At 45.6% G+C, this 72,089-nt stretch overlaps 1 protein-coding gene across 1 annotated transcript; it reads right to left on the reverse strand.

The window, feature by feature from the left end:
- Positions 1-4,014: 4,014 nt before the first annotated feature.
- Positions 4,015-55,494, reverse strand: LOC127581016 (decorin-like). Its single transcript, XM_052035075.1, has 8 exons — positions 55,363-55,494; positions 28,319-28,534; positions 17,737-17,849; positions 15,422-15,635; positions 13,300-13,413; positions 12,077-12,170; positions 8,062-8,200; positions 4,015-4,209 (listed from the first exon to the last, which is right to left on the reverse strand). Exons 2-8 carry the CDS (start codon positions 28,527-28,529, stop codon positions 4,015-4,017), a joined length of 1,080 nt encoding a protein of 359 aa, XP_051891035.1. The 5' UTR covers positions 28,530-28,534; positions 55,363-55,494.
- Between the last annotated feature and the right edge of the window lie 16,595 nt (positions 55,495-72,089).

The raw sequence follows: 72,089 nt of genomic DNA on the forward strand, positions 1-72,089 counted from the left end.
TGACTAATGTCCTTTAAAATTTGTCTCACAAAACTGCCAGCAATGACCATCTCCAGCCAGAGACAGCAACAAACAATCTGCTGGAGGAACTCAGCAGTTTGAGCAGCATCTGTGGGGTGGGGTGGGGTGGGGTTGGGTGTAAGGAATTGTTGAATTGTCACTGTTTTGGGTCAAAACCCTACATCATGCAAGAGAGAGTCTCACCGGCTACCCTTGACATTCAATGGTAGCACCATCACTAATTCCACCACCGACAATGTTCGACAGGGGGTGTCACCATTTGAAACTAAACTGGACCAGCTAAATAAACACTATCCGGGCCATGCCATCTTCTCGTTGCTACCATCGGGCAGGAGGTACAGAAGCCTGAAGTCCCACACCACCAGATTCAGGAACAGCTACTTTCCTACAACCATCAGGTTCTTGAACCGACCTGCACATCCCTAACCCTACCTCAATAACAGAACAACACACACAAAAATGCTGCCTGACCTGCTGAGTTCCTCCAGCATTTTGTGTGTGTGTGTTGCTCCAGATTCCAGTATCTGCAGAATCCCTTGTGTCTCAGCAGTGGAACAGTACAGACCACCTCTTGCACGACCATGGACTTGTCTCTGACTGTGGTTTGTTTTTTGCACTAATGTCTCGTTTTTCATTCCTTTTCTTCTCTTCACTTTCTGGTATAATTCATGTATAACTTACCTTCTGTGTGTTGTTTGTACCTACGTGCCTGTGATGCTGCTGCAAGCAAGTTTTTCACTGTACCTGCACCTCACCGGTACTTGTGCACATGGCAATAAACTCAACTTCACTTGACTTGACTTGACTTGACTTGACTTGACTTGAAGTACCATGGCTCTAAGAGCAGGTCAGAGGCTGGGGATCCCGCAGTGAGTGATTCACCTCCTGACACCCCAAGGCCTTTCCACCATCTACAAGACATGTCAGGATTGTGATGGAATACAGGCAGTCCCCAGGTTACAACGGGGTTCCGTTCCTGCGAACTGTTCGTCACCCAAATTTTTCTGTTAAGTCAGAAATGAACGAAAGCAGTGTGTGTGTGTGTGGGGGGGGGGGGGGTCACAGAAAGAGCAGTGACGGGGGAGCGAGGAGGCACGGGAAGAATGGACACCAGCTGGTGTCACTGACCCAGTGAGTCCGCTCAGTGGTCCTGGCTCCGCTCACCTCCACCCAGCCCCCGACTGTGGTGGCTTGGGAGGAGAGGAGAGAAGGCACGGGGAAATGGCCCGTTCCCACATGGCAGAAGTTGCCTGAAGCCCCACAGCAGCTGGCAAATCCATCCCACCGGTCGCCCACACGCTCGTCCGTACATACAGGCTGTACACTAGTCAGGCGCTCGTACGGGATGTACACTAGTCAGGCGTACGTAACCTGGCGAGGACCTGTATTGAATAGCAGGATTTGCTTGAGGGACTGATTGTCGCTCTCTTCCTGTTTGAGTAAGATTATATAACTTCCTCTTCCTGGGTCTGACCTTTAACTCCTTGGTATTCATAAGCCCATCTGGCCCTACTTCAGTGGATTCCAAAGGTACTGTCATAGAACATAGAACATTATAGCACAGTACGGTCCTTCGGCCTACAATATTGTGCTGACATTTTATTCTGCTCTAAGATCTATCTAACCCTTCCCTCCCACACAGCCCTCCATTTCTCTATCATTCATGTGTCTATGTAAGAGTCTCTTAAATGTCCCTAACGTATCTGCCCCCACAACCTCTGCCGGCAGTGCATTCCATGCACCCACCACTCTCTGTGTAAAAAACTTACCCCTGACATCCACCTTATACCTTCCTCCAATCACCTTAAACTTATGCCATTTTCACCCTGGGAAAAAGTCTCTGACTGTCCACTCAATCTATGCCTCTTATTATCCTATACACCTCTATCAAGTCACCTCTCATCCTCCTTTGCTCCAAAGAGAAAAGCCCAAGCTCGCTCAACCTATCCTCATAAGACATGTTCTCCAATCCAGGCAACAACCTGGTAAATCTCCTCTGCACCCTCTCTAAAGCTTCCACATCCTTCCTACAATGAGGTGACCAGAACGGAACACAAAACTCCAGGTGTGATCTAACCAGAGTTGTATAGAGCTGCAACATCACCTCGTGGCTCTTGAACTCAATACCCCAACTAACGAAGGCCAACACACCATACGCCTTCTTAACAACCCTATTGACCTGCACAGAAACTTGAGGGATCTATGGACGTGGACCTCAAGATCCCTCTGTTCCTCCACACTGCTAGGAGTCCTTCCATTAACCTTGTATTCTGCCTTCAAATTGTCCTGAGCTGTCCTTCATTATGCTGGTTCCACTCATTCACCGGACAGGACCTGCTTCACTCAACAATCTCAGTTGTCGTTGTCTCTCAGCTAGAGCCCATGTTCTTCCCATTCCCAACCCTGCTTTCTGAGCTGCTCTGAAGCATAGAGTCGTAGTCATAGAGTTATGCAGCAACCCAACACATCCATAATGTGCGTCCTTAAGCTCATTCCATTTGCTTGCATTTGGCCCATATCCCTCTAAACCTTTCCTATATTTGAACCTGTCTAAAAGTCTTATAAACATTGAAATTGTTCCTGTGTTTACTTCTCCTGGCACATATCCACCACCCTCTGTGTGAAAAACTTTCCCCTCAGATCCTCTTTAAATCTTTCCCCTCTTACCTTAAACCTGTGCCCTCTAGTTTTAGACCCCCCTACCCTGGGAAAAAGACTGGGACCATCCACCTTACCTACCCCCCCTTCATGATTTTATGAACCTCTATAAGGTCACCCCTCAGCCTCCTTTGCTCCAGGGAAACAGTCCCAGCCCGTCCAGTCTCTCCTTACAACTCAAGCCTGGTGCTTGCACTGAAGGAACATCAGCTGAATTAGAATCGAGCCCCAGCACATTAAAATAATAGCTTGCCACCAAATAATACCAAAATATATGAATATTGGAAATATATGGACTTGTCAGGGTCTTAAAAAATATTGTACAGAGGTCTTTCATACTTTTTTCTGTACTTTTTAAAACAAATATTGGACAGAGGTCTTTCATACTTTTTCTGTACTTTTTACAACAAATTTTAAACTTAATCCTTTGGCTGATCTATTTAGGATTGTTGGAGAAAAAGATATAACTTTGAAGGCTTCTGATTTACATATTCTGGCTTTTTTTTCTCTTATAGCCAGGAGAGCTGTATTGCTTAAATGGAAGGAAGCTACTCCGCCTACGCATGTTCAATGGTTACAGGATGTTATGTCATACTTGAATCTAGAGAAGATTCGCTGTTCAGTTTTTGAATCTAACCTAGACTTTCAAACCCTGTGGGGACCCTTTTTGAATTATTTTCAAAATCTCTGATTTGGGGACTAAAATGCAGATATTGGCTGACACTGTTACATTTTTTAAGGTTTTTCCTTGATGTTTCTTTTATCTAACAGCTTTGGGTTTTGGTAGTGGGGGTAGTTTTTTTTTGTAATAAAATATTTCAATTTTTTCTTTCCTTATTAACTAACTATATGTGATTATTGATTTAGAGTATTGTAATCCTAAACACGGCTTAATACAATGTATTCAGTAGTATTTTTACTTTCTTTTTTGATGCATGTACTCTGTATTTTTTTCATGGATTTAATAAAAACATTGTAAAGAATAATACCAAAATATGATTGTCATGTTACATTTTTATTATGCAATCTGCAATAGAAAGCTTGATCAAAAGCTGATCCCATTATGAACTCATTATACTTTTGCATATTGCAGTGTTGACACACGAAGTAACAAAGTGATTACAAAACACACCCACTGGGAAGTTGGAGGCAGAGTGAATGTACTGAAAGTGAACGTGGAAAGAAATGCTGCCGCTGCTTTTTATCTTTTCTATTCACTCAGCAAGTATATTCGCTAATCAGCAGTCCGTTTGCGGAGGTCAGCTGTACAGTTGGGAGGAAGCAGCACGAGGTTTGGTCTCTAGACTCTGGTTTCAGTCACTCGATAATAGGGCTTCAGTTGGGTCGTTCCAGTTGGATGAAAATCCAATCTAAAGCACAGCGGAAGACCTCTGGCTCAATTTCCCAGTATGGAATAGGATTCCCATACAGGCTGATCCTGCTGTACGGACTTTTCGTTGGGTCATCGACCTGTGGGCAGAAGTCACCGCTCTTTATGTGAGCTATCTGGTTGTCATTGAGATAGAGAGCCTGCAATTGGAAAGATAAAGAAAAACACAATGGTCTTCAAACAAAACCAACACTTGCAATAATAATGATGTACAGAAGGACCTTGGGGACCCCTTGTATGATAAGATGGACTCTTGACCTCACAATCTATCTCGTCATGACCTTGCACCTTGTTGTCTGCCTGCACTGCACTTTCCCTGTAACGCTACAATCTACGTTTTGTTGTTACTTTTCCTTTGTACTACCTCGATGTACTGATGTGTCGAAATAATCTGTATGAATGGTATGCAGAACAAAGTTTTTCACTGTACATGTGACAATAATAAGCCAATTACCAATTTACCAAGTCCATAGCTCCCTGAAAGTGGCCACACAAGTCGATAGGGTGGCAAAGAGGGGAGGTGACATGCTTGCCTTCATTAGTTGAGGCACTGAGTTCAGGAGTCAGGAAGTTATGTTGTAGCTTTATAAAACTCTGGTTAAACCGCATCTTTTGTATTGCATTCAATTCTGGTCGCCTCATTATAGGAAGGATGCGGACACTTTGGAGAGGGTGTAGAAGAGGTTTACCAGGATGCTGCCTGGATTAGAGATCATATGCTATAAGGAGAAGTTGGACAAACTTGGGTTGTTTTCTCTGGAGCGGCCGAGGCTGAGGGGAGAGTTTTATAAGATTATGAGAGGCACAGATAGGGTACAGAGCTGGTATCGTTTTCCCAGGGTTTAAATGTCTAATATTAGAGGGCATGCATTTAAGGTGAGAGGGGGTAAGTTCAAAGGAGATGTGCGGGGCAGATTTTTTACACAAGGAGTGTGCTGCCAGGTGTGGTGTGGAGGCAGATACGATATTGGCATTCAAGAGGCTTTTAGACAGGCACATGAATATGCAGAGACTGGAGGAATATTGACATTGTGTAAACAGAAGGGATTAGGTGTCATTAATTTAATTAGTTCGGCACAACATCGTGGGCCGAAGGGCCTGTTCCTGTGCTGTACTGATCTACGTTCTGGTAATCCAAAAGTAAAATGCTGTGGAGGGCCCTGAATCCTTGGAATTCTCTACCCTTTGGAGTTGTTGAGGGGCCGTCATTGAATATAAGAGGGAGAAGGTTGATGGGGGAGGGTTAAGAACATGAAGCTGAGGCCAAGGTCCGGTCAACCACAATCTCACTGATTCGTGAAGCAAACTCAAGGGTCCCAACCGTCTGTTACTTCTATTTCTTATGTTCTGCTGTACTTATGTATGTAATAATAACTAACTTCTACAGATATACTGTTGAAAGTATACTGACTGGTTGCATCATGGTCTGGTATGACAATTCAAATGCACAGGAATGTAAGAAGCTGCAGAGAGTAGTGGACTCTGCCCAATACATCACGAGCACATCCCTCCCCATCATCGGGAGTATCTACAGGAGGCGCTGCCTCAAGGAGGCAACATCCATCATCAAAGATCCCCACCATCTGGGCCATGCCATCTTCTCGCAGCTACCATCGGGCAGGAGGTACAGAAGCCCACACCACCAGTTTCAGGAACAGCTACTTCCCTTCAACCATTTGGTTCTTGAACCAACCGGCAAAACCCTAATCACTACCTCATTGTAGCAACATTATGACCACTTTGATCAGTTTGCACTAAAATGGACTTTGTTTTGTTCTGTTCTTTCTTGTAAAAATTGTGCATAATTTAAGCTTTTCTTGTGAATGCTGCTTATCTGATGCTCTGTGCTTGTGATGCTGCTGCAAGTAAGTTTTTCATTGTACCTGTGCACACGTGGACTTGTGCCTGTGACAATAAACTCGATTTTGACTTTGATCTGTCTGGACGGCACAAAAGCTTTCCACTGTATCTCAGTACACATGACAATAATAAACCAGTTACCAATCTGAAATAAAAACTGAAAATGTTGTAACTATTCTACAGGTCAGGCAACATTTGTGTGAAGAGAGAAACAGAGTTTCGAGGGGATGACCTTCCATCAGATATTGCCTGACCTGCTGAATATTTCCAACATTTTCTGTCTGTGTTTCAATGACTCCCTGCAAACACAGGACGGAAACATTATTTGCTTCTGGGAAAGAGGCCAAGATGACTTGGAGATCTCCAGGTCTGCAGTGGAGTGCTGACATGCTGGAGAGTGAGGGGCTGGATGAACAATGCCCAGCTCACAGTATTCATGGATGGAGATTGGGGAACAATGGGAAGGCTGCTCATTTGTGTGGGAAAAGTTACAGCAGGTATCTGCTTCACTTACTTTACTTTGATGCTTTTAATTATCTGTTAGCATTTTAAGTATTTTGATTTCTGTTTCAATGTCTGAATTTTTTATTATCTCAACCTAGAGACATTTAACAATAGCTCAAGAACCTTTGGCAGGCTATCAATAGGCTATCAGAGTGATGGGGGAGTGGCCTCAGGATTCACCTCTGGTATGATAAGGTGGACTCTTGACCTCACAACCTCCCTCACTATGGCCTTATTGTCTGCCTGCACTGCACTCTCTCTGTAACTGTAACACTTTATTCTGCATTCTGTTATTTTTTTCCCTTGTACTACCTCAACGTACTGATGTGATGAAATGATCTATCGGATTGCATGCAAAACAAAGTTTTTCACTGTACCTCAGTACATGTGACAATGATAAACCAATTTACCAATTTTACAATTAAGTCCTTCTTCTGGGCATGCCCATCTTCATTCTGGGCATCTTCATGACAGACACGGTAGCATAGTGGTTAGCATAATGCTTTACAGCGCCAGTGACCCAGGTTCAAATCCGGCCACTGTCTGTAAGGAGTTTGTATGTTCTCCCCGTGTCTGTGTGGGTTTCCTCCGGGTGCTCCGGTTTCCTCCCACATTCCAAAGACGTACGGGTTAGGAAGTTGTGGGCAAGCTATGTTGGCGCCGGAAGTGTGGCGACACTTGCGGGCTGCCCCCCAAAATCACTACGCAAAAAGATGTATTTCACTGTGTGTTTCGATGTACATGTGACTAATAAAGATCTTATCTTATCTTATCTAACCTCCTAGCATACTTTTCTGGGTGCAGAGGGTCAAACTGCCTGACTGTCAGTGCCCAGAAGGGGTAGGTGAGGGTGGGAACTAAGCCAAGTTTGGACGATCTGGTCCAGTAAAATTCTCCCATTGAAGTAAAAACTGAATGTAGCTCACCCTGAACGGTCCATGAACTCATGAACTCTACCTCGTTATTCCTCTTTTACGCAATGTATTTATTCATCTTTTTGAACTTACAGTAATTTTTATGTCTTGCACTGTACTGCTGCCTCAAAACAACACATTTCATGACGTATGTCAGTGATAATAAACCTGACTCGGATTCTGATTCTGATGCACAGTAGCAGCAGTGTGTACCATCTACAGGACGCACTGCAGCAACTCACCAAGACCATAGACAGCACCTTCCGAACCCACCACCTCTACCAGCTGGAAGGACAAAGGGCAGCAAAAGCCTGTGGAACACCACCCCCTGGGAGTTGCCCTCCGAGCCACACACCCTCCTGACTTGGAAACATATCACCGTTCCTTCACTGTTGCTGGGTCAAAATCCTGGATCTCCCTCCCTGCACCCACACCTCAAGGACTGCAGCAGGTCAAGAAGGCAGCTCACCTCCACCTTCCCAAGGGCATCTAGAAATGGGCAATTAAACGCTGGCTCAGACTGCGAAGTCCATGTCCCTTGAATGAATTAAACAAAAACTTGCCATGAGGAGACAATCCTTCCAAATTTTCATGTCTCCATAAGCAGACAGGAAAGATTTCCAAGGCCACGCCGCCACACCACAGAAAACTCAACTAGTCTCAGACCCACTAACTAACGTGGCCCATGTTGTGTCTTGCAGTTCAGCACCTCACCATGATGTTTTTGTGCTGGGGCAGACCCGGTGGGATGGCAAACAGTCTGTTGTTGTCCAAGTGGAGGTCCTGCAGGTTTGGCATGTGACTGAGAGTCCTATTGGCAAAGTACCGGATCCTGTTGGAGCTCAGTCGCAACCTGTGAAGGGTTAATAGAAGCTGTGAGGAACTCTAAACATACTGTGCAACTAAAGCAAATCAGAACTTTCCCACAACCATCAGGTTCTTGAACCAACCTGCACAACCCTAATCCTACCTCAGCAACGGAACACTACCAACCACCTCTTGCACTGTATTGGACTTGTCTCTGATTGTACCTTTGTCTTTTGCACTAATGTCTTGTTTTTGCACAGTCTTTTAATTCCCTCTCTCTCCATTGTTTTGTATAATTCATGTATAATTTATACTCTGTGTGTTGTCTGTACCTACGTGCCTGTGATGCTGCTGCAAGCAAGTTTTTCACTGTACCTGTACCTCACCAAACTTGTGCACATGGAAATAACCACGACTTGAGTTGAACCTTTATCACAAATTTACTGTAATTCATTTACAGATCTGGGTATTGCTGGCAAGCCCAGTATTTATTGGCTATCCTTAATTGTGCCGGAGAAGGTGGTGGTGAGCATGTTTACAAACATTTTGTCTGTGAGCCAATGGACATGCCCCACAGCTAATGACCAGCCAATTGTCAGGTGGCAGAGTGGTGCAGCGGGTAGTGCTGCTGTCTCAGTGCCAGAGACCTGGGTTCGATCCTGACCTCCGGTGCTGTCTGTGTGGAGTTTGCACGTTCTCCGAGTGACTGTGTGGGTTTCCTCCGGGAGCTCTGTTTCCTCCCACATCCCAATGACCAACCGGTTGGTAGGTTAATTGGCCACTGTAAACTGTCCCTAAGGTGAATCTAGGGGGAGCTGATGGGAACATGGCGAGAACAAAATAAGTTAGGGTGGGATTAGTTTAAAAATGGGTGTCTGATAGTCGGCATGGAGAGGATGGGCCGAAGGACCTGCTCCTCTGCTGTATCTCTTTCTAAGTTGATGTCTGGCCCACTTAGAAACAGCTGCAACTCTCGTCTGCAGGGACTGAGCAAGTTAACATCTACAGCTCTGGGAAACTCTTGCATGGGCCCACAATTCTCTGGTAAGCCATTCCCATTGCTGGTATCAAGTAATCTGTCCGGGCAGACGTGCGAGGGATCACTCTGGGACACAGTAGCAGGGATCGGGAGACCAAGGAGAGGAGACAGGAAATGTGAGAGAAGAACTGGTTCCACAACCTCACTGAATAGCAGGTCAAAAGACCCTCTATAGTGTAAAACACTTCAGAGACATCCTGAAAGGGATGTGGAAGTTGATTTAGAAATGCAAGATTTTCATTTAACAAACACCCATGGGTACAGGTACATAGTTCCCTGAAAGTGGTGTCACAAGTAGACAGGGTGATGAAGAAGGCGTTTGGCACGCTGGCCTTCATCAGTCAGGACATTGAGTTCAGGAGTTGGGACGTCATGTACAAAACGTTGGTAAGGCCACATTTGGAGTGCTGCGTACAGTTCTGGTTGCCCTGCTATGGGAAGGATGTCAATAAACTGGAGAGGGTACAAAAAATATTTATGAGGATATTTGGTTGTTTGGTTGGTTTATTATTGTCACTTGTACCAAGGTACAGTGAAAAGCTGGTCTTACACACTGATCGTACAAGTCAATTCATTACACAGTGCAGTTACATTGAGTTAGTACAGATATTTCCGGGACTGGAGGGTTTGAGGTATAAGGAAAGACTGGACAGGCTGGCACTTTTCCCCTGGATCATCGGGGACTGAGGGGTGACCTTATAGAGGTTTATAAAACCATGAGGGGCATTGATAAGGTGAATGGTCACAGTCTTTTTCCTGGGGTAGGGGGGAGGTCTAAAACCAGAGGACATAGATTTAAGGTGAGAGGGGAAAGTTTTTAAAGGGGACCTGAGGGGCAACTTTTTGGTGGTGGTTATATGGAACAAGCTGCCAGAGGAAATGGTAGCATCTGGTACAATTACAACATTTAAAAGACAGTTGGACAGGTACACGGATAGGAAAGGTTTAGAGGGATATGGGCCAAACGCAGGCGAATGGGACTGGCTCAGTTAGGCACCTTGGTCAGCATGGATGAGTTGGGCTGAAGGGCCTGTTTCCATGCTGTATGACTCTGTGACTCTATTCAGAAACCATTACTACTGCAAACACTGGAAGTGACTCTTCCATGTTGTGTGATAATGTGGGATCAGTTTGAGGGCAATTGTGAGGGGCTTGGGGGTGTTTGGGATGGCAAATCACTCCAATTGTTTCTTTTTGTCAAACCACCGAACAGCTGTAGGTACAAGACCGAACCATTGTCCAGTGACTCAGAAGAGCTCAGCTACTAATCCTACCCTAATCTACCCACAGATGGAAGTATAACCCGGCCTGTTGTAGGCCTCTTCCAGGCCTGGATAGAGTGGACATAGTGAGGATGTTTCCATTAGTGGGAGAGTCTAGGATCCGAGGGCACAGTCTCAGAATAAAGAGACGTCCCTTTAGAACTGAGATGAGGAGGAATTTCTTCAGCCAGGAGGCGGTGAATCTGTGGAATTCATTGCCACAGATGTCTGTGGAGGCCAAGTCATTGGGTGTATTTAAGGCAGAGATTGATTGGTTCTTGATTGATGAGGGGGTTAAGGGTTACAGGGAGAAGGTGGGACAATGGGGTTGAAAAGAACATCAACCATGATTGAATGGCAGAGCAGACTTGATGGGCTGAATGGCCTAATTCTGCTCTTATATGTTATGTTCTTACAAATGGAATTAGCTTAGACAGGCATTTTGGTCAGCATGGACAAGTTGGGCCAAAGGGCCTCTATCTGTGCTGCATAATTCTGTGACTCTAGGAATCTAAGTGCAGAGGAATAAATGCAAGGGGATATTTCACCGACTCCTGGAGTATCACCGGCCATTACACTGACATTTTAAACTGCTTTGCTTTGTAAATATGAACAGTAACGGGTTAGTTATAATTAATAATTTGGGACAGAGATGTTTGAAAAATTGGAGTTTAACTGTAATCTAGAATGCAGTGAAACAGCAATTTCTATTTTGAGTCCAATTGCTCCTGTATTGAGGAATGCTGCCTTCCCAGTTGACGCTCCCTGCCAGTTCCAACTCACTGCTTTTCCCTCTCACTCTTGTAAGGACTGTTGGAGGGAATGTGCAAGTGAGCTAATTAGTTTAATGCATTTGTTTTGGAATATAGAACATAGAGCAGTGCAACGATGCTGTGCCAAACTAATTAAGCCAATGACACCTAATCCCTTCTGCCTGCACAAGACCCAAATCCCTTAATTTGCTGCACATACAAGTGTCTAACAGCCTCTTAAACGCCTCTTTCGTATCTGCCTCCACCACCACCCCGGCAGTGCGTTCCAGGCACCCACTCTCTGTGTAAAAAAACTTGCCCCGCACATCTCATAGAACATAGAACATAGAACACTACAGCACAGTACCGGCCCTTTGGCCCACAATGTTGTGCCGACATTTTATCCTGCTCCAAGATCTATCTAACCCTTCCCTCCCACATGGCTCCCCATTTCTCTATCATTCACGTGTCTATCTAAGAGATCTCCTTTGAACTTACCCCCCCTCACCTTAAATGCACGTCCTCTAGCATTAGACATTTCGACCCTGGGAAAAAGATAACTGCTGTCTACTCTATCTGTGCCTCTCATAATTTTGTAACTGGGGTGTGGAGGAGGGAGAGAGAGAGGGAGGGAAGATCAGAGTTGGGAGTGCCTAATCCATTGCCCCAAAATATTCCTGATGCAGGGTCTCGACCTGAAACATTGACCATCGACCACCCCTCTACAACCATAGATGCTGCCTGACTTGCTAGGTTCCTCTGACAGTTTGATTTTTTCCCTATAATATTAACCGTTTCTCTCACCGCACCCCAGCCCATCCAACTCCATTTCAGCAGTTGCATTTGAGTGATGATTTTGAAAATTGTACCTGATCAAAGTGTTGAGATTTTTAAAATCATCCATCTCCACTTTAAGAATTTTATTGCGGTCGAGATGTATTTCAGATATTGAACTTGGTAGGTCTTGAAAACAACATCAAAATAACCAAGAGCATATTAATGTTTAAGTAATGGGAAAAGTATTTACAGTAATAAGAATTTTAAATATAGAAGACTTAATCCGACTCAGTGATTGGAAACAGATCATGTTCATTGATCATTTTTTTAACATTATGTGCTTCAGAGGAAGTTCTGAGTCTACCACATTGCTATAGGTTTGAACTCAAACTGCCAGGATGGGTAAAGATGGAAAATTTCCTTTTATGAACCAATTGGGTGTTTGATTTTGTGATCATTACTGATATTATCTTTTTCAAATACTCCAGATTTATTTAACTGCTCACAGTTAAATCCCACAACTGTTGTAATGAGATTTAAATAACCATCTCCAGAACAGTAGTCCGGGTCTATCCAGTGATTTAACCACTGTGTTGCAAATACCATTGACTCTGTCTACAGTTCCTGGTGCCTCGGGAAAGCAGCCAGCCACATAGACGCCACGGCCAAGAGAGTTCACCAGCGCCTCTACTTCCTCAGAAGGCTAAGGCAATTTGGCATGTCCCCTTTGACCCTCTCCAATTTTTACAGAGGCACCATAGAAAGCATCCTATCCGGATGCATCTCGGCTTGGTACGGCAACTGCTCTGCCCAGGACTGCAAGAAACTGCAGAGAGTCGTGGGCACAGCTCGGAAACCAGCCTTCCCTCCATGGACTCTGTCTACACTTCCCACTGCCTCGGTAAAGCAGCCGACATAATCAAAGACTCCTCTCACCCTGGATATTCTCTCTTCTCCCCACTCCTATTGGGCAGAAGATACAAAAGCCTGAAAACAGGTACCACCAGGCTCAAGACAGCTTCTATCCCACTGTTATGACTATTGAACTGACCTCTTGTATGCTAAAAGATGAACTCTTGATCTTTCAATCTGCCTCATCGTGGCCCTTGCACCTTATTGTCTGCCTGCACTGCACTTTCTCATAGCTGTAACACTTTATTCTGCATTCTGTTTTTATTTTTGTAGTACCTTGATGTACTTATGTATGGAATGATTTGCCTGGATGGCACACAAACAGAAGTTTTTTATCTTGGTACATGTGATAATAAAGCAATTCCAATACCAATGTCCTCATTAGGCATTCACCAGACCTCACCTTTTGGAATTTCAGTAAGTCCAGTTTCGGTAATCCGGAGGTAAAACAGAGATTTCAGCCCTTGAAAGGCTCCTTTGGCAATCCCTTTCGGCAGTAGTGGATTTCTGCTTAATTCTGCGGGGTTAGAGAGATTTGTTAGGACAGGAAAACCTATTCATTAGAATTTTTTTCTTAAAATGTTTTGAAAAGATGTCAAGGACCGCTTAGTATTTGAGTGATAGCCACGAAGACCAAATCACCTTCCCTAACCATCCAAGATTGCAAGAGCAGTAGAGGTACAGATGTGGTTTAAGACAACTCCATGTTCAATAAGGTCATGGCCAATCTATTGCGACAGAACACTCTGGACTTCCCAGAGTTAGAGAATCATACAGCACAGAAGCAGGCCCTTCCATGCTGACCAAGATGCTTATCTATGCTAATTCTATTTGTCCATATTAGGCTCCCACCCCTCGACACCTTTCCTGTCCAAACGACATTTAAACGTTGCAATTGTACCTGCCTCTACCACCTCCTCTGGAAGCTCGTTCCAGATACCCACCACCTCTGTGTGAAAAACCTACCCATCAAATCTCCTTTAAGTTCCCCACCCCCATCTCTGCCCTAAAATGAAGGGTCTGATTATGTATCCTATCTAAGCCCCTCATAATTTTATAAACCTTCGTAAGGTCACCTTTAACATATTAATGTGGCCACTTACCCAGAATACAATTGATGATAGTGGCCAATGAGCCACATTGTGACGGATGAGAGCAACATAATAGCAACCCTGAAGGTCAACGATGTGTGGTTTCAAATGCAAATCCAGCCCTGTATCCAATGAAACCCTTCACACATATTTAGTGAATCTACCTTGCAAGGACAGGGCGAATTGTGGGTGATAATACTCAAGGTGAGACTCACAGAGCAGAGAAATACCTTCCTGCCCACACTCAGATCTCTCAGTTCCCCTAATCCATCCACGAATCTATTCAATAACAGGGCCTACGCAGTCCACTGGGATGGAGAATTACATGGCAATTGGAGCAGCAGAGACTCAGCCCAATACATCACTGGCACAGCCCTCCCCACCATCGGTAGTATCTACAGGAGCCGCTGCCTCAAGAAGGCAACATCCATCATCAAAGATCCCAACCATCCGGGCCATGCCATCTTCTTGCAGCTACCATCGAGCAGGAGGTACAGAAGCCTGAAGTCCCACACCACTAAGTTCAAGAACTTCCCTTCAAATATTCAGTTCTTGAACCAACCGGCACAATCCTAATTACTACCTCACTATAACAACACTATGACCACTTTGCACTACAATGGACTTTACATATTTTTGTTCTAATTGTGTTCTTTCTTGTATAATTTATGTTATTAATTTATGTTTTTTTGTGAATGTTGTGTACCTGATGCTATGTGCCCGTGATGCTGCTGCAAATAAGTTTTTAATTGCACTTAAGCATACATGCACTTGCTCATGTGACAATAATTGGTCTTGGTATTGGTTTATTATTGTCACATGTACCAAGGTACAATGAAAAACATGTCTTGCATACCGTTCATACAGATCAATTCATTACACTCAATAAACTTGACTTTGACTTTGGTCACCCATTTGACGCATATTTTCCTTCTCCATATATCCATCTAATTCCTTCATAAAACTTGTTGTGCCTCCTCCTTCCCTGAGGAAGGACACCCCGTGTCTTGGCAACTCCTTGGATAAAGAATATTCCTCCTGCAGACACAAGAGAGACTGCAGATGTTGGAATCTGGAGCAACACACAAAACGCTGGAGGAACTCAGCGGGTCAGGTAGCATCTGTGGAGGGAAATGGACAGTCGACGTTTCGGGTCCAGACCCTTCATCTGGACATTCCCCCTGCAATTAGCTTAGAGATTTTAAGAATGATTTAAGTCTACGATGCCGTCTGAAAGGATTGCAAACATACATGAATTTTCACCTAATTAAATGAATTTTCACCCAATTAAAATTAGCTAGTTACTATAATTTCTTGATATTTGCAGAAGTCAGGATACATGGCTCATTTCTAAGACTTATCTGCCGAAGATCCCCTTTTTAATTCAATTGAACCAAAATATTCCCATGAAATGCATATGTGTGAGGTTCATACCAAGTGCAAACATGTTAGACATCCCGTCGAAAGGTTTCTTTTTCACAAAGTTTATTTTGTTGTCACATATGTGGAGTTCCACAAGGCTCTTGGGCATGTTGTCTGGGACACTACTGATCAGGTTCTTGGACAGGTATAACCGCCTCAGGTTCTGGAGAGGGGCGAAGGCCTTGGAGTGGATCCTTCGCAGCCTGTTGTTCACAAGAATTAAAATCTAAATTAAATTAGAAACAGAAAGTGAATTGAGAATTCAGAAACGGACAGAAACAACTTTTTGAGTCTGCTTTACAGACCCCAAATGAACTCAAGAAGTAGAAGCAAGAGTAGGCCATTTGAGTCAGCTCCACCATTCAATCAGATCTTAGCCTCGGCACCACTTTCCCACCTGTTTCCTATGACCATGATCCCCCTTTGGACCCAAAAATATCCTGAAAGTTTCCTGAACCCCTCCCCACTATTGAGGACACCTTCAAGAGGCGGTACCTCAAGAAGGCTGCATCCATCATTAAGGACCCTCACCATCTGGGACACACCCTCTTCTCGTTACCACCAATGGGGAGGAGGTACAGGAGCCTGAAGACCCACACTCAATGATTCAGGAACAGCTTCTTCCCCTCCGCCATCAGATTTCCGAACAGTCCATGAACCCATGAACACTGCCTCGTCATTCCTCTTTTGCACTATTCATTTATTTTTGTAACGTATAGCAATTTTTATCTCTTGCACTGTACTGCTGCCACAAAACAACAAATTTCAGTACATATGTCATTGATAATAAACCTGATTCTGATTCTGGTTCTGATTGATTGCGTCATGACCTGGTATGGCAATTTCAACACTCAGGAGTATAAGAGGCTGCAGGGAGTAGTGGACACAGCTCGGTCTGTCATGGGCACAGCCCTCCCCATCACTGACAGCATCTGCAGGAGGTGCTGCCTCAAGAAGGTGGCATCTATCATCAAGGATCATGTGAGGTGGAGATGATTGAGAACTTCTAGGTGTAAACGTCGCCAATAATTTGTCCTGGTTCAACCACGTTGACACCATGGCAGAGAGAGCTCACCAGCGCCTTCACTTCCTCAGAAAGCTAAGGCAATTTGGCACGTCTCCTTTGACATTCACCAATTTTTACAGATGCACCATAGAAAGCATCCTATTCGGATACACCACGGCTTGGTATGGTAACTGCTCTACCCATGACCGCAAGAAACTGCAGAGAGTTGTGGACACAGCACAGCACATCACGGAAACCAGCCTCCCCTTCGTGGACTCTGTCTACACTTCTTGCTGCCTTGTTAAAGCAGCCAACATAATCAAAGACCCCACCCACCCGGGTCATTCTCTCTTCTTCCCTCTCCCATCGGGCAGAAGATACAAAAGCCTGAAAGCACGTACCACCAGACTCAAGGACAGCTTCTATCCCACTGCTTTGACTATTGAACTGACCTCTGGTATGATAAAGATGAACTCTTGACCTCACACTTTACCTCGTCATGGCCCTTGCACCTTATTGTCTGCCTGCACTGCAGTTTCTCTGTAACTGTAACACTTTATTCTGCGTCCTGTTATTGTTTTCCCTTGTACTACCTCAATGCAATGATGTGTTGAAATGATCTGTATGGATGGCATGCAAAACAAAGTTTTTGACTGTGCCTTGGTACATGTGACAATAATAAACCAATTATCAATTAAGTAATTAAAGCCCTGGCATTATTCTCCATGCACCCCACTCCATGCACCCCACTCCATGCACCCCACTCCATGCACCCCACTCCATGCACCCCACTCCATGCACCCCACTCCATGCACCCCACTCCATGCACTCCACTCCATGCACCCCACTCCATGCACCCCACTCCATGCACCCCACTCCATGCACCCCACTCCATGCACCCCACTCCATGCACCCCACTCCATGCACCCCACTCCTAATTCTGCTTCCTGTTGGATAATGACAGAGGGGTTTTTGATTATGCTGGCTGCTTTCCCAAGGCAGCGAGGTGTAGTCCAGGGAGGGGAGGCTGGTTTCTGTGATATGCTGGGCTGTGTCCACAACTTTCTGCAGTCTCTTACGGTCATGGGCAGCAAGTTGCCACACCAAATGCTTTATGAAGTACCTTGACTGGAGCAATCTTTTATGGGACACTTTACTAAATGCCTTTTGGAGAATGCCTGAGAGAAAATCAGTGTGCAGGCCATTGGTGTGTACTTACAAAACTATTCCAGAAGGAAGAGGAAGTTACATTTCGAAACACTTCATTGAATCTCACACCACCCTGAGATGTCCAGCAAGAATCTTGTGAGGTTTCACTCACCAGAAGGTTCTTCAGGTTTTTGAAGTCTTTATCCTTCAGTTCTCTGATCTTGTTATTCTGGAGATCCAGCAGTGTGGTATCAGGTAGAATGTAGGCAGGGACCTTGGTGAGACCTAGAACAGATGAACCATTATTTTAATGGTTTCGTTCATTACCCCTATGTGATGTCTTTGGGGAATGGAAGGCTTAGCGCATGAGGAGCATTTGATGTCTCTGGGCCTGTACTTAATGGAGCTCAGAGGATGGGGGTGGGGTGGTAATCTCATTGAAATCTACCAGATACTGAAAGGCCTGGATAGAGTGGACGTGGAGAGGGTGTTTCCATCAGTGGGAGAGTCGAGGATCCGAGGGCACAGCCTCGGAATAAAGGAACGTCCCTTTAGAACTGAGATGAGGAGGAATTTCTTCAGCCAGGAGGTGGTGAATCTGAGGGATTTGTTGCCACAGAGGGCTGTGGAGGCTGTGTATGTATTTAAGGCAGAAATTGATGGGTTCTTGATTGGTAAGGGGGTTAAGGGTTATGGGGAGAAGGCAGGAGAATTGGGTTGAGAAAAAAAAATTCAGCCTTGATTGAATGATGGAGCAGACCAGGAGGGCCGAATGGCCCGATTCTGCTCCTATATCTTACGGCCTTTGATAGTTCCTGCATGAACGATGGGCTGAAGGACACGCACTTTCACACTGCCTCACTTTCTCCCCTCTCCGAGTCTCACCTTGATTATTATTATCCTCAATTCACCCTGCTCCTGCAAGGTTGATTCAGCGATGTGTTTGAATGGTTCCATTAGATACAGGCTGAACTGGCAATTGAAATCGCACATATTATTTGACCTGAGGGTCTGTTATTATATCGCTCTCATTCATTGCATTCTGGGTAACCGGCCACTATCACCAATTGTAATCTGGATAGTTGGCCACATTACAATGTTAGGGGTGATGTTATAGAGGTTTATAACATTCTGGCTTAGATAGGGTGGATAAGTCAGAGCCTTTACCCTAAGACAGAGGAGTCTAGAATGAGAGGGCACAGGTTAAGCTGAGGGGTGGGGGGACCTTAAGGGAGATCTGAGGGCGAAGTTTTTCACATAAAATGAGGTGGTTATCGGGAACGAGCTGCTGGAGGAGGTGGTGAAGGCAGATACAGTTACAACGTTTAAAAAGCACTTGGACATGTACTTGGATAGGAAAGGCATAGAGGGATACGGGCCTAATGTGGGCAAATGGGATTCGCATAGACAGGCGTGGGTGAGGTGGGTTGAGAGGGCCCGTCTCTGTGCTGTATGTTTCTATAAATCCACCAAGTCCAGAATGTTCTGTGCAAGAATCCAGTGACTTTAGTGGAATATATGGCAAATACTTTTCAATAGAGTTTTTGTATCTGATGAAAAGATGCTTGAAAACATGTTTACAGTGAAAGGAATTTGCCATGAAGGTAAACAAACAATGCAGTGGTAAATCCTTTTGACCCATTTCTCAGTGTGCGCCAGGGATGCCTGAGAAATAGCCTGAAGCAATATTGATCAAACACCTTCCAACCTGGGGACCACCTCCACGATCTCCTTGGATCTCCTGGATCTCCTGGATCTCCTTGCACACATATTTGTAGAATGGATACACTGAGGTGCCATTCACAATCCATATTGTTGATGCCTTGCTGCCACTCCATTTCAGTGGCTTCTGAGGTGACTGACAAGGCCAATGTGAGACTCACGGACTGGCACAGGCAGGGCAGGAGGTGCCTGATGAGGAGGGTGAGTGGGCAAGTTTGGGAAGTGATGTGACCCTGGTGAAGGTGGTTGCCATCTAAGGTGCTCCTCCATTTTGACCAACCACAGGCCAGAGATTCCCAGGAGTCAGCGTGAATGTAATATTTTTTCAAAGAGGCTTTGAGAACATCCTTGAAACAAATTCCTCGTCCTCCCATCACTCTCCTCCTCTGATGGAGCTTGGGTTGAAGACTGAGCATTTCAGGGATCTAATGTTGGCCAGATGAATGATGCGACCAGCTCATTGGAGCCGACTTAATTAGGGTCTCAATGCTGTGGGATGTTGGCTTCGGAGAGAATATTGATGTCGATTTGCTTATCCTGTCACACAGTCACAGAAACAGGCCCTTCGGCCCAACTGGTCCATTCCAACCAAGATGCCCATCTAAGCTAGTCCCATTTGACTGCATTTGGCCCACACCCCTCTAAACCTTTCCCATCCATGTACCTGTCCAAGAGTCTTTTAAATGTTGTTGTTGTAGCTGCCTCTACCACTGCCTCCTGCAAGTATGGAAGGACTTGGAGGATTTTGCAAAAAACAGAATTGGTCGTATCTTTCCACTCCTTTGAGATGTCTGCTGTACACGGAAATTATCTTTCCAGAATTGGTACATATATGTCAACAAATGTTAAGGACTGGCTCCATGTTAGAGTGAGTCAGAGGGTCGTGAGCTATTCATTGGTCATACCAGAGAGTGGTTGGGATTCCAGACCATCCCATTATGTCACACACGAAGAAGCTTAACCCTGAAAATCAAAAACGCTGCAGATGCTGGAAATCTAAAACAAAAACAGAAAATACTGGAAGTACTCGGCAGGTCAGGCAGCACCTGTGGGAAGAGGAACAGAATCAACATTTCGGGTCAAAGACCCTCCTTCAGAGAGCACCAGAGCTTCAGGTTTTCAACCTGAAATATTAGCTCTTGTTTCTCTTCCCACAGGTGTGGCCTGACCTCCTGACCCACGTCTGTGGGAAGAGGAACACAATTAATGCTTCAGGTTGATAGCGTTTCCAGCATTTGCTGTTTTTATTGAAGCTTAATCTTATTTTAACTGCCCCCTTATTTCACCCCAGCAGAGAAACTCCCTTTGTTCACCCATTGTCCTCTCCCACAGAACAGTACAGCACAGGAACAGGCCTTTCGGCCCAACGCGTGTCTTCCGATCATGATGCCAATTCAAACTAAACCCATCTTTCTGCGCATGGTTCATATCCCTCCATACCCTGCCTGTGCATGCGTTGGTCTAAGTGCCTCTTAACCATTGCTATCACATTGCTTCCACCACCTCCACTGGCAATGCATTCCAGACACCCACCACTCTCTGCGTAAAAAACTTGCCTTGCAAATCTCCTTTAAACTTTCCCCCTCTCACCTTATAAACCTATGTCCTCTAGCATTTGACATTTCCACCCTGGGAAAAAGACTCTTGCCTCCCATCGTTTTATATATTTCTATCAGGCCATCCCTTCAGTCTCCGACACTCCAGAGAAAACGATCCAAGTTGTATTCCTGCACATGTTGAAAGTGGAGACATTCACCTTCAGGGAAGAGTGAGCCACAGTGAAGTCAAGAATGGGTCAAGAGAACAGTCTGATTGGGTTAGAGGTCGTCCCTGTGTTACTGAGAAGTCTGTAAGTCAATTTTCCATAGGCACGGTAGTAGGGCAGGCACGGTAGTGTAGCCGTTAGCGTAACGCTATTACTGCGCCAGCGACCCGGGTTCAATTCCCGCCGCTGTCTGTAAGGAGTTTGTACATTCTCCCCGTGTCTGCGTGGGTTTCCTCCGGGTGCTCTGGTTTCCTCCCACATTCCAAAGACGTAGGGGTTAGGAAGTTGTGGGCGTGCTATGTTGGCGCCGGAAGCGTGGCGACACTTGCGGGCTGCCCCCAGAACACTCTACGCAAAAGATGCATTTCACTGTGTGTTTCAATGTACATGTGACTAATAAAGAAATTTTATTGCATTGCGCTACATACACCTTCTATAGTCCTTTCATTTCATTGAGTAATCATCCTATTACTACTCATAATTTAATCATAGAGTAATACAGCACAGAAAGGCCCTTCAGCCCAACTCAGCCATGACGACCATGGTGTCCACCAAGCCAGTTCCATTTGCCTGTATTTGGCCCATATTCCTCGAAACCTTTCCTATTCATGTACCTGTCCTAATACCTATTAAATGTTGTTATTGTACCTGCCTCAACCACCTCCTCTGGCAGCTCGTTCCATATACACCCCCCACCCCCATGTGAAGTTGTCTCTCAGGTCCATCTTACATCTTTCCCTTCTCACCTTAAAGCTGTGCCCTCTAGTTTTTAGTTCCCTTTCCCCGGGAAAAAAACACTGCGTGCATTCATTCTGTCTCTGCCTCTCATGATTTTATACACCTCTATATGGTCACCCCTCAGCCTCCTACACTCCAAGGAATGAAGTCCTAGCCTGCCCAACCTCTCCCTATGACTCAGGCCCTCGAGTCCTGGCAGCATCCTCGTAAACCTTCTCTGCACTCTTTCCAGTTCAATGATGTCTTCCCTGCAACAGGACGACCAAAACCGTACACAATACTACAAGTGCGATCTCTCCTACATCTTCTAAGTGTTGAAGCACTGAAATAATTCCACAGAATGCGGGCTCACTCTTAAGAATAAATTGGATAGATACATGGATGGGAGAGGTCTGGAGGGCTATGGACTCGGTGCAGGTCAATGGGACTAGCGGAATAAAGTTTCGGCACAGGCTAGAAGAGCCAAATGGTCTGTTTTTCTGTGCTGTAGTGTTCTATGATTCTATGGAATCTAGGTACAGACTTCTCTAACTGTAACTCCAATGCAGAATTAAACCAATGGAATTTATACTGTATCCAGCTGTGAATAAACACAACAAAATATTTCAATTTTAGTATTACTAGCTTGAAAAATACTTTAAAAATATGGAATAATTTGCACAAAATTGGATTTCAGTAAGTCAGGACATTGGTAACCCAGGAGTCCCTGTATATCCAAAGTGAGTGAATGCTGCTTACTGTAAAAACAGGATTTTAGGAAGAATGACGTTTGACGGTGCTTGGTGTTTTTCAAATGCAGTATGTCCACTCAGTTATTCACTCTCATTTTCTTGAGGGCAAGATGAAGATAGCACAATGGGAACATGGTGACCAATGAAATGGTAACAGGTGCCCCACAGATTCTCTTCTTCAGGATTGAAGGTAGGAAAAGGGGAAGCCCAATATATAGGAGGGAAAAGCAGAGCAGTGACAGGTGGACAAAAGAGGGGAGGGGGGGTAGGCACAGGGTGGTGATAGGTAGATGCAGGTAAGAGATAGTGATGGGCAGGTGCGAGGGAGAAGGGGAGAGCAGATCCACCGGGGGATGGGTCAAAGGTGAGGAGGAAAAAAGGGGGGGGGGGTAGAAAAAAGAGGACTGACATATCAGTGATAGCGTGGGAGGGGGAGTTGAAGTGACCGGCAATGGGGAGATGTGGGTTGCGGTTACGGACAGAGTGCAGGTGCTCTGCGAAATGGTCACCTAGTCTGCGTTTGGTCTCACCGATGTAGAGGAGGCCACACTTGGAGCACCGAATGCAGTAGATGATATTAAGGGAGGTGCAGGTGAATCTCTGTCTCACCTGAAAGGACTGTTTGGGTCCCTGGATGGAGGTGATGGAGGTGGTGTAGGGGCAGGTGCTGCACCTATGGTGGGGGCAGTGGGAAGTTCCCGGGGTGGGGGTGGGATAAGTGGGGGGAGGGTGGGGAGGAGTGAATGAGGGAATGATCTCCTTGCATCTCACCGTTGCCGGTCACTTCAACTCCCCCTCCCACATAATCACTGATATGTCAGTCCTCGGCCTCCTCCGCTGCCAGGAGAATTCCAAGCGCAAACTGGAGGAACAGCTCCTCATTTTCCATCCTGGAACCTTGCAGCCTAATGGCATGAACATTGAATTCTCCCACTTTAAGTAATCCCCACCCCACTATGCCCCTCATAATTTTGAGCACCGCTGTCAGATTCCCCCCTCAGTCTCCTTCCCTCTGAGGAGAACAAACCTCGTCTATTCAGCCTCTCCTGAGAACTGAAACACAGGAACACAAGAACGCAAGAAAACAGGAGCAGGACTAGGCCACTCGGCCCCTTAAACCTGCTCCGCCTGTCAATATGATCATGGCTGATCCAATCTTCTGGGCCAGTTCCCCACAGCACTCAATTGCTCAATCTTTTCACTATTTATCAATTGATTTATTTACTTTCTCCTTAAATATTTCTAATCATCAAACCTCCACTACCTTCTGGGGCAGGAGTTGTGAGATACAGAGCGGGAAGACATGCCCAGCAGGTCACTCTAGGAAGACAGTCTGGGAAAAGTGGGCTAAACACTGGCCAATGGGACTGGCTTGGTGGGCACCATGGTCGGCATGGACGAATTGGGCTGAAGGGCCTGTTTCCGTGCTGTATTACTCTATGATTTTCCCAGAGAGGAAACAAAGAGAAAGGAAAAAGAGACAAGCTGAGCCAATATCTCAGATGGACACCTGATACAGGCAGAGAAGTCAAGTTACCTGAAGTTGCAGAATTTAACACTGAGTGTACACGGTAGTGTAGCGGTTAGCATAAAGCTTTACAGTGCCAGCGACCTGGGTTCAATTCTCCCCGTGTCTGCGTGGGTTTCCTCCGGGTGCTCCGGTTTCCTCCCACATTCCAAAGGTGTACGGGTAAGGAAGTTGTGGGTCTATTATGTTGGCGCCGGAAGCGTGGCGACACTTGCGGGCTGTCCCCAGAACACTCTACGCAAAAGATGCATTTCACTGTGTGCTTCGATGTACATGTGACTAATAAAGATATCTTACCTTATCTTATCTATGTTCTTTTATCTAAATTCTCACTCTCATTCACTCAATGACCAGATAACCTTGTTTACAGCTTATCTCCATGGTTACTCTGTCTACCCTATCACAGACATCCCCCTCCCCCACCTTTCTTTTGTCTCCCTTCCAGTTCCGATGAAAGGTCTTCGACCTGAAACGTTGACTCTGTTTCTCTTCCCACAGACGCTGCCTGACCTGATGAGTATTTCCAGAATATTCTGTTTTTATTTTAGATTTCCAGCATCTGCAGTTTTTTTTAAATTTTTGGTTGAATTTTCATTTACTGAGGGAGCCTTACATCCTGAAGGGGAAATGGTTGGAATGGATAAATGATAGGTGAACAAAAACTTCTTTCAGGGAGTCATTTATCTTTGGGATTCTTGACACCAGGGGGCTGTGTAAGTGGAGCCATTGAGTAAACTCTAGGCTGAGACCATAAAATATAGGAGCAGAAGTAAGACATTCAGCCCATCGTGTCCGCTCCACCACTCAATCATGGTTGATTGTTGTCTTCAAACCCATTCACCCGCCTTCTCCCTGTAACCCTTAACCCCCTTACCAATCAAGAACCTATTGATCTCTTTAATACACCCAATGACTTGGACTCCACAGCCCTCAGTGGCAATGAATTCCACAGATTCACCGCCCTCTAGCTGAAGAAATTCCTCCTCATTTCAGTTTTAAAGGGACGTCCCTTAATTCTGAGGCTGTGCCCTCGGATCCTAGACTTTCCCACTGATGGAAACTTCTTCTCCACGTCCACTCAATCCAGGCCTTTCAGTATCCGGTAGGTTTCAATGAGATCCCCCACCACCCCCACTCCCCCCCCCCAATCCCACTGAACTCCATCGAGTACAGGCCCAGAGTCACCAAATGCTCTCAGACAGGGAGGTGTTTGGTCAATGGAGTGTTAAGTGTCGTGAGGAACAGGTAAGAAGGTGACGTTGCAATCAGATTTGCCATAGAGCCATAGTCATAAAAGTAATACAGGACGGAAACAGGCCCTTCGGACCAACTGGTCTATGACAACCAAGATGCCCATCCAAGCTAGTCCCATTTGCCCGCATTTGGCCCATAACCTTCTAAACCTTTCCAATGCATGTACCTGTCCCACTGCCATGATCTTGTTGAAAGGCAGAAGAGTCTCAAGAGACTGAATGGCTTACTGTTTCTTATGAAACCTAAAAGTTAATTTAACACCTCAAGATTCAATAGCAGTTCTGGATCAGAACTTAAAAACTAAAGTCTAGACTGATTTGACCTGGACCTCTCACACTTCCAGGACCGATTATAATGAAAGGTTATTTGTTAAGATCTTGGTTTTGTTGGACTTTCTGCATTAACAGAGTTCAAAGGGAGCCAGGAAAGTGTTTCAGGACATCCTGTGGAAAGGTACACTCAAACACAAGATGTTGCTTTTCTTTTTATAATGTTGCCTCTGGCAGTGCAGTACAGTCCATGTGTGAGAGTAGAGCTCAGTCAGAGGACAGGGAGCATGTTAACTCTTCACTATGGACTGGATCCAACCAGTTGTGAATGGAAACTGTCAGATGATTGAAAATTCTCCCTTTTCCCAATGCCAAAGTGGATCTGACAGTGACAAATCCTCTGATGGGAGACATCAGACTAGGTATTTACAATACAGAAGGCTATTCAGTCCATTGGGTCTATACTAGCTCCTAACAGAGCAATCTCATCAGTCCCATACTCTCTCTCCTCATTTCCCTGTAACCCCACAACTTACCCTCTCTCACACATGCCCATTAACTCTCCTTTGGTTCTTTCATCATTTACCTACAGTAGGGGCAAGTAACAGCAGCCAATAAACCTCCCAGTAGGCTTCTGCCCTCTTCCTGTCCAGTCCTGATGAAGGGTCTGGGCCCGAAACATCGACTGTTTATTTCCCTCCATAAATGATGGCTGACCCACTGAGTTCCTCTGACACTGACCGGCATTTTGTGTTCGTAACCTCCCAGCATGTCTTTGGGATGTGGGAGGAAACCTGAGCACCCGGGGGAAACCCACGCGGTCACAGGGAGAATGAGCAAACTCCACACAGACAGGGCTGGAGGTCAGGATTGAACCTGCGTCTCTGGAGGTGTCTGTAGCTTTGTACCACCCATTCCTGCTCTCCACCCCATCAGAAACCATCCCTTTTGGACTCTCTACACATCCCCACTTCAAACATCTCTCACTTCTCCAGTTCTAATGGAAGATCACTGACCTGAAATGCTATCTCTGTTTCTCTCTCCGCAGATCCTGCCTGACCTGCTGAGTCATGGAGTTATACAGCATGGAAACAGGCCCTTCGGCCCAACTCATCCATGCTGACTAATTTGCCCACCTGAGCTAGTTTCATTTGCCTTTATTTGGCCCATATCACTCTAACCCTTTCCTATCCATGTACCTGTCCAAATGTCTTTCAAATGTAACTGTACCCACCTCAACCACTTCCTCTGGCAGTTCGTTCCACACACCCACCACCCTCTGTGTGAAAAACTTGCCCCTCATGTCCCCTCTTAAATCTCTCCCCTCTCACTTTAAACCTATGCCCTCTAGTTTTGGACTCTCCTCCCCTGAAAGACTTTGGTCATTCAGCTTTTATCTATGCCCTCCTAATATTATAAACTTCAATAACATCACTCCTCAGCCTCACAGAGTCCTACTGCACTACAGCAGAGAAACAGGCCCTTCAGCCCATCCAGTCCATGCCAACCTGATCTTCTGCCTAGCCCGATCTCCCTGCATCCGGACCATATCCCTCCAAACCCTTCCCATTCATGTACCTATCCAAACTTCTCTTAAATGTTACAATTGAACTCGCATCCACCACTTCTGTTGGCAGCTCGTTCCACACTCGCACCACCCTCTGAGTGAAGTAGTTCTCCCTCAGGTTCCTCATAAATATTTCACCTTTCACCCTAAACCTAAGCCCTCTGGTTCTAGTCTCATCCAACCTGAGGGGAAAAAGCCTAAGTGCATTCATCCTATCTCTTCCCCTCATAATTTTGTAAACCTCTGTAGGATCTCCCCTCATTCTCCTGCACTCCAGGGACTTTATTCTCAAGTCCTCAAGTCCCAGCAACATGCCTGTAAATTTTCTCTGCACTCTTTCAAGCTTATTGATATCTTTCCTGTAGGTAGGTGACCAGAGCTGCACACAATACTCGGCTTCACCAATGTCTTGTACAACTTCAACATAACATCCAAACACCTGTACTCAATGCCCTGATTTATAAAGGCCAAAGTACCAAAAGCTCTCTTTCCAACCCTATCTACCTGTGACGCCACGTTCAAGAAACTATGGATCTGTATTCCCAGGTCCCTGTGTTCTACCGCACACCTCAGAGCCCTACCATTCACTGTGTAAGTCTTACCCTGGTTTTTCTTCCCAAAGTGCAACACCTCACACTTGTCTGCATTAAATTCCTACACTCCAGGAACAAAAGTCCCAGCCTATCCAACCTCTCCTTATGACTCAAACCCTCCAGTCCCGGTGACATACTTGTAAATTTTTCTTGCACTCTTTCCAGTTTAATGACATCCAGGGCGACCAGAGCTGTGCGCAGGACTCCAAATGTGGCCTTACCAACGTCTTGTACAGCTGTAACATGACGTCCCAACTCCTGTACTCGATATCCTGACCAATGAAGACCAGCGTGCCAAACGCCTTCTTCACCACCCTGTCTACCTGTGATGCCACTTTCAGGGAACCACGTACCTACATCCCTTGGTCTCTCGGTTCTACAACACTCCCCAGGGCCTGAATGTTTACTGTGCAACGTTTACGTTTACTTACCCTGGTTTGTTCTACCAAAGCGCAACACCTTGCATCTACATTACAGAAGGAGGCTATTCAGCCCAAGGGTGAACCCCCTTTTAGTCTAGAAGACAACAACATTCCCAATAGCAGCGCACAGGTTCCTGTTGATAAAAGCAGTTGGATTTTCCTTACCGAGATTGGAACATTGAACCACTGTTATGTGACATCGGCACCTGGCTGGACAGGAGTACTGACGAGCAGGAGAACGCGCGGGAACTGATCCGGCTCCGGATCCGAAATCCTCTTCCATGAGGTCAGAGAGTCCGGACTGCTTGAAGGGTTTGGCCTGGCAGAGCAAGAAAGCCACCAGGCAGGACACGAAGACCTGAAGAGCTCCATTCATGGTGACTGCAAGAAGAGGAAGTCATCATCTCACCATCTCTGGAAGACACTGAGGTTAACACCAATACAACACACATCTCATCAAGACCAAGAAGCAGGAGCCTACACCAGCATTCAATAAGATCACAAAAAACAAACTGCTCGAGGAATTCAGTGGTTCCAGCAGCATCCGTGAAGGCAAAGAGATGGTCAAACAGGAGGGCAGAGGTTTAAGGTCAGAGGTGAGAGATTTAAAAGGGATATCAGGGGCAGCTTCTTCGCGCAAAGGGTGGTGCGTATTTGGAATGAGCAGCCAGAAATAGTGGTTGAGGTGGGCACATTAACAACATTTAAAAGCCACCTAGATAAGTGCATAGATAGGAGAGATTTAGAGGGCTATGGGCCAATTGCGGGCAAATGGGACTAGCTCGCTGGGCAACACAGTCAGCATGGACGAGTTGGGCTGAGGGGTCTGTTTCCATGCTGTGTGACTCTATGACTCTCCCTCCACAGATGCTGCCTGACCCACTGAGTTACTCCAGCAGATTGTGTGTTGCTCCAGATTCCAGCATCTGCAGTCTGTGTCTCCAATAAAATCTCAGCTGATCTTGAACCTTAGCGAAGCTTACATAATCAATGTTCTTAGGATTTTATAAACAGAATCTTTTTCCAGTGGCATGGGGAGGTGAGTACACAGGAACTTAACTTTAAAGTAGACCCCGACCTTTGAGATAAGATATAAAATAAGATCTTTATTAGTCACATGTACATTGAAGCACACAGTGAAATACACCTTTTGCGTAGAGTGTTCTGGGGGCAGCCCCACAAGTGTTGCCACACTTCCGGTGCCAACATAGCATGCCCACAACTTCCTAACCCGTACGTCTTTGGAATGTGGGAGGAAACTGGAGCACCCGGAGGAAACCCATGCAGACACAGGGAGAACGTATAAACTCCTTACAGACAGCGGCCGGAATTGAACCCGGGTCGCTGGCGCTGTAATAGGGTTATGCTAACCATGATGGAAATCTGAAACAAAAACAGAAAATTCTCACGTTACTCAGCAGGTCAAGCAGCACCTGTGGAGAAAGAAACACAGTTAATGTGTTCATCAGAACGTTCATCAGAACGTTCGCCTGAACCCTAAACTGAGAATGTGGAGAATAAAAATGGGACTAACGTAAGATTAGTGTAAGTGGGTCGTTGATAGCGCAGACGGTGGGCCGAAGGGCCTGTCTCCAAGCTGTAAATCTCTATGAAGGTGGCGATGAGGAAACCAAAACCTGTCAGGAAAAAAAAGGTGGAGTATGAAAGAAAATTTGCTTTATAAACAAAACTGAAATCTAATGCAGAGAGAAATAATCCCCTTAATGGTGTGATCTCGGGGAAGGCATGCCCCTGTTTTCTCATCAGGACCTCAGTCAACAAAGAGCGACATTGCATCAATGAAGAGGCTTCCCTCTGCTGGACCAATGGATAATTACACAAGGACAGAGTGTTCAACATTCAGTCTGTGCATATTCCACACCTGACCCCTTCACTAATTTCTTTCCAACCACTGAAGCTTTAGTAGATAGAACACACATAGCTGGTGCTGGAGTTGGCCAAACCACTGCTTGAGAATGGTCAACTGTTCAGCAAACTCACAGCTGATCCTGTGACTCCGTTCTGGAGTGCTTGATGTCTCTGGACCTGGACTTGATGGCGTTCCGAATCAGAATTGGAATCGGAATCGGGATCAGGTTTATTATCACTGTCTTACAGTATATGGCATGAATTTTTTTGTTTTACAGCAGCAGTACAGTGCTAAGATATAAAATTACTATAAATTACAAAATAAATAAATAGTGCAAAGAAAAGGAATAACGAGGTAGTGTTCATGGGTTCATGGACCGTTTGGAAATTTGATGGCGGAGGGGAAGAAGCTGTTCCTGAAGCACTGAGTGTGGGTCTTCAGGTTCCTGTACCTCCTCCCCGATGGTAGTAGTGAGAAGAGGGTATGTCCCAGGTGGTAAGGGGCCTTAGTGATGGATGCCGACTTCTTAGGCACTGCCTCTTGAAGATATGCTCGATGGTGGGGAGATTTGTTCCTGTGATGTAGAAGGATGAGGGGAGATCTCATTGAAACCTACCGGATACTGAAAGGCCTGGATAGAGTGGACGTGGATAGATGTTTCCATTTGTTGGAGAATCTAGAATCTGAGGGCACAGCCTCAGAATAAAGGGACGTCCCTTTAGAACTGAGATGAGGAGGAATTTCTTCAGCCGGAGTGTGGTGAATCTGTGGAATTCGTTGTCACAGAGGGCTGTCATTGGGTGTATTTAAGGCAGAGATTGATAGGTTCTTGATTGGTAAGGGGGAAAAGGGTTATGGGGAGAAGGTGAGAGAATGGTGTTAAAAGAAAATGAGCTGTGATTGAATGGTGGAACTGACTCGATGGGCTGAATGGCCTAATTCTGCTCCTATATCTTACGGTTTTATGATTCTTTGCCCAACCTATAGATTCCCCAAAACCTGAAGTCTTCAGCTACTAATACACTCAGCAACTGAGATTCTCAGTGGGAAAAAATTCTTAAGATTCACAATATGTTGCTGCTAAATGGGATTAATGGAGCTGGATACTTGCTGGTGTCGTGGACACGGACCTGTCTCTATAATTCTATAACTTTGTACAAAGAAATGTTTTCCTCTCTCATTTCAAAATGACAGGTCACTAATGCTGAGACTCTGCCCCCCAGTACCATGGGAAGAAACTGTCTCATGCATCCACCCTATCCTTGCCCCTCAGAGTCTTGGGACTGAATAAGTACACAGCTCCCAGCTCTCGGTCACCCGGTCCCATTCCCCTCTCCCAACTGGTTCTATCTGCCCACATCCCTCCCATATCCGCATCCACTCATCACCTTCCTTATTTATCAGATGCCAACCTCTGTCGTTTCTTGTGGCTCCATGTCACCTTCCAGCCTCTGTCCCTGCCTCCACCCTCCCCTCTGACACCTGGCTCCACCTGTCCATCACCTCCCCCTCACCTGGCTCCACCTGTCCGTCAACCCCCCCTCCTCACCTGGGTCCACCTGTCCATCACCCCCCTCCTCACCTGGGTCTACCTGTCCGTCAACCCCCCCTCCTCACCTGTCCACCTGTCCATCACCTCCCCCTCACCTGGGTCCACCTGTCCATCACTCCCCCCCACCTGGGTCCACCTGTCCGTCACACCCCTCCTCACCTGGGTCCACCTGTCCGTTACCCCCCCTCCTCACCTGGGTCCACCTGTCCATCACCCCCTCCTCACCTGGCTCCACCTGTCCATCACCTCCCCCCCACCTGGGTCCACCTGTCCGTCACCCACCTCCTCACCTGGGTCCACCTGTCCATCACCCCCCTCCTCACCTGGGTCTACCTGTCCGTCAACCCCCCCTCCTCACCTGTCCACCTATCCATCACCTCCCCCTCACCTGGGTCCACCTGTCCATCACTCCCCCCCACCTGGGTCCACCTGTCCATCACACCCCTCCTCACCTGGGTCCACCTGTCTGTTACCCCCCCTCCTCACCTGGGTCCACCTGTCCATCATCCCCTCCTCACCTGGCTCCACCTGTCCATCACCTCCCCCTCACCTGGGTCCACCTGTCCGTCTGTCCCCCCTCCTCACCTGGGTCCACCTGTCCATCACCCACCTCCTCACCTGGGTCCACCTTCCGTCACCTCCCCTCCTCACCTGGGTCCACCTGTCCGTCACCCCCCTCCTCACCTGGGTCCACCTGTCCGTCCCTCCCCCTACTCACCTGGGTCCACCTGTCCATCACCCACCTCCTCACCTGGGTCCACCTATCACCTACCAGCCCCTGTTATGCCCTCCCTCTCACCTCTTTATACTGTCTACCTACACTCTCAGTCCTGATACAGGGCCTCAACCCAAAATGTTGACAATCCCTTCGCCGCCACAGATGCTGTCTGATCCACTTTCCACCAGCAGCTTTTTTGTAGCTGCAGACAGCAGATGCCGCAGTCTCTTTTGTCTCAATAAGATCAACTCTCTTTCTTCTAAACTCCCATGAGTGTGGATTGCTCTTCCTCAATCACTCTTAGGCCAGTAACCTCATCCCAGGGATCAATCTCCTGAATGTCCTGCCCTGGACAAGTGTGTCTGTCTGCAGGAGGAACCACATTTGTACTGGAGGGCTTGAGTTACAAGGACAGGCTGGATAGGCTGGGACTGGTTTCCCTGGAGCGAAGGAGGCTGAGGGGAGAACTATAGAGGTTTATAAAATCACGAGGGGCATAGAAAAGGTGAATGGTCAGAATCTTCTTCCCAGGGGAGGACCGTCTAAAACTAGAGGACATAGGTTTAAGGTGAGAGGGGAAAGATGTAAAGGGGAGCTGAGGGACGTTTTTCACACAGAGGGTGGTGGGTATATGGAACGAGCTGCTAGAGGAAGTGGGAGAGGTGGGTACAATTGCAATGTTTAAGAGACATTTGGACAGGTACATGGATAAGAAGGGTTTAGAGAGATATGGGCCAAATGGAATTAGCTTAGTTAGGCATCTTGGTCAGCATGGACGAGTTGGGCTGAAGGGCCTGTTTCCGTGCTGTATGACTCTATGAATCTAAGCACGCGGTACTCCAGTAGAAATTCCAACACAATGCCATCTCAAGGGAAACAAAGGACTGCAGATGCTGGAATCTAAATGAAAAACACTACGATGCTGGAGGAACTCAGCAGACCAGGCAGCATCCGTGGAGAAAAGCAGGCGGTCAATGTTTTGGGTCAGGACCCTTCTTCAGGACTGAAGATAGGAAAAGGGGAAGCCCAATATATAGGGGAAGAAACAGAGCCATCTCAAGGTCTGGCATGAGGTCACACCAACCCATAGCCTATCCAACCTAGGACTTTGAATGATTATCTCCCTGCCCTCCTAAGGAAGCAATGAAAACCGACCTATTGCTGAGACCCATGGCCTCTTTCTCCCTTCCTCTGTGAGACACATTGGGTCGTTATCACACTGAACTAAACATCAGCTGTGGTACAGTGGGTTGCATATCCTCAACCGTTGTGGGTTCAAGCCCCACTCCTGAGCACAGATGTGGCCCTACTGTTGTTGGTGTCTGACACTAGAGGCGACAGGTTTAGGGTGGGGGGTGAGAGGGGATCTGAGGAAGAACCTCACACAGAGGGAGGTTGGAATCTGGAGTGAGGTGTCTGATTGGCCAGTGGAGGCAAAGACTCTCACAACATTGAAGCAGCATCTGGACCAACACTAGAAATGCCAAGGCCTAGAAGGCGACAGGATGATGGGTAAATGGGATTAGTATAGATAGATGCCTGATGGCCAGCATGACTTTGATGGTGCTGTATGACTGTGACTCTAGGAAGCTTTGCATTGACAGAGGCCTTAACTGTTCTCTGGGTAAAACACCCCATGGGACCATCAGGGGATTGTCCCTGGGCCCAATATGAACCCCTCACTCAACATCACAAATATAGATGGTGTGGTCGTTATAACATTGCTGTTTGTGGGAGCTTGTTGTGCACATATTGGCCACTGCGTTTGCTCTATTCTAATGGAGGCTGCGTTTAGGTGGTAAGGTGCACTGGGATGTCCTGAGGTTGGGGTGGTGTGACAGAAATGTGTGTTTCTCTTTATTGCACAAGGATCTGAATAATTCCGAGTTACTGTTTGCGATCAGGGATCGTGAACAGGAGGCGGGCAGGAGGAGAGACTGCAGTATCAAAACCAAGGAGGCAGTTCGGAGCAAATCAGTGTTCAGATGTACAGAATGAGTGAGGGGAGGAAAGGGGAGATAGAGAGAGAGAGAGAGAGAGAGAGAGAGGGAGAGAGGGAGAGGAGAGAGAGAGAGAGGGAGAGAGAGAGAGGAGAGAGAAAGATGAAGTGAAAGAGAGAGGGAAAAAAGAGAGGGAGAGAGAGAGTGCAGAGGGAGAAAGAGAGAGAGTCTCTACCATTAGAGAGAAAGGAATGAGAGAGTGTGTGAGTCATCACCTTTGGAGTGAGAGTAACTACCTTGAGAGAGAAAGAGATAGAGGGAGAGAGTGAAAGAGAGACAGTGGGGGGAGTCATCACCTTAAGAGGGAGAGAGAAAGAGAGTGAAGAAGGCAGTGTGTTTGCGTGTGTGTGTGTGTGTGTGTGAGTGTGTGTGTGTGTGTGTCTGTGTGTGTGTGTGTGTGAGTGTGTGTGTGTGAGTGTGTGTGTGAGTGTGTGTGTGTGTGAGTGTGTGTGTGAGTGTGTGTGTGTGTGTGAGTGTGTGTGTGTGTGAGTGAGTGTGTGTGAGTGTGTGTGTGAGTGTGAGAGTGTGTGAGTGTGTGTGTGTGTGTGTGTGTGTGTGTGAGTGTGTGTGAGGGAGAGAGAGAGAGTAAATGACAGGGAGGGAAAGGAGAAGGGAGATACTTTCACCTCCTAAGTTTTGAACCAGGTGCCCTCTTTTGACGTGGGTGTTTACAACATAAGATGCAATGTTATTTTTCTGTACAAATCCATTTTCCCCTCTGCTGTTAATTATGAATATTATTTGACTTCTGTCAAGACGAAAGCAAACCTTGCCCTCACTCTGCTCATTACTCTCTCCCTGTGTAGCCCACGCACACACAGGGCACACTGTTCTTATTTTAGAATTATGGGAATGCAAGAATTGTGGGACACAATTAATGGTGAGCTGGCACTTCTAATGCCAGCATTTATTAAACGTAAAGCTCTCATGCATCCAAGCTGGGCTACAATGACTCAATGCATGGCATTTGAGAAGATTACATTTCAGATTAATATTCACTGCTGTGTATCCAGCAAGGAAATGGGAGAATTTTCTCTCTTGGTGGCAACACAAAACCAGGTTCACTGTTGCCTGCTTCATGCCACTCACGAAATGAAGTTAGAGCCAACAGTTCTCTGTGCATCCTATTGTATGGCTTGTGATTTGATCCTAACTATATTATTGACCTGGAGATGCATATTGAAAGAGTAAGTGCTTCTAAAGTGACTGAAAAAACCCTAATGCTAAACTTTCCCTCAGTGCCAGCAAAGCATCGACTTCAGGAAACGGGGCGGTGCACACGCTCCTGTTTATATCAGTGGTGCTGGGGTGCAGAGGGTTGAGAGCTTCAGGTTCCCAGGTGTAAATATCACCAATAGCCTGTCCTGGTCCAACCACATAGATGCCATGGCCAAGAAAGTACACCAGCGCCTCTACTTCCTCAGGAGGCTGAAGAAATTCAGCTAGTCCCTGTCGACCCTCACTAATTTTTACAGATGCACCATAGAAAGCATCTTATCCAGATGCATCACAGCTTGGTACGGTAACTGCTCTGCCTGAGACTGCAAGAAACTGCAGAGAGTTGTGGACACAGCTCAGCACATCACGGAAACCAGCCTCCCCTCCATGGACTCTGCCTACACTTCCCACTGCCTCGGTAAAGCAGCCAACATAATCAAAGACCCCATCCACCCCAGACATTCTCTCTCCTCCTCCCTCTGATCGAGCAGAAGATACAAAAGCCTGAAAGCACGTACCACCAGGCTCAAGGACAGCTTCTATCGCACTGTTATAAGACCATTGAATGGTCCCCTAGTACACTAAGATGGACTGTTGACCTCAAGATCCACCTCGTTATGACCTTGCACCTTATTGTCTGCCTGCACTGCACTTTCTCTGTAACTGTAACACTTTACTCTGCATTCTGTTATTGTTTTCCCTTGTACTACCTCAATGTACTGATGCGATGAAATGATCTGTATGGATGGCATGCAAAACAAAGTTTTTCACTGTACCTCAGTACATGTGGCAATTATAAACCAATTATCAATTAAGTAATTAAAGCCCTGGCATTATTAGCCCTGGGGATGTCCCCATCTGGGTCTGAGTGGTATTTGGACACCCCAGAAATACTGCCCCTCTAAACTAACATCGAACTGGGACGTCCACCAAGAGGAGCCAGTAATGAGTTCCTCTTAGACTTGAGAATGATGAGTCTGGGCGCATAATGGGGAATCCTGCTGGATTCTAAGGCTTTCCCCTGCGTCTGGTGGGCAAGTCACCGGAACGGTGGCAGAGTCAAGGGATCTGAGCCACAAGATTAGATTGGAGAAACCGTGTTGTCCTGTTTGGAGCGGGGGTTGAGCGGAAGTTTGGTGGAGGAGGAAAAGACCACGATGGGTTTATGTGGGGTTAATAGAGGGAAACCGTTCCCATTAGCGGATGGTCCAAGGATAGGTTTAAACCTTTGGACAGATGATCGCAGGGGGATGTGATGAAATGCTTTTTCACTCATTGAGTACTTCTAGCCTGGCTGGAGGGCCACTGGGAATAGAATCAATCAGGGCCTTCAGAAGGGAATTGGGTGGGCACTTGTGGATGTGTAATTTGTAGTGTTGTACGGGGAATGGGACTGATGGGATTGCTGTACCAGGAGACAGCATTGACTTGAAGGTCTAAATGGCCTCTGACTGTTCCAATTCTATGAAATCAGTCATTCAATGTATCTTTAGAAGCTCCAATTCAGCTTGCAGGAGGCATCAGTGGGTGTCAGACTGATGGGTATGAACTAAAGGTAGAAGTACGTTCTCTGTTGTAAGGCATTGAATGTTTGATGTGCTGGTTCAGGCACAGTGGATTTTGCTTTTGAAATTTGACTCTGCTGAACTCAATAACCCAAGATCTCAGATGTGGAGTTTATCCTTTGCTAGAATGCACATTTATCACATTTAAGATGATACATTCCTTGCTCATTATTGTACAAAAATTTGTCCTGGTCATTTGTGCTCAATGCTGTGTAAAGTCTCGGTGCATTGTACACTACCTCTGAAAATGATCCCATTGCAGTTAACCCAGGGTAGATGCACGGCGTTTGCTAGCACCACTGATGAGGGTGAATGTTTAAGCAATTGAGTTCAAGGAGAAGGAAAAATATCCCCTAAATTACCATTCCCTGGTCTGATCCACTGTAGTTACTTGCTCATGCTATTTCGATAGCGTCTCCAAAACTCATGACCTCTACCACCAAGGAGGACAAGCCCAGCAGGAAAATGGAAGCATCGCTGCCTGTCACACATCACAGTGTTGGAAATATATCTCAATTCCAGCATCTACAGTCCTTTGTTTCTCTGGAAATATATAGGACTGGGATTGGGTGGAGAGGTTGAATTACAAAAGTAGAGCAAGTGTTTAGTCGACAACAGAAGGTTTTATCCTCTGTGGCTGTATCTCAACTGAGTCACTGAGGAAACTCTACCTGCTGAGGCAGTGTGTTGTGTAACACACCCGCAAAACCCCAGGTCTTTTCCTGCACGTCACCTGATGTAAAAATGCACTGCCATTTCTCACCCAGACTACTCCACAGCACCTCCCAAACCCATGACCTCTACCTCGCAGAAGAACGAGAGGGTCTGGTGCAGGGGAACACCACCACCCGCAGGTTCCCCTCCAGTCACGCACCACCCTGACTTGGAGATATATTGCCATTCCTTCATCAGCACTGGGTCTAACTCCTGGAACTCCCTCCCCAACAGAACCGTGGGAGTACCGTCACCAGGAGGACTGCCTTCTTGAACCCCCACTTTCTCAAGGGGAAGTTAGGGATGGGCAATAAATGCTGACCTTACTGGTGATGCCCAGAAACAGAATAAATAAAATAAAGATCAGGGAGGAACTGGTCATCTGGATGGGAGCAATTTATTGGAAGTCTGTTGCCAGTGGAATTTACCTCACAGACTGATTGATGTTTAGTGGGAACGGGCGTGAGTTATAGAAAACCAGGAACGGGAAGTTTGGCATGTCCCTGTTGACCCTCACTGATTTTTATAGATGCACCATAGAAAGCATCCTATCCAGATGCATCACAGCTTGGTACAGCAACTGTTCTGCCTAAGACCAGAAAACAATTGCAGAGTCGTGGACACAGCTCAGCACATCACGGAAACCAGCCTCCCCTCCATGGACTCTGTCAACACTTCTCGCTGCCTCGGTAAAGCAGCCAGCATAATCAAAGACCCCACCCACCCCGGACATTCTCTCCTCCCTCTCATTGGGCAGAAGATACAAAAGCTTGAGAACAAAAGCTTGAGAACAACCAGGCTCAAGGACAACTTCTACCCCGCTGTTATCAGACTCTTGAATGGACCTCCTATACGATAAGGATGAACTCTTGATCTCTCAACCTACCTCGTCATGGCCCTTGCACTTTATTTGTCTACCTGCACTGCACTTTCTCTGTAACTGGAACACTACATTCTGCATCCTGATTTTTCCTTTTGTATTACCTTGATGTACGTGCGGAATAGCAGAGGTTCGAAACCATCCTCTGATATTTTGCACGCAACATTAGTAGTGTAGCGGTTAGCGTAATGCTGTTACAGCGCCAGCAACCCGGGTTCAATTCCGGCCACTGTCTGTAAGGAGTTTGTACGTTCTCCCCTTGTCTGTGTGGGTTTCCTCCGGGTGCTCCGGTTTCCTCCCACATTCCAAAGACGTACAGGTTAGGAAGTTGTGGGCATGCTATGTTGGCGCCGGAAGCGTGGCAACACTTGCGGGCTGCCCCCAGAACACTCTACGCAAAAGATGCATTTCACTGTGTGTTTCGATGTACATGTGACTAATAAAGAAATCTTATGTACAGGATGATCTGTCTGGATGGAAGGCAAACAAAAGCTTTTCACTGTATCTCAATACATGTGACAATAATAAACGAATTACCAAATACAGGAGTTGCCTATTCAGCTGCTTGAACTGTTCCTACAATCAGGCAACATCAGGCAATGACTGAAAAGTAACATGTGGTTCTAGCTTCCACTGTTACAGTGAAACAGCCATAAACATCCAGTTATTTGCAGTAAACGAGCTTCTGTTTTCTGCAAAGCATGTCTGGTTTGTTGCTGAACCTCAAATTAACTTTGGAGTCTTTAAATTATAACACAAGAGTAACAGCAAATGTAAACCATCTGCCCCAGGGCCCATGAGTGTAGATTTACATTTAATTTACACAAAGAATACCACAAATGACATTGTGACTAATCTCATCAACAACTGTAATTTCCGAACTGTGGCCCTGTACTTTTCTCGTTACTTTGGCACTCAGTAGGGGGAACAGACTGGGTGGAGGCTGTTTCTTCAGACTGGGAGTCTGGAAGTAGGGGGCCAGAGTCTTAGGATAAAGGGTCGGACATTTAGGACTGTGATGGGGAGAGTTTATAGAACATGGAACAGTACAGCACAGGAACAGGCCCTTCAGCCCACAATGTCTGTGTTGAACACGATGCCAAATTAAACTAAATCTCTTCTGCCTGCACATGATCCGTATCCCTCCACTCCCTGCATGTTCATGTGTCTATGTAAAAGTCTCTTAAATGCCTCTATTGTACCTGCCTCCACCACCAGCCCGTTCCAGGCACCCACCGCTCTCTGTGTAAAACACTTGCCCCGCACATCTTTAAACCGTGTGCTCCTTGTAAATTGCCCCTGGTATGTAAGTGGATGGTCAGATTGAAGGGAATCTGGGAAAGTAAAATGGGATTAATGATTGATGGACAGCACAGACTCGATGGGGTGAAGGGCCTGTTTCCATTCTGTATGATTTTGAAAGAGTTATTATGAAAATAGTTGCCTAGAAATTGAATTTCACTCTCCTTTGCAGCATTAAACATGCAAGTAAGTGAGTACCAATGTCCACGTGGATATCCTGAAAAAATTGGCAAAATTAGAAAATCCTAAAAGCTTCTCAATGGAAAATCGGTGCCCTGCGTGACCTATAATGCCACTCGATCTGGAGATGACACTGGGAATACAACAGCTACTCCAAGGCAAATCAGGCATGGAAGGGTCCTGGCTAAATCCCCCCGTGGTGGGATTTCCTCGGGAATGAGCACTGGTGTGCAATAACCTAGAGAAAAATGATCTTGTGCATGATTTACCAATAAAAAAAATCTGTACACAAATAGATCCAATTTCTGGACAACTTAATGCTCCCATGCAGAAATACTATCATCATTTCTTATTTAGTTCCATCCGGATGTTGAAGAATTAACATCATTGGTTTGGACAAAGGCATGCCCACAATGTGATGGGCAAGGAGAGGGAAAGGTGCACAAACCGATGGAATGAGAGTGGTGAGGAACCTCAAACACCATTCAAAGTTGTGGCAACATAACAGAGGGATGGGTTCCCAATTTCAGAAGATCCCATATCAATCAAACATCCAATTGCAGGTAAACAGGGGGAGACTGAATGCCACCAATATCAACCGCAAGAAATTAAACAAAATCTTGTGTGTGGATATCACTGAGAAAGCCGGCGTTTATTGTCCATTCCTGATTGCCCCAAATTGAGAGGCAGTTAAGAGTTAAGCATATCTGTGCATCAAGAGACAGGAACATAAATCAGACCAGGTAGATTTCTTTCCAAGAAGAACATTACAAACTTCTACCACTTTCCGGTATATTCATGATTGCATTAACAAGGATAGAATTTAAATTTCCCGCCTGCCATATTGGTATTTGTACTCATGTCTCTGGATCAATGATCCAGAGCTTTGGTCACTAGTTCTGCAACTTAACTACTGCATCAAAGTATGCTACACTACACTGTGGAAAAAGAGGTAGGATCACAGGAGAATGCAGTAAGTAGGTGCTGATTGGAACAGAGCCAAGCCCTGCCCATAAAAGACTTCGATAGCTGGCTAGGCCAACAGTCAAAGTTATTAACGACTTTGACTGTTATAGAGTCATTGAGTCATACAGCATGGATACAGGCCCTTCGGCCCAACTTGTCTGTGCCGACTGTGTTGTCCAGTGAGTTAGTCCCATCTGCCCACGTTTGGCCCATAGCCCTCTAAACCCCTCCTATCCATGGACTTATCCAGATGGCTTTTAAACGTTGTTAATGTGCCCGCCTCAACCACTATTTTTGGCAGCTCATTCCAAATACGCACCACCCTTTGCGCGAAGAAGCTGCCCCTGATGTCCCTTTTAAATCTCTCACCTCTGATCTCAAACCTGTGCCCTCTTGTTTTTAGCTCCCCCTCCCTGGGAAAAAGACTGTGTGCCTTCACCCTGTCTATGCGCCTCATGATCTTATGTACCTTTATCAGGTCACCCCTCAATCTCCTACATTCCAGGGAATAAAGTGCTAGTCTACGCAACCTCTCCTTGTAACTCAGGCCCCCAAGTCCAGGCAACATCCTGACAAATCTTTTCTGCACTCTTTCTAGTTTAATAATGTCTTTCCTATAACAGGGTGACCAAAACTGTACAGTGCTCCAAGTGCAGCCTCACCAACATCTTGTACAAGACTGTTGTCGAATATCCTTGCTCACCTCAAATACTCAAGATGTTAAACAATTGACAAGTTTTAAAGATTATGAAAAGTCAAAGAAGAAATATTTTAAAAAATCGAAAGCACAAAGAATTAACTAAAATACAAATTACCTTTTGCGTTCCTATCCAAGCTACAACATTCCTGTTAATTCAAACAAATGCTTTGCAGTTCCTGCACTTCTTCACCTTAAGGTCTGGACAATTCATTAACTCCCGCTTCATGGCATTGATGGCGTGCTGCAGCAAACCACTGGCAGACTCTGGTCAGCAAGCTGAGGACTTGCGTGTTTGCCAGACAAGTCCTGAACTCATGGTACCTGTGGTAGGGTGAATGCCTGGAGTTGAGCTTACTGTACAACTGTTGGCACTTTGCAGGAACTTCTGGGTCATTCACTCTGCTGCCTGACCTCAGGATAAGAATAGTTTGCCCCTTCTATTCTGGAAATTCTTTCTTTGTGGGAATTCTACCCTTCCCTCCATAGGGATTTCTATCACAGAGTCATACACCATGGAAACAGACCCTTCAGACCAACCGGTCCACGCTGATCAAGACACCCATCTGAGCTGGTCCTATTTACCTGCATTTGGCCCATATCCCTCTATAAACCTTTCCTATCCATGTACCTGTCCAAATACCTTTTAAATGCAGTTAATGTACCTGTCTCAACCACTTCCTCTGGCAGCTCGTTCCACATACTGACCACTCTCTGGGTGCAAAAGTTGCCTCTCAGGTTCCTATTAAATCTCTCCCCTCTCACCCTAAATCTATGCCCTCTAGTTCTTGATTCCCCAACTCTGGAAAAAACACTGTGTGCATTCACCCTGGCTATGCCCCTCATGATTTTATACACTCTATAAGATCATCCCTCATTCTCCTACACTCCAAGGAATAAAGTCCTAGCCTGCTCAACCTCTCTCCATAACTCAGTCCCTTGAGTCCCAGCAACACCCTGGTAAATCTCCTCTGCATTTTTTTCAACCTAATGGCATCTTTCCTATAGCAGGGTGACCAGAACTGAAAACAATATTCAAAGTGTGGCCTCACCGACGTCTTGTACAACTGAACATAACACCCCAATTTTTATACTCAGTGACCTGACTGATGAAGGCCAGCGTGCAAAAGGCCTTCTTCACCACCCTGTCTACCTGTGACACCACTTTCAGGGAACTATGTACTTGTGCTCCCAGGTCCCTCTGTTCTACAGCACTCCCCAGGACCCTGCCGTTCACTGTGAAAGTCCTACCATCGTTTGTATTCCCAAAATGCAACACCTTGCACTTATCCGAATTAAACTTGATTTACCATTCCTCAGCCCACTTTCCCAGCTGATCAAGATCCTTCTGTAATTCCTAATAACCATCTTCTCTGTCTATTGATCTCTTTGAGCTTGTTCACCTTCAACATTTTCAGCTTCCACCTCTTGTCTTCTCTCAAGTGCCTATCAAACCTTCCTTTAGAAATGTATCCTTTTCTTCAACGTTGTTTCTCTCTCCACAGACACTGCCTGACCTGCTGAGTATTTCCAGCAATTCCTGTTTTTATTTTGAATTGCCAGCAATTTCTGTTTTTATTTCAAATTTCCAGCATCCGCAATATTGTGGTTTTGTCTCGGGACTTATCTTTTTGGGAATGGCTCAAATACTCATCAAATAAATTTGGTGAGGCTTAGGGAGAGCCAGAACAAACACAAACATTTGGATTTTTTTTACACACATAAACAGCTCCTTGACCTTGGTGAATGTACAGAATCCCTGGAAGATTAATTCCCTTTAGTTTGTGGTAGAGCAGTGGGTCTGGGAATTTTTAGAGAGAAAAGGGAGATTGCATGCAACATCAGAAAGAAACATGTCCTACTTCCAAGGTTCACTGGTCCGAACTCGTACTGCAGGGCACAGAAGAAGAAGAAGAAAATCCTTTGGAAAGTATTCGAACAGAATGAGTTTAAGTTTTAGAAAACAGGACCACTTAGGGGCACAGTAGCATAACGGTTAAGTTACTGGACTAGCAGCTAGGGTTCTGGGTCATTGATCCAGAGGCGCAAGTTCAAATACCACCCACTACGAAAGGAATTAAATTCACATAATTAAATAAACCTGAATTTTTTAAAATAGCCGGTCTATGTAATTGTATCCATGAAACCCATTGTTGTAAAATCCCATCTGGGTCACTGATATCCGTCAGGGAAGGAAGTCTGTCGTCCTTACCTAGTCTGACCTCTATGTGACTCCAGACCCATCAATGTGGTTGGCACTGAAAAGTATCCTCTGTCCAGGGGCAATTAAGGATGGATAATAAATGCTGTTAGTGAATGAATTAAGAAATGATTAAGGACTTCCTATTAACCACTGTGGTAGAGAGAAAGAATAATTTATACTTTGGAGTCCATTTCTTTCCATTAATGGACTGTGATTGGGCGATTGAAAACTTTAAGTTACTTTTCTTACCCTTTTCTCTTCATCTATTCTCTGGACTCTTTTGTTTTATTCTCCTTTCTGTTCCTGAATAAATCTAAAACAACCTCTATCAGGGTCTACAGAGGGATCTTGGGGTCCAAGTCCACAGAGTGGAAGTCCACACAAATAGATAGGGTGGTGAAGGCGTATGGCATGCCTGCCTTCATTGATCGGGTCATTGAGTATGACAGGAGGTCATGTTGAAGCTGTATAAAACTTTGCTTCAGCTGCCCTTGGAGTACTGTGTGCATTTCTGGTCACCCCATTACAGAAAGGATGTGGAGGCTTTGGAGAGGGTGCAGAAGAGGTTCACCGGGATGCTGCCTGAATTAGAGAGTATGAGCTATGAGAAGTTGAACAAACTTGGGTTGTCTTCTGGAGCGGCAGAGGCTGAGGGGAGACCTGATAGAGGTTTATAAAATTATGAGAGGCATAGATAGGGTAGATGGTCAGAATCTTTTCCCCAGGGTAGAAGCGTCAAATACTAGAGGACATGTATTTAAGGTGAGAGGGGGAAAGTTTAAAAGAGATGTGCAGGGCAAGTTTTTTACACAGAGAGTGGTGGGTGCCTGGAACGGGCTGCCAGAGGTGAGAGTGGAGGCAGATACAGTAGTGGTGTTTAAGACGCTGTTAGATAGACACATGAATATGCAGGAAATGGAGGGATGTGGATCAGGTGCAGGCAGAAGGGATTTAGTTTAATTAGACATTGTGTTCAGCACAGATATTGTGGGCCACAGGGCCTGTTCCTGTGCTGTACTGTTCTATGTTCTATGTTCTTTGTTAAGCCCTTGCCCCATGTCCCTTTGGCCCTTAAATGCTTCTAACCTTTTGTAATTCATCTTAACTCTCATTGGTTAAGATGCAGAGTCAGTCCTGTCACTCACCAATGGCCCTGTATCCTCTGCGCTTTGCGCAGCCAGCAAGTTCAAGGGTAGAAGTTCAATGAGCTGGAAGCTGTTGGAGATGCTTCACCAACAGGAAGCTGCAGAGGCATGAATCCATCAGAAAATTCGAGCCCACCCACGTTTTGTTAGGCTTCATTCTCACTTGAAAGTAATTACCCATACAGCATCTCAACAGTGCCCATAGACCAAGGGAATGAACTAAGGGAATGAACAAGAAAGGGGGGGAAAGAGAGACGCTGGTGTGTTCATCTGCAGGTCCTTCAGGGCAGCAAGACAGATCAATTAGCTGCTTGGAAAGGCATGTGTGCTGTTTTCCTTCTCAGGCGAGGCACACAGAGCAGAGAACTGTGCGCAACACTAGTTAGACCACAGAGCGAGAGCTGGGAGCAGTTCTGGTCACCTTATGACAGTAAAGATGTGGTTGTGCTGGACAGAGTGCAGAGATTTATGAGACGATTATCAGAACTGGAGAATTGTAGCTCCAAGTAAAGATTGGAGAGGCTGTGATTGTTTTCTTTGGAACAGAGGAAGCTGGGGAGAGGCTTAATTGCAGTATATAATGAAGAGGATTGAGATGGAGCTTCCTATTTACCTTGGCAGAAGGGTCAAATGCCAAATGTGCAGAGTTAAAGTAATTGGTACAAAGATTAGAGGAGAGAGGAAGAGGTGCTTGTGCCCAGAGGGTGGTGGGGTTCTAGGACTCACTGCCCGGCAGGCTGGAAGAGGCAGAAACCCTCCCCACATTTGAACAATACCAGGGTGTGTACCCAGGGAGCCGTGACCTGCAGGGCAACCAACCCAGTCCTGCAAGGCGGGATTAGGCTTGGGAATTCTTCTGCAACCAGCAGAGGCCATGGGCCAAATGGCCTCCTCTGCGCTGTACATGTTCTGTGATATGATCGGTCATCAATGTGTTCTCCAATCAACATCCTCTTTCGAATGTTTACAGATGCACTGTAGAAAGGATCATCTCCGGATGCATCACAGCTTGGTATGGCAACTGCTCTGCCCGGGACCACAAGAAACTGCAGAGAGTTGTGGACACATCCCAGTGTGTCACAGAAACCAACCTCCCCTCCATTGACTCTCTCTACACCCTGCTGCCTCAGGAAAGCAGCCAACCTAATCAAGGACCCCTCCCACCTATCTCTTCTCCCCTCTCCCATTGGGCAGAAGATACAAAAGCTTGAGAACACGTACCACCGGGCTCAAGGACAGCTTCTATCCCACTGTTATCAGACCTCTTATATGTTAAATATAAACTCTTGATCTCCCAATCTACCTCGTCGTGACTGCACTGCACTCTCTGTACAACTGTAATACTACATTCTTCATTCTGTTTCTCTTTATATGTATTTATGTGTGACATGATCTGTCTGGATGGCATGCAAACAAAAGTTTTTCACTGTTTTTCACTAACAGTGAATAATAAACCAATAGTAATACCAAGGCACAGCTTATGGGAATGTCAGCACTAATAAAACAGCTTTATTTTAGATTCTTCTGCAGTTTACAATCTGCCCAGAAACAGAGTTGAAACTGTGTGTGCACCAGAAAGCAAACCATGAGAAATAGTCTCTCCCAGGGCAAATAAAACTGTGGGAAAACAAATCCATTCTTCAGAATGAGTTATATTGCAGGATACTTTCCTTTTCGGATGCATCAGATCTTCCATTGAAAGTTCAAAATCCAAAATGCAGCTTCATTAAGACTGAGCTCAGTTCAGTCAAAAGAGCTTTAATGCTGTAAATTCCATGACTATAACATGATTTGATGTGGTTCTGTACTTTCGCAGATTACGGTATTTGGGAACTTGGGATAATTCGAGTCCTCTGGAGCAAGCTGTGCTTTTCCCTGGGCTTGCAAACTTTCACTAATGAGATCCAGATGTGGCTTCCTAACTGTGAACCTTAAGTCAACACTAGCTGCCTGCCTAAAACATCGATGTACCTAGTGGACAGGGCTAGGAGAAGGTGCAGAGGTACCACACTCACCAGTCAGGTCTCCTGACCTGTCACACAATCCTTCGATAACAAAAGACCGGACAATTCTCCCATTCCCATTGTGAGTGTTTGTTGCAGGTTTCGGTTGGCTAAATTGATGTTCACTCCTTTGGACTCTCTTCAGATTCCCTGACTAAGAACTTGGAAGCAACGTGCTGACATCTTTGTAGCAATATTGGCAGAGACTCAGCTTGGCTGATTGCAATCACTTCATTCCACTCAAGGAAAGAACGTACAGATGGCAAGAAGCTCGCTTGAACAAAACAATTAGAGACTTAATGAATTCATGGGTTATATAAGTCTTAACGACATATCTGAACACTTTAAATGTAGGCTCTATATATGTGTTCTGGCATTGGGTTATGCATGGGCTGTTGGTAGTACCAATGATCAAAAGTCTTTTGAAGCCTTTTGGCACCGAAGAACTTGAGTTGTGGGAGTTTGGTTCCCCCCAGAATATGGAGCCAACCTTCAGAGATGCAACAGCTGTCAGTGAAGGTAGAGGGGGTGGGGTGTTCAGCCAGGAGAGGTCAGGGCTGGTGTTGAGGTGGTCATCCATCAGGAGTACAGGGTCACACGTCAATACCAGGGACAATCGTGGTGGTGGAGGAGAGAGGTGCTTGGGAGTTGAGGCCATTGGGTGCTGGCGGGGAGTTGTCCTGAAGAACAAAAGTTAAGTATCATTTTACTTAATAGAAGTCAACTCATTTGACTTGATAGAGGTGTTCAAGATAATAAGAGGCATAGATCGAGTGGACTTTTTCCCAGGGCGACAATGGCTAACACGAGTGGACATAATTTTAAGGTGATTGGAGGATGGTATAAGGGGGATGTCAGGGGTAAGTTTTTTACACAGAGAGTGGTGGGTGCACGGAACATCATTTTCTCTAACTTCCGGTAACCACTCCCCTCTGTCCCCTTCCTTTTGTTTATTATCCTGATCCCACCGGCCCCATCCATGGGCGGAGGAGAGGAAAGAAGATGGGGTGATGGGACTCTGGGGAAGGTGGTGGTTGAGCTGGTGGTCCCAGCTGCTTGAACTGCCGTAGCCCTTCTGGTGAAGGTGCTCCCACAGTGCTGTTGAGAAGGGAGTTCCAGATTTCGACTCAGTGACGATGAAGGAACAGGTGATATATTTCCAAGTCAGGATGACTTGTGACTTGGAGGGAATCCACAGGTGGGTGGTGTCCTCTGCACCTGCTGCCCTTGCTTTTCCTTGTGGTAGAGGTCATGGATTTGGGAGATGCTGTTGGAGTAGCCTAGGCGAGTAACTGCAGTGTATTTTGTAGGTGGTATTACAGCCACTGTGTGCTGATGGTGAAGGAAATAAATACATAGCGTGGTGGATTTGGAGGTAATTAAATAGGCGACATTGATAAGATAAGATAAGATAAGATAAGATAAGATACCTTTATTAGTCACGTGTACGTCGAAACACACAGTGAAATGCACCTTTTGTGTAGAGTGTTCTGGGGGCAGCCGGCAAGTGTCGCCGCGCTTCCGGCGCCAACATAGCTTGCCCACAACTTCCTAACCTGTACGTCTTTGGAATGTGGGAGGAAACCGGAGCACCTGGAGGAAACTCACGCAGACACGGGGAGAACGTACAAACTCCTTACAGACAGCGGCCGGAATTGAACCCAGGTCGCTGGCGCTGTAATAGTGTTATGCTAACCGCTACACTACCGTGCCTGCCCCTGCAACATTGATGTTGTTATTCTTATATTGTTGGAATTGTACTCATCCAGGGAAGTAGTGTGGCGTCATCTGTGCTTTGTAGATGGTGGAAAGGCTTTGGTGTGTCAGGAGTTGAGTCACTTGCCTCGAGATACCTGACCTTTGATCTGCACCAATAGCCCTGGTATTTATGTGACTGGACCATCCAAGTTTCTGGTCAATGGTCACTCCCAGGATGCTGATGCTGGGAGGGCTCAGTGATGGTGGTACCATGGAATGCCAATGGTTGGACTCCTTCTTGTTGGAAATAATCATTGCCTGACACTTCTGTGGCAAAAGTATTACTTGCCATTTCTCAAACTATTCCTGGATGTTGAATGCAGGCATGGACTGCTTCACTTGGTGAAGAGTAGAACTGAAGATTGTTCCACTTATGATGGAAAGAAAGTCATTGGTGAAGCAACTCAAGGGACACTGCCCCAAGGAACTCCTTGGATAATTGAACTGTATGGCCCTTAATCCGTGGGATCAGAGTCTGGAGCTCTCCTATGATAACTTGTTTTGCCGGGGAACATCTAAGGATGCTTGCTCCCAGGGCAACATGGATTAATTTCCCCAACAACATTCCGTGGGAAACATTGCACAGGGAATGACGTCGCTCAGTGTGGGAATGATATAGGAGAGTGACTCACACTGGGAAGTGCCTGGTTGAGTTTGCAGTCACTGAGCTACACTCTGTCCGAGGCACATTTCACCAGGTGTTGCTGGAATAAACAGTGTGATGCAATTGAACTTCAAGATCAAGCCAAGAGTTTTGTGTTTTAACTTTTTTGGTATCACTCTTATTAACTGCAGGCTCGATGAGGAGGCTGGCCATCTGAAATAAGAGCTGTGGCTAATGCTTTTATGATTAATCTCTTCACCAGAAGAAAATATTATTTTAAGTTGAATATTAACCTGTCGATTCTTTTGCATTCATTACCCAGATCAAAACAGTAATGTGCCTTCGAAGGATGTTATTGTCGTTATTGCCAAGGGCAGCCAAGAGGCTAACTTCAAGCTGAAGGAATTCTCTGATATATGAGTCTCTTTCCAAAATATTTCATCGACTCAAATGACTTTGCTTGATCTGTCAATCATAGAGTCATAGAATTTCACAGCACAGAAACAGGCCCTTCGGCCTAATTGATCCATGCCAACCAAGATGTTTGCCTGGGCTATTCCCATTTGCCTGTGTTTGGCCCATATCCCTCTAAACCTTTCCTATCCATGTGCCTGTCCAAATGTCTTTTAAACATTTTAATTGTATCTGTCTCTACCACTTCATCTGGCAGCTCGTTGCACATAACCACCACCTTCCGGGTGAAAAATTTGCCCCTCAGGCCCCCTTTAAATCTTTCCCCTCTCACCTTAAACTTGCCCTCCAGTTTTTGACTCTCCTACCCTGGGGAAAAGACAGTGACCATTCACCTTACCTGTGCCCCTCATGATTTTATACGCCTCTGTAAGGTCACCCCTCACTCTCCTATGCTCCGATAAATAAAGTCCCAGCCTGTCCAACCTCTCCCTATAACTCACGCCCTCGATTCTTGGCAACAATTTGCCCCAAGCCTCCGATCTCCCAGCCAACACCCCACAAACCACCAACTGTCTCTCCTCCCGCAATTAAAATGTCACCTTAACCATCCCCTGACCCTCCCCCACTGAACCTTGCCTTGACTTCCACTGACCTCTTACCCTGACTCTCACCCTCAACCTCCTACACTCCCTCTCTTCCTCGATTGCCCCAACTCTCTCAGCAGCTCCCATTCCAGGTCTGCTCCCCTGTCTCCCGTGATCCTCCCAAGACCCAGCCTTGGATTTACTTGAGACACAAAAGACTGCAGCTGCTGGAACAACAAACAAACAAACATAGAACATAGAACAGTACAGCACAATACAGGCCCTTCGGCCCACAATGTTGTGCCGACCTTTAAACCTCGCCTAAGACTATCTAACCCCTTCCTCCCACATATCCCTCCATTTTAAATTCCTGCATATGCTTATCTAGTAATCTGTTGAATTTGACCAATGTACCTGCCTCCACCACCGCCCCAGGCAGCGCATTCCATGCCCCAACCACTCTCTGGGTAAGAAACCTCCCTCTGATATCTCCCTTGAACTTCCCACCCATTACTTTAAAGCCATGCCCTCTTGCATTGAGCACTGGTGCCCTGGGAAAGAGGCGCTGGCTGTCCACTCTATCTATTCCTCTTAATATTTTGTACACCTCTATCATGTCTCCTCTCATCCTCCTTCTCTCCAAAGAGTAAAGCCCGATCTCCCTTAGTCTCTCCTCATAATCCATACTCTCCAAACCAGGCAGCATCCTGGTAAATCTCCTCTGCATCCTTTCCAACGCTTCCACATCCTTCCTATGCTGGAGGAACTCAGCAGGTCGGGCAGTATCTGTGGGTGGGGTGGGGTGGGGTGGGGGGGCAGGAGAAGGAATAGTCAATGTTTTCCTGTGTCAGGACTGGACAATTCCTTCCCTCCGTATCCCACCCCCCCCCCCCCCCACTCCCCCGACAGATGCTGCTCGACCCACTGAGTTCCTCTGGCAGACTGTTTGTTGGATTGACTTGACTTGCTTTGTGACGAGAGGGGAGTAATGGCCTCCCGTTATGCTAGGCACACCTGGCTAGTCTAGAGTCTTGTGCAGGCTGGAATATTACAGCAGGGACCCCCAAACCAAACAGTCACTCACCCCACTGCCCCCCACCCACCCACCTCACCGAACTCAGCCCCACTGCCACATCGTCCGTTTTCCAGGCCAATAGACTTTTTGAAGGATTGGATCAAGGGGAATGGAATTGGGATGGTGCTGAGACCCCAGCAGACCTACCTTGCAGTAAGACCATGACTACACTGAGGAGCTTCCTACAACGGCTTCAAATCCCTCATTTCAGCCACATCACTTTGAGAAAAGGAACTTCAGACAGAGATTGGCCCTGGCATTAATTACTTACTTATAAGGACACAAAACAAGGCCATTCAGTCAGAGTAATACAGCACGGAAACAGGCCCTTTGGCCCAACTCATCCATGCTGGCCAAGGTACCTTCCAGCCAGTCCCATTTGCCTGTGTTTGGCCCATGTCCCTATAAACCTTTCCTATCCATGTGCCTGTCCAAATATCTTTTAAATGTTGTAACTGTACCCACCTCTCCCACTTCCTCTGGCAGCTCGTTCCATACACCCACCACTCTCTGTGTGAAAAACCTGCCGCCTCAGATCTGCTTTAAATCTTTCCACTCTCACCCTTAACCCTCACCCTCTAGTTTTTGACACCCCCCCCCCCCCCCCACCCTGGGAACAAGACCTTGACAATCCATTGTGTCTAAGACCCTCATGATTTTATAAACCTCTATAACCTATACTCAAGACACAGGAAGCCCATAAAGATCATTCTTTATTTTGCTGTCGAACTACAACTTTTTCTCTTCAACTCCCCTTTGAGACTTTTTACACCAAGGGGCAATTAGCAGTGAATGACTAACCTGCCAACACCTCTTTGGGATGTGGGAGGAAACTGGAGCACCGGGGGGGAGGGGGGAACACACGCAGTCACAAGGAGAGTGTGCAAGCTTCTCACAGACAGCACTTGAGCTCAGGGATGAAGCAGGGTCTCTGGAGTTGTGAGGTCACAGCACCAACTGCTTTGCCAATGTGTCACCCCCTTTGGTTTTATGTACCTCTTCAAAGCTGGCACCATTGGCTGAAGCACAAAGTATTATAAAATTTAGTCGGAGGCCACTCAGCCCATTCTACCTCTGCCAGCTCTTTTGAAAGAATGAGTTAGCAGGTCAGTTTCCTTTCCTTTCTGAGCAGGGACCCTAACTGGGAAAAAGAGAGACATTCCAAAAGCAACATCCGGGGATGTGGGGAATTAGAACATAGAACATAGAAAACCTACAGCACAATTCAGGCCCTTCGGCCCACAAAGCTGTGCCGAACATGTCCCTACCTTAGAAATTACTAGGCTTACCCATAGCCTATTTTTCTAAGCTCCATGTACCTATCCAAAAGTCTCTTAAAAGACCCTATCGTATCCGCCTCCACCGCCGTTGCCGGCAGCCCATTCCACGCACTCACCACTCCCTGAGTAAAAAACTTACCCCTGACATCTCCTCTATACCTACTCCCCAGCACCTTAAACCTGTGTCCTCTTGTGGCAACCATTTCAGCCCTGGGGAAAAGCCTCTGACTATCCACACAATCAATACCTCTCATCACCTTATACACCTCTATCAGGTCCCCCCTCATCCTCCGTCTCTCCAAGGAGAAAAGGCTGAGTTCCCTCAACCTGCTTTCATAAGGCATGCTCCCCAATCCAGGCAACATTCTTGTAAATCTCCTCTGCACCCTCTCTATGGCTTCCACATCCTTCCCGTAGTGAGGCAACCAGAACTAAGCACAGCACTCCAAGTGGGGTCTGACCAGCATCCTATATAGCTGTAACATTACCTCTTGGCTCCTAAATTAGCAAGGTTAAACCAACCTTTGTTGAACTGGTTGTGAGAGAAAACAATACAAGTTTATTCAACCTCTCCTTATAGCATGTGCTCTCTAATCCAGGCAGCATCCTGGTGAACCTGTTCTGCACCCTCTACAAAACCTCAACATCCTCCTGTAATGGGGCTATCAGAACTGAATGCAAGAGTGGCTGAAGGTTGTCAGATTTAATATAGCTGAAGCAGACATACTTCAAGACATCCTCTGGGAGCTGGACCCCGCACCCAGACAGGACCCTCTAATGAGTGACTGAACAAGCCTGCTCCCATCACTGGGTGCATGGGTCACACACAACACTGAAAACCCCAGGAGTGGTGTCCGGCCCTCGACACCACTGCCCGTGTGTCAGGAGCACAGGACCCAAAGCAAGATCACCAATTTTGCAAATCTATCCACAATTTCCTTCAACAATAACTTTTGTCATGGAAATTCATTCATGCAAAGCACATGAACTTTGTAGCACTCGATGGAAGTTCTAGTCCAAGCAGCAGGCCACCAAAAGAGAAAAGGAAAGATTTGCTTTTCTATCGCAACCTCAGGAAGCCCCACTTTGCAGCAACGTTGGTGCAGACACTAATGTGATGAAGGAAACACGGCCTCTAAATTATGCACAGCAAGATCCCACAAGGAGAAATGTGATATTGACCAGATATTCTTTTTCTCAATGTTGATTAGGGCATAAATGTTAGTCAGGGAACTGGGTGTCACTTTATAATCACCCCCTGGGATCTATGTTTAGTCAAGAGAGTAGTAATCACCCCATTTTACCAACGCTCCAAAAGAATGCAGCATTCCCCCAGAATGGAACTAGCGACTGAGCCTAAGTTTCTGTGCACCATCCCTGGAGCAGAACTTGAACCCTCAATCTTCCGGCTGAGAGGTGCGATGTGGTCAAGTGAGCCATGGTAGTAGACAAATGTAAACGTGTGCCAAATACTGTAAATAAATTCCCTGGATTCAGCAACTAAGATTTACTGTGTACTGTGCAGTAAAATCAGAAATGTATCTATAAAAGAACTGAGTTGTGATTTTTTTAATACATCTAATTCACAGGGGAATTCCTTGTCCAACTCAGGAATTGGTTCCAACCATAAGTTAACCAGTTCCTCGGCTCTGTTACTAATTGCAACTTGACCAGGTAAGAATGAGACACAAGAGATTCTGCAGATGCTGGAATCTGGAGCAACACACACAACATGTTGGAGGAAATCAGCAGATCAGGCAGCATCTATGGAGGGAAATGAACAAAAGAACAAAAAAAAGGGTATCAACCTGAAACATCGACTGTTTATTTCCCTTCATAAATGCTGCCTGACCTGCTGAGTTCCTCCAGCATTTTGTGTGTGTTGCTGCAGGTAAGAATGGTGAGGTTGATAGGAGGGACCAAGACATCCATTTGCTCAGAGTGTGAACATTGGGGTATCTGGTGAGCATCTGGAAAATTATAACTGACACATCTGGTTAACACACCTGGAATCATGGTGGCTCAACGATTCTAAGTTAGCCATTGACTTCTCATTGTTTAATTGTCTTATCCTTTGCTACAGGGCAGAAGGAGGCCATTCAGCCCAACACACGGTTGCTATCTCTGTTGAAAGTGCAGCTGAGTTAGTCCTATTGCTCTGACCTCTCCCTATGGCATGAAGCTCTTTAACTTGAAGCAGTTCTCCAATCCTCTTTTAGAAGCTTCAACTGAATCTGCTTTAATCACCCTAAAAATGATTTCCCTCTGGTTGATGAACAACTCTGACTATAAATTCCCTATTTATAATGAAAATACTCAATAATAAAAATTAGGCAGCAACCAGTCACAAAGAGGTATTTATATTTGGTTGACTTTCCATACCATTCTGGTTTTTGATAAGTTATTGTAAAATTAGTCATTAAATCGTTAGCGTAAATGGTTCACCTTCCGTTTCATGAATACATAAGCGACGTTCCCTACCTGTCTCTCGGAGGCTGGATCTTCGGAAGGTGAGGTTATTGAATGGGATTGAGTCTGTGGGTTCAGTCCATTCAGGAGACCAAAGCTCTTCCTATTCAGGTAAGAAGAAAACAAATCTTTGCTGGATCTTTCCTCCCACAACCTCAACTTGCATGGAGCTGGCTCACAAAATAACACTAAATAACTGTATTCATATGGAAGTGATAAGTGCTGTAGCAAAGCCAAGAGCTGGTTTTATGGCCTAGGCTGGTACTTAAAATATTCTGCCCTAGGGTCCGCTGGGAAGGAACCCTCCGGTTCTCTCCTTCTCCTGAAATCCTTGGAATTTTGGAATTTTGCGGGTTTTTTTTTAATGTTTGGTATCGGTTGATCTATTAATGCTAATTCCTTTAAAACAATGACATTGTTGGCTTGTGAGGGTTATCCCACCTGGTCTGGAAGGAGGATTGTCCAATCTCCAATGCCACACGATGTGCCTCAAACAAAAACACCAAGCCCGCACCATGTCCCAAAGCGACTCCGTAAAATATTCCGCTGAAATCTTACGATTTAATTGTAAGCAGCTATGCTTATGAAAATAATGAGCAACTTCCGCAGAACATTGCAGTTGGCATTAAAGGGGATCAATAAACAGGCTTGTTAACTTGGCAGAAATGTCAGCGATGGGTTAATGGTAAAGTGGGAAGTAGATTGTGGAGCTAATTAATCAATGAAGCTATGTGTTTCTCAGATAGCCACCTTAAATGGAGAACACTTACACTCTGAATTAGCTCCCTGCAATTCCATACAAACCCGACCACTATTCTCCAGAGTTTGGTAGATTGAGAGGTGAGCTCAAGGTAGTGTGGAGTTTGGAGAAGAATTGGCAGAATGGGTGTGGGGATGTGTTTGCTGAGGCTCAGGAGTGTAGAACGAGGTGAAATAAAAACAGAAAAATCCGGAGATACTCATCAGGTCAGGCTGCATCTGTGGGAGGAGAAAATGTGACAATGTAGACACAGTCAGGCCATTGAGTATGGAAGTTGGCTTGGTGAGTTCCTCCAGCAGATTGGTTGGAATTGGTGTTGGGGTTGCTGAGGCCAGATATGGAATATTGTGTTCAGATTTGGTCACCCTGCTACAGGAAAGATGCCATTAAGCTGGAAAGAGTGCAGAGGAGACTTACGAGGATGTTGCCAGGACTTGAGGGACTGAGTGATGGAGAGAGGTTGAGCAGGTTGGGACTTTTTTCATTGAAACGTAGGAGAATGACGGGTGACCTTACAGGGGTGTATAAAATCATCAGGGGCACTAGAGTGAATGTGCATAGTCACTTTCCCGGAGCTGGGAAATCAAGAACTCGAGGGCATAGGTTTAAGGTGAGTGGGGAGAGATTTAACAGGAACCTGAGGGGTAACTTTTTCATCCAGGGAGTGATTGTTATGTGGAACGAGCTGTCAGGGGAGGTGGTTGAGGCAGGTACATTAACAACATTGGTAAGTTGGTAAATTCGTTTATTATAGTCACATGTACCAAGGTACAGTTAAATAACTTTGTTTTGCATGATGTTGTACAGATCATTTCATCACAGCAGTGTATTGAGGTAGTACAAGGGAAAACAATATCAGAATGCAGAATAAAGTGTTACAGTTACAGAGAAAGTGCAGTGTAGGCAGACAATAAGGTGCAACGTCATAACGAGATAGATTGTGAGGTCAAGAGTCCAATTTATCGTACTAGGGGACCGTTCAGTAGTCTTATAACAGCGGGATAGAAGCTGTCCTTGAGCCTGGTGGTACGTGCTTTCAGGCTTTTACATCTTCTTCCCAATGGGAGAGGAGAGAAGAGAGAATGTCCAGGGTGGGTGGGGTCTTTGATTATGTTGGCTGCTTTACCGAGGCAGCGAGAAGTGTCGACAGAGTCCATGGAGGGGAGGCTGGTTTCCGTGATGTGCTGAGCTGTGTCCACAACTCTCTGCAGTTTCTTGCGGCCACGGGCAGAGCAGTTGCCATACCAAGCCATGATGCATCTGGATAGGATGTGTTTTATGGTGCATCTATAGAAATTGGTGTAAGATCAAAGGGTAGATACCAAATTTCTTTAGCCTCCTGAGGAAGTAAGAGGCGCTGGTGAGCTTTCTTGGCCGTGGCATCCATGTGGTTGGACCAAGATAGGCTATTCATGATGTTGACTCCTGGAAACTCGATTTAAAAGGTAATCAGACAGGTACATGGATAGAAAATATTTAGAGGGATATGGGCCAAATGCAGGGAAATGGGAATAGCTTGGATGAGAATCTCTTGATTGTCATGGACCAGTTGGGCGGAAGGGCTTGTTTCCATGCTGTAACTCTAATACTCAATGGCAAGAGACTGCAGATGCTAGAATCTGGAGCCAAAACCAATCTGCTGGAGGACCTCAGCGGGTCAGGCAGAATCAGTGGAGGGAAATGGACATTCGATGTTTCAAATCGAGACCCTTCATCTGGATTGGGTCTCAGCCTGAAATGTTGACTGTCTATTTCCCTCCACAGATGCTGCCTGACCTGCTGAGTTCTTCCAGTGCCTTTCATGTTTCAAGTTTGCCCAGTTCCGATGAAAGGTCTTCGATCTGAAACATTAACTCTGTTCCTCTTCTCACAAATGCAGCCTGACCCAGCATTTTCTCTTTTTATTTCAGATTTCCAGCATCTGCATGACATAATTTTCTAGAACATAGAACACTACAGCACCGTACAGGCCCTTTGGCTCACAATGTTGTGCCGACATTTTATCCTGCCCTAAGATCTATCTAACCCTTCCCTCCCACATAGCCCCCTATTTTTCAATCATTTATGTATCTATCTAAGAGTCTCTTAAAGGTCCCTAACAACCCACAACCTCTGCTGGCAGTGTGTCCCATGCACCCACCACTCTCTGCGTAAAAAAACTTACCCCTGACATCCCCCTCATACCTTCCTCCAATCACCTTAAAATGATGTCCCCTCATGTTAGCTGTCATCGTCCTGGGAAAGAGTCTCTGATTGTCCACTTGATCTATGCCTCTTATCGTCTTGTACACCTCTATCAAGTCCCCTCTCACCCTCCTTCTCTCCAAAGAGAAAAGCCCAAACTCACTCAACCTATCCTCATAAGACATGCTCTTCAATCCAGGCAGCATCCTGGTAAACTAGTGATACAGTCTCAGAATAAGGGGCCGGAGTGAAATAAGGAGAAATTTCTTCACTCACAAGGTGGTGAATCTTTGGAATTCCCTGTCCCAGAGGGTGGTGGGTCCTCAGTTATTGATCGCATTCAAAACAGTCAAAAGATTTTTGGATACATTAATTTCTTGATCTATGAATGTTCAATTTACAAACTTTTCCTTTAATGGCTTCCTACTTTTTGAGGTATGTGTGTCTTTAATTTGAGCTATTTTTTGATATAAAAAATAGCAGACCACATCCCATGCATTGGAATAGACAAGACTAAATGACCATTATTCATTTTGCCCAGCCTTATCAATTTACGAAAATTCACTTTGTGAATCGCATTGCTTTTGTAAACTGAGAAATTACTGAACTAAAAGATTTAAACAACATGGGGAAAGAGCAAGAAAATGCCATTGAGGTAGCGGATCAGCCTGCATCCTGTTGAATGATAGAGATGGAGTGAAGTACCTTGTGCCCACCCCTGCTCCTGATGCTTATGTCCTTATATTACATCTATTTCAGTTTGGATGAACATTTGCATTGTTGTTTCTTGCTTAACATGCAGAGTTAGAACATAGAACAGTCCAGCACAGGAACAGGCCCTTCGGCCCACCATGTCTGTGCCAAACACGATGCCGAATTAAACTAAATCTCTTCTACCTGCACGTGATCCATATCCCTCCCTTCCCTGCATGTTCATATGTCTATCAAATGGCCGATATGGTATCTGCTTCTGTCACCATCCCTGGCAGCCTGTTCCAGGCACCCACCACTCTCTGTGTGAAAATACTTGCCCCTCACATCTTCCTTAAACTTTCTGTCTCTCACCTTAAATTCAGATCCTCAAGTACTTGACATTTCTATCCAAGGACTGTCTAGCCTATCCATGCCTCTCATAATTTTAAACATCCATCAGGTCTCCCCTCGGCCTCTGATGCTCCAGAGAACACAATCTAGGTTTGTCCAACCTCTCCTTATAGCTCATACCCTCTAATCCAGGCAGCATCCTGGTGAACCTCTTCTGCACCCCCTCCACAGTCTCCACATCTTTCCGATAATGGGGCGACAAGAACTGTACACAACACTCCAAGTGTGGCTTTACCAAAGTTTTATACAGCTGCAACGTGACTTCCTGACTTTTATACTCTATGCTGACCATGATGCCAATCCTAAATAATCCCATCTGCCTGCACATGACCCATATCCCTCCATTCCCTGCCTGTTCATGTGTCTAAATGTCTCTTAAATGTTGATTTTGTATCTGCCTCTACCACCAGTCCTGGCAGCGCATTCCATGCACCCACCACTCTCTGTGCAAAAAACTTGCCCCGCACATCTCCTTTGAATTTAACCCCTCTCACTATAAATGCATGCCCTCTAGTATTAGACATCTCGACCCTGGGAAAAAGATACCGGCTGTCTACTTTATCTATGTCTCTCATAATCTTATAAACTTCTATCAGGTCTCCCCTCAGCGTCCATCGCTCCAGAGAAAACAACCCATGTTTGTCCAACCTCTCCTTATAGCTCATACCCTCTAATCCAGGCAGCATCCTAGTGAACCTCTTCTGCACCCTCTCCAAAGACCCCACACCCTTCCTGTAATGGGGCGACCAGAATTGCACACAATGGTCCAAGTGCGGCCTCACCAAAGTTCTATATGGTTCTGGACCAATGATCTAGAATGTGAGTTTTATTCCCACCATGGGGATCTAAGTAGAAATAGTTTAATAAATCTGGAATATAGGAAGAAAAGCCGGTCTTGGGAACAGGAGATGATTGGGTTGCTGTAAACACCCATCTGGGTCATTAACAAACTACAGGACAGGAAATCCGCTCTCTGACACTGTCTGTCCTATATCCAAGTCCAGACACACCAGCAGAGTTAACTGTTAACTACCTCCTTAATTCAGGGGCAAATAGGGATGGCATCACTGGTGCTGTCCTCTTCTTGTGAATGATTAAAGAGAAATGTTGAGCATGGGGTTTCCAGATTGTTGTAAAGCCCACTTCATTTACCAGTGCTCTGTGGAGTAGGGAATCTGTCCTCCTAATCTGCTCTGGTTTATATGTGACTCCAGACTAGACAGTCATACAATACAGAGATACACCAAGATTCTCATCTAAGCTCGCCCCATTTGCTTGCATTTGGCCCATATCGCTCTAAACCTTTCCTATCCATGTACCTGCCCAAGTACCTTTTAAATGTTGTTAATGTACCTGCCTCAACTACTTCCTCTGGCAACTCGTTCCACATACGGACCACTCTCTGGGTGAAAAAGTTGTCCCTCAGGTTCCTATTAAATCTCTCCTCTCTCACCTTAAACCTATGCCCTCTAGTTCTTGATTCCCCAACCCTGGGAAAAAGACTGAGTGCATTCACCCTGTCTATGCCCCTCATCATTTTATACACCTTGATAAGACCACCCCTCATTCTCCTGCACTCCAATGAAAAAAATCCCAACCGGCCAAGGCCAGGGGTAGTGAACTTAGGTCAGGGCAGGACCAGAAGTAAGCCAAGAATGGAACAGACTGGAATGAAATAGTTCTAGCATTATCAAGTTTATGCTTCTCAACTTCTGGAGTAGACTGGATCAGGACTTAATGCTGACCTGTATGGTATCCACTGGGACTGGACTGGACCAATACTGGACTGGATCAGGACTGGACCAGAAAGGAACTGGATTGAACCAGGTTTGTATTGGACCAGGACTGATCTGAAGGACGATTGGACTAGATTGAACCAGAACTGTATTGGACTGGGATTAGACTAGACCGAGAATAGCTGGACCTGGACTGCCCTGGTGTAAAACTCAGCCCATTGGAGACTGTTTTGGGAATGAATTGCTTAATTGAAATCAGAGGACAGAAGCCATTCTAATTGATCATCTGGCAAACTGCTCACCATCAAGTATACTTCCAAAACTTAACCTGAAACTGGGTATGAATGAAAAACTAGAAACAAATATGCTGCCAACTCATACTTTCCATAATAAGTGTGCCATTGTTCTGCGGGAGCTCTTGTGTTTTTTTGAGGGTCCATATAAAACGTCTCAATTTCCTGGACCTTGGAATTAAGGGAAATTCCAACTGAGATGTTGAGGTATGGACTGGGCGCTCTCAATGTGTGGAAACATCCAAACTTTCTCACTGATAATAAACAGTTGAATGTTGTACATTTACAGCCAGCCAACACATTGCAACGAGTCAAACTGTGTTGGGAGTTTCTGTCTAAACCTTGCCATCCTCATTTATTCCTTTACTAGTTTTTCTATTGCGTTTCCCAACATCACAGAACCTGCAGGCGCTCTGAGCTGCCAGTAGCTCCTGGGCTGCTAACATCGCTCATCTGCAATCAATGATGAAGTGTTTGACTCAGCCGGAAGAGCTGGCTCTGGTGAAACCTGGCTTGGACCTGTCATCACTCGCCCAACTGAGAGAAGAGCGTTCACTAAATCTGTGCAGATAAGACCTGCTAATCTGTGGCTCATCTGCTGAAACCCTCATTCATAACAATAGAACGTAACATAGAACATAGGACAATACAGCACAGAACTTGATAAAAGTGTACAAGATGATAAGAGGCATAGATCGAGTGGACAATCAGAGACTTTTTCCCAAGGCGACAATGGCTAACACGTGGGGACATAATTTTAAGGTGATTGGAGGAAGGTATAAGGGGGATGTCAGGGGTAGGTTTTTACACAGAGAGTGGTGGGTGTGTGGAACGCGCTGCTGGCAGAGGTTGTGGGGGCAGATACATTAGGGACAGTTAAGAGACTCTTAGATAGACACATGGATGGTACAGAAATGGAGGGCTATGTGGGAGGGAAGGGTTAGATAGATCTTAGAGCAGGATAAGATGTTGGCACAAAATTTAGGCCAAAGGGCCTGTACTGTGCTGCAGTGTTCTATGTTCCATGTTTTATGTACATAGAACAGAACCCACAATGTCTGTGATGAACATGACACCAAATTAAACTAATCCCTTCTCGCTGCACCTGATCCATGTACCTCTGTTCCCTGTGTCTATCTCATATTCATGTGTCTATCTAAAAAGCCTCTTGAATGCCACTTTCGTATCTTCTTCCACCCCCACCCCTGGCAGCCCGTTCCAGGCACCCACTGCTCTCTGTGTAAAAAAACTTGCCCCACACACCTCCTTTAAACTTTCCCCCTCTCACCTTAAAAGCATGTCCTGTAGTATTCAACATTTCTACTCTGGGAATTGATGCCTTTATTAACTCCAAACATAACTATTCCACAGCACCTCCTCATGTCATTGATTCCTTGTCCAAAAATGTAGTGATCTTAAATTCACTTAGCAACAATCTCCATGGTTCTTTTGAATGGAGAACTCAGAAGACTCATCTCCGTCTAGGAGATGAATTTTGTTCTTATCTCAGTCCTGAATCATCAGGCCCTCTGGTTGTAAACACCCAGTCAGAGGAACATCAAGCCCTTGTCAAGTCCTGTAAGAATTCCATATGTTTCAATGAGATCACCTCTCATTCTTCTGAACTCCAGAAAGTAAAGGCCAAATCTCCCCTCACAGGACAATCTCACCCCATCCCATCAAACAAACTGCTGAACCTTCACTGCACTCTCTCAATCACGTATACCCTCCTTTGGGTAGGGATAAGATAAGATAAGATTTCTTCATTAGTCACATGTTCATCAAAACACACAGTGAAATGCGGTGTTCTGGGGGCAGCCCGCAAGTGTCGCCACGCTTCCGGCACCAACATAGCATGCCCACAACTTCCTAACCCGTACGTCTTTGGAACGTGGGAGGAAACCAGAGCACCTGGAGGAAACCCACACAGACACCGGGAGAACGTACAAACTCCTTACAGACAGCGGCCGGAATTGAACCTGGGTTGCTGGTGCTGTAATAACGTTACGCTAACCACTACACTACTGTCCCTGCCCTCTACTCTACTGTGCCTGCCCTGGGAGATCAGACCTGTACACAATATTCCATGTTTGTTTACCAAGGCTATTTTTCCATATAACATAGAAGAAGCCAGTCAAATCTATGCTGGATCAAAACGATCCTGTTCCTCATTAATTTTCCCCTTAATCTATTCTCCTTACATTCCTATCAACTCCACCTCAGATTCTACCACTCACCTACACACTGGGGGCAACTTATAGTGGCTAATTAACTTACCAGTCCAGGATTCATATCCATTGGTATTGGTAATTGGTCTATTATTGTCACATGTACTGAGATACAGTGAAAAACTTAGTTTTGCAAGACATCCATACAGATCATTTGAAAACATAATTACTTTGAGCTTGTACAAGGGAAAAGCAATAACAGAATGCAGAATAAAGTGTTACAGTTACAGAGAAAGTGCAGTGCAGGCAGACAATAAGGTGCAAGGGCCAAGATGAGGTAGATTGTGAGGTCAATTCAGGTTTATTGTGCGAGAGGTCCATTCAAGAGTCTTATAGCAGTGGGATAGAAGCTGTCCTTGAGCCTGGTTGTGTGTGTTTTCAAGCTTTTGTATCTTCTGCCCAATGGAAGGAGGAGAGAAGAGAGAATGTCCAGGATGGTGGGGGAGGGTCTTTGATTATGCCATCTGCTTTACCAAGGCAGTGACAAGTGTGGACAGAGTCCATGGAGGGGAGTCTGGTTTCTGTAGTGGAATTCAGATTAGTTTATTGTCATATACACCAGGGTGCAATGAAACTCCTTGCACTCTGAAATTCCACGTCTTTGGGATGTGAGAGGAAACCGGAGCACCCGGGGAAAACCCACGCGGTCGCAGGGAGAATGTGCAAACTCCACACAGACAGCACCAGAGGTCAGGATTGAACCTGTGTCTCTGGCACTGTGAGACAGTGACTCTACCAGCTGCACCACAGTGTCCTATACAATTGCAGTAAGATGTCTCTACTCTTGTACTCAATTACTTTTATAATAAAGACCCACAAACTCCCATCTAGCTAATTGCAGACACTGTCAGAGTTCCAATGAAAGGTTATTGACCTGAAACGCTAATTCTATTTCTCCAAAGACGCTGCCTGAACTGCTGACCATCTCAAACATTTTCTTGTTTTCATTTCAGTGTCCCAGCATCTGCAGTATTCTGTATTTGGATTCACTTTGAACATTTTGTCATTTACTTTACAAATGCCATGTTGGAAAAAGACAATAAAACCTACATGTAAATCACAAAATCTGTGTTGTGAGATTAATTCCATTCAGCAGATGATTATGTGGCTTCCGCCCACAAGACAGAAGGAACAGTAACGTTTGTTTTTAATGATGTAACGGTGAGCAAATTTGGAATGTAACCCGATGTTGAAAAGGAAATAACTAGATGCTGGAAATCTGAAATGGAACGAGAAGACTGGCAATGCTCAGCAGGCCGGGCAGCATCTGTGCATAGAGAAACAGAGTTAAATGTTTTGGTTCAATGACCTTTGATTGGATAACGACAGCTGGGAGTGAAGCCAAACTCTCCACAGAATTTGGGCTGTAATGGTAGAAGTCACCTGGACAGGGTAACTTGCAGATGGTCATTGTCAGGGGTCAGCCATACCAACAAAAAACCCTCACAACCCACATCACCATTGCAATTCCTCCCCAAACCAAAACTTCCTCATTCCATCAATTCAACATATCATGAGTCACACTGTGTAATGAATTGATCTGTACGGTCGGTTTGTAAGACAAGCTTTTCACTGTACCTCGGTACAAGTGACAATAATAAACCAATACCAATACCAATACAGTCATTTGGCCCAATGTGCAGTCCAGTGGGTACTTCTCCGTATCAAGCCCATCTTCCAGCACTTGGCCCATAGCCATCCATGCCTGGGTGATTCAAATGCTCGTCTAGACACTTCTTGAATGCTGTGTCTTTGTTGAAGCATGTCTCAAAATATGCTTGTCCAATTCCACATTCTGCCTCTTGTTATGCTCTCTGTAGTTCCTTGGTTCATACACACTGGAAATTCATCCTGCAAAGAGATACCAGCTACATAAATACGGTGACCACAAAGGGCAGGTCAGAGGCTGAGGAATGACTTGCTTCCTGACACCCAAAGCCCTTCCAGAATCCACAAAGTGCAAGTCAGGAGTGTGATGGGACACTCTTTCCTTGCCTGAAAGAGTTCAGCTCCAACAACTCTCAAGCAGCTCAATCCATATGGGGTAAAGCAGCCCAGTTGATTGGTATGATAGTGTAGTGGTTAGCATAACACTTTACAGGGCCAGCAACCTGGGTTCAATTCCTACTGCTGTCTGTAAGGAGTTTGTACATTCTTCCCGTGTCTGCGTGGGTTTCCTCCGGGTGCTCCAGTTTCCTCCCACATTCCAAAGACCTATGGGTTAGGAAGTTGTGGGCGTGCTATGTTGGCGCCGGAAGTGTGGCAACACTTGCAGGCTGCCCCCAGAACACTCTACGCAAAAGATGCATTTCACCGTGTGTTTTGATGTACATGTGACTAATAAAGAAATCTTATCTCTTATCTTACCTGACCCAGCACCCTAAATTTTCATTCCCTCCGCCACTAGCACACTGCAGTGTGCACCAGGTACAAAGTGCACTTGCATCACCCAGGTTACTCCAACAGCATCTCCCAGACCCACAAGGAGTACAAGGGTGGGAACACCACCACAAGCAAATTCCTCTCCAACTCATGCACTTGGAAATATATCATCACTGGTTCTATGTCTTGGAACTCCCTCCTCAACAGCGATGTGAGCTGAAAGATTTACATTTCCTGTTAATTCCGGACAGGGCGATCACTATTTTAACAGGTGTCAATAATATTGGCATAACTTGTACATACACTGCACATATGCACGCGTGTGTACACATGCACACACAGAGCACACACACACAAGCACGTACACATGCACAGAGACACACAGCGAAACACAGGCACATAAAATACTCATCTATATCTCAACCAGCTGTACTAAATTTGCACAAAATCATATTGAATTGTTCTCTATAAGTGATTACTATGGACATTTCTTTAGCTCCTCAACCATAAGATAAGATTTCTTTACTGGTCACGTACATCGAAACACACAGTGAAATGCATCTTTTTGTGCAGAGTGTTCTGTGGGCAGCCCACAAGCGTCGCCACGCTTCCGGCACCAACATAGCATGCCCACAACTTCCTAACCTGTACGTCTTTGGAATGTGGGAGGAAACCGGAGCACTCTGAGGAAACCCACGCAGACACGGGGAGAACGTACAAACGCCTTACAGACAGTGGCCGGAATTGAACCCTGGTCACTGGTGCTGTAATAGCGTTACGTTAACCGCTACACTACCGTGCCCGCCATAAACAACATTGATCAGTTTAGTTGATGTATAACTTGGGATGATCATCAACTGGCCTTTGATCCAATCTCTTGTTAGCACTACAAGCAACAGTTAATGTTCCGCTCACTTGCGACTTTGAACTGGCAATATTCCACTCAAATTCCTTAAGGATTTTACAATTTCTAATGGATATAGTGAAATCTTTCAGCGCAAAATCCTGTAGGACTGTGCAAAAAATGACAGTGTCCCGTGGAGATCTTTTAATGAGCATACTTTTATCTGCTTTATATTTTCACAGCTGTTCATCCCCAGTTACTTCCTCCACATGGGCAGCAGTTGTTACCAACGCTGCAGCTTCCAGGACCAGTGATAGGGAGTGAAGCTCCTCACACATAAAGCAAAAGAGAAAAGCATTTTAAACCCCAAGTCAGATTTCTTCTCTCTGTCACTCGCTTGCTTGAGGGAGGGAGATCAGTCAAAGACAGGTCAGATCTGAAACCTGCCTTCTGTTTTAAGGTCAGAAGTGATGATTGCATAACGTTCAGATCCATCCACCACTTCTCAGAAAATAAAGCAGCCTGTGTCACCCCCTCTAAAGCTTCCACATCCTTCCTATAATGAGGTGACCAGAACTGTACACAATACACCAAGTGTGGCCTAACCAGAGTTCAACAGAGCTGCAACATCACCTCACGGGTCTTGAACTCGATACCCCAACTAATGAAGGCCAACATTCCATACGCCTTCTTAACCATCCTATTGACCTGTGCAGAAACATTGAGGGATTTATGGATGTGGACCCTTAAGATCCCTCTGTTCCTCCACACTGCTAAGAGCCCTGCCATTAACCTTGTATTCTGCCTTCAAATTTGATCTTCCAAAGCGTATCACTTCACACTTTTCCGGGTTGAACTCCATCTGCCACTTCTCAGCCCAGCTCTGCATTCTATCAATATCCTGTTGTAATCTACAGCAACCTTCTACACTACCCACAACACCACCAACCTTTGTATCATCAGCAAACTCACTAACCCACCCTTCCACATCCTCATCCAAGTCACTTATATGTCGGCAGAATGGATTAGTTCAGTTAAGCTTTAATGACCTGTTCAATTAGTTCGGCACAACACCGTGGGCCAAAGGGCTTGTTCCTGTGCTGTACTGTTCTATGTTCTATGTTATTTTTAAACAGTGACCCCGAGTTCATGATTCTCCCACAAGAGGAAACATCCTCTCTACATTAACCCCGACAATATCCATCAGGAAGTCTCCATTTACTCTCCTATTGCTGGTCAGTGGAACAATGAATAAGAGGAATACTGCTGCGCCTGAGTGTTATCACATTAACTGCTCTGAGGCCACCAATAATTGTTTCAAGAGGAGGCTCTGCCTCTACTACACTTTAATCTATTAGTATTGAAACACACAGTGAAATGCATCTTTTGCATAGAGTGTTCTATGGGCAGCCCTCAAGTGTCACCACGCTTCCGGCTTCAACACAACATGCCCACAACTTCCTAACCCATACATCTTTGGAATGTGGGAGGAAACCAGAGCACCCGGAGGAAACCCACGCAGACACGGGGTGAACGTACAAACTCCTTACAGACAGCGGCCGGAATTGAACCCGGGTCGCTGGCACTGTAATAGCGTTACACTAACTACTACACTACCGTGTCTATGCTGTAGCTCTGGGTCATGATGGGGGGATGTTTTCTGCCCGCTACTTTTGACCTAGACATTCCACCAACAAGTTTGTAGACCAAACTTTCACCAGACATCTCTCGTTTAATTTGCAACAAAGTCCCAAACCGGATACTTAATTTTACCCAACTTCAAAGGAGGCTTTTTTTTCATTAACTGCACAAAGGAATCTTTCGGAGCCTTCACTTGAACTCAAGACAATATTCTCTTATTTCTCTTTGAAGCTAGATATTTATCTAACAAAATCATGATTTTCTTCAGAGGACCATACTTCCCTTTGCCAGATTACTTATCAGCAGGAGTTCCAGGAATAAGATAAAACTAGGAGTGTGCAGGAAGAGAAAACAGTGGACGAAGCAGTTTGGTGGAAGTGAAGACACAAGAGACCACAGATGGTGGAATGTGGAGCAAAAAACAGCAAACTGCTGGAGATACTCCGCAGGTCAGAGTGTATTCCTTTCCCATTCCCATCTGCCCATCACCCACACACCTGTCCTCCTGGTTTCTCCTCCCATGACCTACCCTTCCTATCTCCCCCTCTCTCTGGTTCCATCTGCCTGTCATCCCTCCCTGATAGAGACATAAGAGTCACACAGCACGGAAACAGGCCCTTCGGCCCAACCGGTCCATGCTGACCAAGATGGTCCATTTGCCCGCATTTAGCCCCATAACCTTTGAAACCTTTCCTATCCATGTACCTTCAACTGTCTTCAGGATTCTTCAAATATATGTGGTATTACTCGTGGACAGGAGATTCATAAGATATCTCTTTACGCAGACGACCTGTTACTTTATATTTCTAATCCGGAGGAATCTATCCCTGCAGTACTATCACTATTAGATCAGTTTAGTGTTTTTTCTGGCTATAGATTAAATTTTAATAAGAGCGAACTTTTTCCATTAAATATGCAAACCCCAGTTTATAGCCAATTAGCTTTTAGATTGGTAACTGACTATTTTATATATTTAGGTGTTAAAATTACCAGGAGACATAAGGACTTATTTAAAGCTAATCTACTGCCTTTAATTGACCATGTTAAATAATTATTTACTAAATGGTCCCCACTGTCTCTATCATTGGTAGGCCGAAATAATGCGGTTAAGATGAATATTTTACCAAAATTTTTATATTTATTTCAAGCGATTCCAACTTTTGTTCCGAAATCTTTTTTTGACACTATTGATTCTAAAATTCTTTCGACTGTCTTCTTAAAAGCTGTTATTATACCTTCTTCCACCACTTCCTCTGGCAGCTCGTTCCATCTACGGACCACCCTCTGTGTAAAAAAAGTTGCCCCTCAGGTTCCTAGTAAATCTTTCCTCTCTCACCTGAAAGCTATGTCCTCCAGATTCCCCAACCCTGGGCAAAAGACTGAGTGGATTCACTCCATCTGTGTCCCTTATGATTCTCTTATTCAGCCTCTTGACTCTACTTCCCCCTCCCCTTGCCTGGCCCCATCTGTCCATCATCCCCCACCTCCCCTGGGTCCACCCATCACACACCAGCCTCTGTCTCACCACTCTTACTCACCTCTTCATGCTGGCTACCTTCCCTTTACGCTGATGCAGGGTCATGAGCTGAAACATCGGCTGTCCCTTCACCTCCACGGATGCTGCCTGACCCGCTGAGCTCCCCCAGCAGTTTGTATTTTGGTAGAAGTGTCGGAAGAGTTCATTCTCCTGAAAACTTTATAGCTAAGGGCCAAACTAAACTGCAGAACAAATGTAAAAAATTGCAGCTGAGTTGCGAGAGACCCCAGATTGTGGAAAGGTAATATTTAATTTTATTAACTGCATTAATTTGCAAAGGGCAGTAGGGTTATTTATTTCTGTGACAGTACAGCTTAACCTACACAATTTTGTATACTTCTATACAACATTAAAATCACGTCATTAACTCCTGTCTGCTGTGTAGTTTACCTCAGGATCTGTCATTTATTTTCAATACCCAGCTCTTGGTCCAGAGCAGTTTATTGTTCCAATTTAGGGAGGTGATTGATTTGGTTTACAACCAATCACCTCCCTAGATGTGTACAGCACAGAAACAGACCCTTTGGCCCACAATGTCCATGTTGACCTTTTTGGAATTGGTATTGGTTTATTATTGTCACTAGTACTGAGGTACAGTGAAAAACTTGTCTTGCATACCGATCATACAGGTCAATTCATTACACAGTGCAGTTACATTGAGTTAGTACAGAGTGCATTGAGGTAGTGCAGGTAAAAACAATAACAGTACAGAGTAAAGTGTCACAGCTACAGAGAAAGTGCAGTGCAGTAAGGTGCGAGGTCACAACAAGGTAGATTGTGAGGTCAGAGTCCATCTCATCGTATAAGGGAACCGCTCAATAGTCTTATCACAGTGGGGTAGAAGCTGTCCTTAAGTCTGGTGGTACATGCCCTCAGGCTCCTGTATCTTCTACCCAATGGAAGAGGAGAGAAGAGAGAATGACCCGGGTGGGTGGGGTCTTTGATTATGCTGGCTGCTTCACCAAGGAGGGGAGGCTGGTTTCCGTGATGCGCTGGGCTGTGTCCACAGCTCCCTGCAGTTTCTTGCGGTCCTGGGCAGAGCAGTTGCTGTACCAAGTCATGATGCATCCAGATAAGGTGCTTTCTATGGTGGATCGATAAAAGTTGGTGAGAGCCTGTCTGCACTAATCCGATTTACCCATATTAGGACAACATCCTTTTATACCTTGTCTATTTAAATATCTGTCTATTAAACACAGTGATTGTATCTGATTCCACACCTCCTCTGGCAGAGATCTCCAGGTATCAACCACCCTCTCTGTAAAAAAAGCTTACCCCTCGGATTCTCTTTAAAACTCCTTCCTCTCATCTTGAACCTTGCCCTTTTGTTTTTGGTACCCCTAGCACGGGAAAATATTGACTCTCTACCCCATCTATGCCTCTCATAATCTTATATATTTCAATCTGGCCACCCCTCAGCCTCCTTCACTCCAGGGAAAACTAGCCCAGCCTGTCCAATCTGTCCCCATAACTGAAGTCCTCCAATCCAGCATCTTAACTTCCTTAGAAGGTTAAAGAAGTTTGGCTTGTCACTGAACACTCTATCAAACTTCTAAGATGTACTGTTGAAAGTATCCTGACTGGTTGCATCATGGTCTGGTACGGCAATTTGAATGCACAAGAATGCAAGAAGCTGCAGAGAGTAGTGGAATCTGCCCAATACATCCCGGGCACATCCCTCCCCACCATCGGGAGTATCTACAGGAGGCGCTGCCTCAAGAAGGTAACATCCATCATCAAAGATCCCCACCATCCGGGCCATGCATTCTTCTCGCAGCTACCATCGGGCAGGAGGTACAGAAGCCTGAAGTCCCACACCACCAGGTTCAGGAACAGCGACTTCCCTTCAACCATTCTGTTCTTGAACCAACCAGCAAATCCCTAATCACCATTACAGTATAGCAACAGTATGACCACTTTACACTAAAATTGACTTTCTTTTTGTTCTAATTGTGTTTTCTTGTAAAAATTGTGTATAATTTATGTTTTTCTTGTGAATGCTGCTTATTTGATGCTCTGTGCCTGTGATG

Source organism: Pristis pectinata, chromosome 20 (genome assembly GCF_009764475.1).
Source record: "Pristis pectinata isolate sPriPec2 chromosome 20, sPriPec2.1.pri, whole genome shotgun sequence".
Classification (NCBI taxonomy): Eukaryota; Metazoa; Chordata; class Chondrichthyes; order Rhinopristiformes; family Pristidae; genus Pristis; species Pristis pectinata.

Bases quoted from the DNA above. Each gene is read 5' to 3' on its own strand.
- LOC127581016 (XM_052035075.1), bottom strand. From the start codon at position 28,529: ATGAATGGAGCTCTTCAGGTCTTCGTGTCCTGCCTGGTGGCTTTCTTG. The intron at 8,201-12,076 runs GTACAATTTTCA...AACCCTTCACAG, and splicing joins AATCTCAACACTTTGATCAG to GTTGCGACTGAGCTCCAACA. The intron at 4,210-8,061 runs GTGAGGTGCTGA...TTCCAATTGCAG, and splicing joins CCCAGCACAAAAACATCATG to GCTCTCTATCTCAATGACAA.